Source organism: Thermobia domestica, chromosome 7 (assembly GCF_964235325.1).
Source record: "Thermobia domestica chromosome 7, izTheDome1.hap1.1, whole genome shotgun sequence".
Classification (NCBI taxonomy): domain Eukaryota; kingdom Metazoa; phylum Arthropoda; class Insecta; order Zygentoma; family Lepismatidae; genus Thermobia; species Thermobia domestica.
In genome coordinates, this window is record NC_137460.1 from 207614055 (window position 1) to 207686143 (window position 72089).

The following is a 72089-nucleotide window of genomic DNA, read 5'->3' on the forward strand; positions in this document are numbered from 1 at the left end:
ATAGGCAAAATTCCTGAGTTAAAATATTTTGATCCTGATTCAAGGAGCACTGAAGATCGAGAGCAACTTATCATATGGCACAAAGAACGTGTTGCAAGTAATGAGGAGTATAATCTCCAAAAGGAAATGATGTAATATTGTCGTAATGATGTTAACATTTTAGCAGAGGCTGTCATTAAATTTTCAAACTTAATTGAAGACAAAACAAATGGTATCCAATGTTTTATCGTCGCGTCAACTATTGCTAGTTTGGCAATACTAAGGTATCGTACCTTATATTTACCCAAAGAAATTATTCCCATTATTCCACCCTATGGGTTTGACCATCGTGATCGTCAAAGTCTGAAGGCAATGTACTGGCTGCGATACTTAGAACGTACTACTGGTAATAAAATTCTTCATTCTGGAAATGGCTTGGAAAAACGATTTGGGAGGTATAAGGTTGATAGATTTGAAAGTAAAACAAATACAGTTTACGAATTTCATGGATGTTACTATCACGAGTGTTTAAACTGTTATCCTACACTACGACACGTGTCCCTAGATTCAGCCTCTAAGCAAGGTACATCGCTAGAAGATCGGTATGAAAACACTACCACAAAAATAGCATTTCTTAAAAAATTAAATCTTAATGTCATTGAAATGTGGGAGTGTGATGCGATCATATGGTAAAAAATGACAAAAAATTACAACAGTTTATTCAAACACATTGTCATCATCTTGTTGATCATCGGGTACCTAAAGATAGTTTTCATGGTGGACGTACAGAATGTTTTAATGCCTTGTGCGAATGTACCAGCGAAGAGTTTGTGTCATATTATGATGTTACCAGTCATTACCCCTGGGTAATGGCACGTAAGCCATTGCCTATAGGTAAACCTATAATATACAAGGGGCCTGACTTTCCACTAGTGCAAAGTATTCATGGATTAGTTAAATATAGTATCTTACCTCCCAAAGACTTATATTTTCCAATTTTACCATATACATGTAAAGAGCGCCTTTTGTTTGGGTTATGTCGTACTTGTATGGAACAAAGTGACAACAATTGCATGCATAATGATACTGAACGTGCATTAACTGGTACATACTGTACTCCTGAACTTCATGTGGCTTTAGATCTCGGATACAAAATTCTACAAATTATCGAAATTTGGGAATTCAAATTATCTGGATCAGAAAATAATCTGTTTAAAGATTATGTCAATTCCTTCTTAAAAATGAAACAGGAGTCTTCAGGATTTCCTAACTGGTGCAAAACTAAACAAGATCAAGAGAAATATATTGCAAACTATTATGTCCATGAAGGCATTCAGTTAACGGAAAATAACATTGAATCAAATCCTGGTCTAAGATATATTTCCAAAATATTTCTCAATTCCTTATATGGCAAATGGGGACAGCGAACAGATTTATCTCAATCTGTAATTGTAGATACTCCAGAAAAAATTTTAAGTTATCTATGGGCACCGCAATATGAGGTACAAACTGTATTGCCTATTGAAGAGCAACATCTCATTCTATCATATAAAAACATTGAGAACAAAAACAAACCATGGAAATTTTCCAATGTTGTCCTTGCAGTCTTGATCACCTCGTGGGCGCGTCTAAAACTCTATGAGTTACTAACAGCTATAGATCCTGATCGTGTATTGTATTGTGACACTGATAGTATTATGTTTGTACAACGACGTAATAAAGAGCCTCCACTTTCTTTGGGTTCCTATTTGGGTCAGTTAACTAATGAAGTTCCTGATAGGTGGGAAATTGATGCATTTATAGGCTTAGGGCCAACAAGAAATTAACTTTGAACATTTTTATCAACTAGTTCGGGATAAAGCTGAGAAAAAACAGTTACACAATCCAGGAAGAATTGTTCGTAAGACAGGGTTTGTCATCGTATCCAAGTCTGAAACTAAAACACATCAGAAAGTTTAAAATAAAAGACGACGATTAAATCATAACAGTATTACTGACTATAGAACATTGCCATATGGTTATCAAAGTATTAAGTGTGTTAAATGATTGGTATTCTGTATATATAGAAGTAAATATGTAAATAGTAGACTGTCTAAAGGTGCCATGATGTCATAATATGGTCATAATATTATCAAATATATCCATAAGTTTTCACAAGACCTATCAGTTGATACTTCTACGTATATATAATGTAAATATGAGAATAAGTTATGAAGAATATTCTAAGCATAGTAAATATCTTATTTAAATATATCTATATATGTATATAAATATGCCAATATTGTCACTAGAAAATTGTACACTATATAAATACAATAAAGCGTTACAATTTACGATATTATGTTTTATTCCAATGACTATATCCAAACAAATATTGATATATTACGAAGTATCTGTATTCTATATAAGATAAAGGAAGAATACGTATGCTTCATATAAGGTTATTTATACATATTTATCATATTTTATGTCCCTACAATAAATCATCCTAAGTTGGAAACCATGTTGACGCCGTAATGTCTTCTACAAGGTGAACAAGCATCTTAGAAGTAAGTAAAGGTACCAATAAATGTCATTACAATACTGTAGTGAAAAGATATCTATAAGTAAATGGCTTATACCACAATGATATCCTTTGTGTTTAAAATACCACTAGGACATGTCTAACATGCATCTACGTACGTAAAAATCACAATATATACATCCTAACATGCTATTCAAGGTAATCTAAAACACTTATATACATAAGGAGTCAAAATAAAAGCCTACAATATAACCCAATATTAATATAATACAATCAGTTCAGGCGTTTGCATTCACCTAGCATATCACCAGAACAAGATATACAACTCTACATTACAATAAAATAAGGCTACAATCCAATATTAATACAATACAACCAAGAGGTGCAAGCTATCCATACTGTCATAGCCCCTAAAGCCACGCAACCAACAACACATGCTTAAAACACATGAAAACAAAAGATAATATGTCTACAATATGATACATATATTCCTGTCCCGATATCAGAACCAATATACATACATACATGTACCCACTTACAAACTAATCACATATTCATATATACATGTAATTTGTTATTCGTCTAAGCTTCGTACACCATTAGACCCATACAGTATCCAAAAGATGATATTCTATGTTAAAATCCCATATCAGCTACACATACAAGTACCCACTTACAAACTAATCATATATTCATATATACATGTAATTTGTCATTCGTCTAAGCTTCGTACACCATTAGACCCATACAGTATCCAAAAGATGATATTCTATGCTAAAATCCCATATCAGCTACTGAAAATACCATATCAATACATAAAATACGTTTCTTAGAGTTGCGCCCATTTCCTCCCCAACTTCTGATACATTTATGTACAATATGTACTGCTCTATATTACATATATCCCAATATACCTCTAAAATATACGCAAAACACAAAAATCATTCTTTCTAACCCTTTCTTTACCACCTCATTAATATTCATTACCATCTCATTAATATTCATAAATAATTAATTCAATAATCTAGTTTTTAAAAGGATAAAATCATTTATGCATAAAATACCTTAAAGAAATCTTGTTTGAACACTTCTTCCAAAAGCAAAAAGGGAAAATTGCTTACGTAAAGATTTCATTCAGTCTTTTTCTCCTTTGAAACTCAGGTAAGAAGGGTCACTCTTTCTCTCCCTCTATGTGGCAAGGTCCTTAACAAAATGCGTAACAAGTCGCACGCCAATTTAAAAAAGTGGTCCTTTACTCACAAAAGAAGAGCACACTTCGCCCCTCCAATCTTATGTCTGCTCCAACAGTATGTGGCAATACAATAACTTTTTACAAAGTGACATGTAACATTTAACTATCTGTTTCTTAAAATCTCTGTCCTTCAGAATAATGAGTTCTATTTCTTTTTTTCACATATTTTCAGTCTCCATAGGGTAGAAATCACAGCCCAAATTAAACAAGGTCTTTTACTCAAAAGGAGAGCACACTTCACCCCTCCAACAACCTGGAACACACACACACACATACAAGCAGGTGTCTATGTTCCTTTCTTTACTCCCCATCAAAGGGTTCTCTCCCTCTTTTGACTCTTAGCTAACATTCAATGTCTTTTAACATTTGTTCTTTATCGACATATTCACTGTTTCTAAAAGTTATTTGACATGTCTTTCTGACTTCCTGCTGTTAGACTATTCTCATACACCTATATGTCACTTTTAAGTGACAGTATCTTCTTTCTTTTAATGACAGGAGGGTCAAATTATGTCAGTGTTACACAAAGAGCTTCTCTGTTACAAATACTCTCTATCCATTGTTTAAACAAAGATATCCTGTCGATTGGAATGTGGACATATAGCAATAAAGCTACTTTTTTATCCTTTGTTTTCCTCCTTCCCCCTTTAGTTACCTCACCTTACGACATCCCATTATTTCATTATATGTGTCTTCTTTCTTTAGAATTAGTTTCTTGAATACCAAGACCAACTGTGTTCAAGATTAACAAAAAAGACCTCTGTGGTCATCTTCTGAAGTTCCTTCAGCTATTCTTCACCACTTGAGGGAGAAATAAGAAAGGAAGAAACAAGTTTCTTAAAGGCTTGGGGAAAAACGGTAAGTAATCAGCATAAATTGTATAAATCAACATAAATTGTATTAAAATATATGATAAAATAGATCAGAGAAAATGTACACCCATTTCGTGAGAATTTTGCACTATACATTAATTCTCGTAAAAAATAAAGGAAATTTGCATCATTCTTCGTAAGAAATAAGGGGAAATTACACGAATTCTCATGGGAAATTTGCACTTTTCTCCAATTCTCGTGAGATTCGGTCCGTATACTACTATCATGACTAAATTATTGTCCTCTAACATTGTTTAAATAGGTAATGGGTTGAATCCTTATGGGAGCATATGTTTTCAATCCTAAATTAAGCTGCCACGTAGTACTCGCTTACCTTTCGTTGCTATAACGTTCGCTCAGTTCCTTTTCTGGCTAGAAATCAAATCTTGTTGAAGCATACTAAATAAAAATAAAAAGTTACATATAGATTAAGCAGTAGCGTAGCTAGAATATTTTTCAGGGGGGGCAACGAAGAGCCCAAGAAAATTTTGAGGGGTCCTCTCCAATGAAAGAAAAAACTTCATTCACATAAATTATATATATATATATATATATATATATATATATATATATATATATATATATATATATATATAAATGTGTGTGTGTGTGTGTTCAAGATGAATGTTTCCATCTTTGTTGTTCATGATTTTACTATTTTGAAAACAGCGAAAATATAAGAATTTACTACCTCAAACAACTAGGGTACATTTATACAATTGATTTCCATTCTATTATAAGTAGTTATTTAATCACGGCGTTTAAAATATGTGGCTGATTGATTTAGGGAACAACGTGCCTCGTTGAAATTTGCACTTATATCATGATGCTAGTTATTTTAGGAATTTGCTTATTATATACGAAGGCAGAGCTACCAGAACTTTAGCTGTACTTTCGAATCAAGCTGATATGTAAGGTTTTCACAGACTAGTGGAAACTCCATTAAAAGTAAACTGAACTTATTCTATTTATTGTAATGATTTTCCTCACTCTCACAACAAAGAAAAACATGAAATATAACACTTCAAACACTTGTATAAACTATACGCTTTCGTTACTTTTCTAAAACTTTTAATAAACAAGTATTATTATGTGACAAAGCAAGTTATATTATGTTATGTTAAATGGCAGAAGAACGGACAATATTATTTCAGAAAAGGTAGAAGATTATAAATTTCAAAAACAGCGCTTCGTCTATATTGTCTTGTTAAAATAGCTAATTTCACTTGTGTGCTTGACCAAAGCATTGACCCATACCAGTTTGTAACAGTTTACATTACAAAAAAGTATGTAGTTTACTTACGTAGTTAATAAAACTGCATATGAATACAAAAACAAAAGTATGATCAACCATGTGCATTTGAGCTTAGCGGTAGAACAATGACTTCAAATTCGGAAGATGTGATCGATCCCTCGAAGGCAAATATTTCGACTTAGGAGTTTACCAAGATTCTTCCTTAGTTCACTAGCGAAATGTTTATGGCCCAATTGACTCATTTCCCTCATTTATATTCTCTGAGCCTCGGATGTTTCAAAGCCTTAAAATAAATTCAAATGTAGTTATCCTGTAGTCGATGCTAAATTAATATTGTTAGTTTTGAGATTCGATATAAATGCACAGCATTAACTAGTAGGTTTATATCCTGTTCAAAAGTCACGTCACCACTGATTTACTGTTCTGCATAATTCCTACAATGTAATTTTCTCCGAAATGGTTAAGCATATTTTGACGAAGAACAAATATAAATCTGCGATAAAATTTGGTATTCAGTGACTGAACTTACTGAATGGAGTCTTTATAGACCAGTTCCATAAACTCCTGATACATCTCTGATTACTAACTATCAGATATGATAACGGGATGACACAAACTGGTCACGGGAGTAACTACCACTTTTAATATACTGCCGCGACCAACTTGTATCACCTCAGTATCTTACCTGATGGTTAGTAATCAGGAGATTGTAACACTGGCTCTATGATAAACTTTAGAATTTCTCTATGAAGTAGCATTTTAGGGATTAAACTATAGTTGAAAATTTTAAAGAAGAATACTTCTGAACAATTTATTTACAAAGAATCACTGAATTTTATGACATTTCCCCAGGCTTTAGTTAGTAATATCGGTCAATCAAGCTTTTCCTAGAGGCCGCTAGTATCGCTTGTTAACGTTGTACAGTCACGAACATAAATAAATGGAAGTTTGAGCCATAAGAAATAATGGCTACAACCTCCATTTATTTATGTTTGTGACTGTACCAGAAGGATTCTACAGAATTGCTAATGGCCAAGAGCGTTAGAAAACTAGATGTACTAAAGACAAGGCTAGAAGGTAATCGAGCGGGAGAATTAGTATCGGTAGCAAATAGTACTTGTTCGTAGTATTCAGCATCTAATTTTTCTCAAACGATCGGTATGCGAAGAACAGAGAGAATGATAATTTCACAAGTAATAAAAACTCTCTTCTTTTATTGTTAATTAAACAAGACGGCTCGACATTAAGACGCTTTGAAAATAATAATAATGCCAAATTATTTAATGGATTCTATGCATTTGTTCTATGTCGCCATAATTAATGGGAATTAATAACTTGGTGTACAAATTAAAATAAATAATGGACGAAAACTTCTTTCGTCCAACGCAAGTATAATGTTTTTCTACAGTGTATGTTATTTGTAAATAAGCATTTTATGTTTTAGTATGACTTTCAACATTGAAGCGAATGAGAATGCCGACTGATTTGATTTTTCTTTCTGGTTCTTTGTCCAAAACAAAGGAGATAACTAGATAAGGAACAGAGGTTAAAAGGAATGTTGAAGTGGTGAGGTCAATGCATATGCACCCCACAGATTTCAGTAAATTGGATCTTGCTGAACTACAAGCAAAAACGAGTTAAGATATTTTATTCGGAACGCAGAGTATTGCAACATATGGTATTCTGCAGTTGGTAATTCTGTTGTCGAGAGACGTTTTGGTAGTAGTTTCACTTGTAGCAACGGCCCACTCGCTGTTTGTCGACCTATAGCAATATCACTGTGTAGGGGGGGCAAGAATTTAAGCAAGTGGGCCTGGCCCCCCTTGGCCTTCCCTTAGCTTCGCCACTGAGATTAAGAGTTTAAAATATTTAGAAATAAGTTTTATTCATAACTTGCTGTACAACAACCTCGTGTCTATGCGAATAGCTTACGCGCCTTTGGCGCGGAAGATCCCCGTTCGAATCCCGGCAGGATCTCATGTGGTTCGTATTCCAAGTTAAGCTGTAGGTCGTCGTCCCACATACTCTTGCTGCTGAAGCGGACGCTAAACTCAAATAAAAAAGATCATATCATAACCAATTGTATTTATATTCATTATAGCTGTATAGACCTCCTCATTGTTCAGCCGACAAAGAAAAGGATATATTTCTCGAGTACGACTCGACAATGAAGGGGAAATGAATAACATGAACATAAGAAAATTACACATTTTTCTTTCTGCATTAATAGCACAATATAGTTCTTATAACAACAGTAACTACTAGAGTTCATAAGTTTGCAACAATGTTTTTAGGTCGCATATTTTCCATCGGTCTTGTCACCTATCGCGCACTACTATCGTAAGCTAAAGTGTATATGACATTTACATTGCTTTGACGCTAAAACCTACGATATGAACTCGAAATAATGAACATTTCAGCAGAGCAGAAGCCTGGCACTGATACAGGTTAACATGAATGGACAATTCACACAATTTATTTACCCAGAATGAGGGAGATTAGTGAATGTGTACGTTCAGCTGCGAAGTCTTGAAACAAGCTCCTATTAGTCTTCGCAAAATTTGCTGGTCACAAAGCAAAGCAAAAGTTTCAAAAATCAATATAATTACTGTACCTAAATCACAGTCACCCAAATTTTGCGTTATGTTCATGCATATCATTACGGAGTTAGCACCAGGGATCATTCCGTTCAATTATGTTCTCCATAAAATTTTGCGTACGGGAACGCAACGCACAAAAGTATTATCACAGATGCTGATTACCGCAAACTAAATTACAAATATTTCGTTTCATTAATACAAACTGATATGGAAGCTTGCATACAAATCTTACATGAACCCAATACAAATCTTACACTCATTTGTGCGAACGGTTCTATAGAAATATACCTAAATTAGGATGTATTCATAAATAAGATAAATTTTAAATTATGTAATACAGAAAGTGGAGAACAGTGAACACATGAAACAAACTAATAACGACGCTCGAAGGTTTTATGAACGTTTTCAACAACGAGTTAGATAAAAGGCGTGTGCGATTCTACGTATATAATGCTTTTATTTACACATATTCATCCAAGTTAATTTAAATTCAACAGTGTAGGTAATATATAAAGTATAAGAAATAATTATTAAATAACTAGAAGATGTTCGATGCAAGGAAGTTAATCCGGGAAGTGCAAAAACGGGAGGTTCTATACAACACAAATAGTAAAAATTATAATAATCCAGAAGTTCGACAAAGAAACTGGCTAGAAGTCGCAAATATAATGGGAAGTAATGGTAAGTTCTTCGGTGAGAGGGTGAAGACTTTACGTTAATCTGCATATTCTGTAATTCCTTTTAAAGTGCAAGGTTTATAATACCTAAAAGCATTTAAAAGAAAGGAAGATAGGAAGTAGTGCGTGTAGGTTTACTTTAGACCTGCCACAAAAATAGGTTTGGTAATAGTTAAGAACAGCTACTTCTCATCTCCCGTGCACGAGGATACATCTTACTGTTGCATTACCTAAACACCCTAAGTACAAGGGCAAGAACTCAGTCTATTACCTACTTTTTAACATCCTAGATAGTCAATGAATAATGCCTGAAAGTATGGCGTTTCTCGTCCTACATTGGTTGGTGTTATGTTAAAAAACGTCGCCGAAATTTAATTGAACATGATATTTAATATATTATTATTATTTTGCTTGACGAATTTGCATGCTATGGATTTTTTTTATTTTCGATTTGATTCTTCATTTTAGTAAGAAGTAAGTAGTCTTGTTTATTTCAGTATATTATAATTTTTGGGGAGGGAAGGGAGATGCTGCCTTACGTAAACGTATAATAGGGTGGAGAACAGTGAACGGTGAACAGTATAATAAATGTTTTTCGTAAATTATTTGGAAGGGGGAGAGGTTGTCCCCAATTTGTTAATTAGGTTATATAGTTGAAGCGTGCTTTTTAAACGTTAGCCAAAAAATGTTCCACGATAGGCAGACGCACGCGATTAACACAACCATTACACATAGAAGTCATAATACGAACTTGCTACTTGTCAAATACTCGCAATTAACAACCAAAACAACGGCAGGCACAACACACAATGTGCGCTCCACTGTTGGTCACATAAAAGAATACATTAGTGATGGGTCGTTCATGAACGAACTGACTGTTTTGAACGACACTATCATGTGAACTAGTATGGAACTTGTTCATACATTTGGAACTGTCCGTTCAAAGTAACGACAGCTCCGCAGACGACACCAGCAGTTGAGTCATGAGAGCACCGTACACAATTCCAGCAGTCCAAAGTAACGACGACTCCGCTCCGAAACAGCCAATAAGAATGCACGAAACTACCGCACACGCATATAGACACCGATATAGCCGGAAGCCAGTAAGAATGCATACAGGGAACTTAGTGAACGTAGTCGTTACCTTTTGAATGACACAACACCAGTTAACAAAGAACTGGCACCTTTGAACGACGAATCCCAACCATTCAAAAAAAGAACAGGCTCCGTTTTGAACGACAACTCCCAACCGTTCAAAAAGGAACTGGCACCTTTGAACGACTCCCGTATCGGTGCCGGAGCGAATGAGCTAGCTCCACCAAATGAACTGTTTCGACCCATCACTAGAATACATGCCTGCGCTATACGTCATATACCCAATGACAGTATACTTAACCACGTGCAGCTAAAGTAATAACAACGCCATCTGTTGATAGTTAAGACTATGACCAAAAGTGAAAAAAAAAAGTGGTTTCCGATGCGGAAGACGACACTGGAGCGTGTATTGTAAAGTTTACCCAGCATTTACCTTTATTGCAAATATATGTTTAAAAAATGTGCTTACGGTACGCTTCAACTGGTGCGTGAGGTACCAGTCTCGATCCCCGCTCGCGCCAAATAAGCTTTTTGGTGAAAAAAACACCATGATCATTGATTATATATATGGCTTAAGTTTAGAGTTACCCCTCTTGTTTCAAACCTACAATAAAGCAATTAAAACACTAAATGTGTTAGGTTATGTTAGTTTAGAATAGGCTAGATTAGTTTAGGTAAGGTTTGGTTAGTTTAAGGTATGTTAGGTTAGCTGGTAAGACTTCAGTCAGACGAGAACAGTAACTAGACCCGGTTCTCATAGAAGATTCAATTATCACTTAGATTCAGTAATCCGTTGTTCTCATAAAAATTTAATACATTCTCTACGTTATTCTTATATAATTCTATAAAATACAGTGCGGAAATATCTTATTCAACGCACCGATTCGCCGTCCTGTACGACTACCAATGTGCTGAATCACCGAAACCTTCTGCGTGTTGCAAATATCACCCACTTCTACATAACTTTTCTCATATTGAGCATATACTTACTGCTAAACTTACATCTAAACATCACATAAGAACCCCAAATCGTTATTTCTTACCTCATTTCTTCTGTAAACTTTCCTAATTTTTATAAAAATGGAGCGGCAACTTTAAACTTAACCCATATATATATATATATATATATATATATATATATATATATATATATATATATATATATATATATATATATATATATATATGGTAAACGCGCCTGAATTCGACATACCTATGCTTAAATATTGTGAAATAAGCGTAAGATGTCATCCCTGCGATCGTGAATATAAGTGGCAACATTATGGGAGTGTCTTTTCTCGTGTCAAAAGTGCGGTTACAGTAGATGAGTCATATGTATGGAGAAAAGAAGTACATGTTGTGTGTGTGATACACTCTTCGAGAAAAAACACATAATCTTAAGAAAATCATAAGACGGCAGGTTATGTTCGTAAGACTTTTATTAAAGTTAGGTTTGCTTCAAGGAATTGCTGGTACTTTAATGTTGGAAAGGAGTTTCAATCAGTGCGTTTTGTTTTCTTCGGTGAGGACAAAGGTTGTGATGTAACATGAACAGGAGGTTATCGAAAACACGAGCCTTTATTTGTAACGTGAACCGAATTTCGACAAGGTTGTCGAATTCATGCTCAGTAGTGCAAGTATAATTTTAACTGAATATCTAAACGTACAAGTATGTTCAAAGTCTTTCATAAAGCTGTTTGTTGCATAATTCTCCGATAGTTGTAACCTCAGTTCGATATGGAATGTCGAAATCAGGTTTCTGCATGTCGAATTGAGGATCATCGAAGTCACTACTCAGTTCAGAAAATTTAAGTTGTGTTCTTTTGCCCGTCTGATAATTTCTGCATAATAATAAAACAATATTTGAAGCTGAGAAGAGATTACTACTAATAATAATGCCGACTTAATGTTTTATATGGATATAATTGAAGGTGTCGAATTCAGATACCGCAACTGTCGAAACCAGGTGAAGTGTGTCGAATTCGGGTTCCATTGGCGAGTTCCAGTTTCATAAAAAATTTTACATTAGCATTTGAGCCTTGAAGTGACTTTTAGTATTAGTAGAGACTACATTTCATGGAAAAAAATGGGCCAACATCGACCAATATTATGGCCACAATAGGCAATTGATTTTGAAAAAGGTCCTTAACCTGTCGAAATCCGGTGCGTTTACCTTATATATATATATATATACGGTATATATGTTTCGCAGATGTAAGCCAGGAGTACTCAAAAATTGAAAAATTTAAGGGAGAAATAGAATACTGAAATGGTTTCAAATATTGCATCATTCGGGCTATATTTAGTTGAAGGTGTCCAGAAATACGTAAGAAATATAAGATTTACGTGCAGAATACGACATTGCAGTTGAAACTTCTCGTCTAGAATAAAAGAATACCTGTAGAAATCCAAGTAGACGAGCTGTTTCAAGATGAGGCAAGAATTTTCGATTTTCCATCAAAAGTGAGATAAACATTATCATTGTTATTTTAAATAAAACATTAAATTGCCGATTTATCTCCAATGAAAAACTGATAAAAGATATTGCTTGGTTAGATCTTCCATGAGATCAATTCGCTAGAACAACTGCCCAAATGTGCTCTCACAAGTAAAAGTTCCAAATGGATGAATCGAGCTGCGGGACGAGACATAGTGCGCCTGATAGAGGATGTGAAAATATGCATATGTCCAAAGCGGCTAAGCGCCATAAGAAACGGAGGGGGAGGGGATCAAAGTTGGTGGGAGAAGGGCTATGCTATATTATATAAATATATCAAATAAACTATTAAATCGTAAGATATACAATGCAAACGGTGGTAGTTTCACATATTGGCAAAAGAAGAATTGGCAGAGTAGATCACAAACCTCCGTCGCCATCTTGGAATCCGCCATTTTGAAATATGTGATATCTTTTGAAATAGAAAGATAGTCATGTGATATATCAGTTATTGCCAGAATGTTCTCAAAAAATCAATTATGAACGTTAATGATCATTATCTGTACCAGGGTGGATTGATTTAAATCAAATTCCGAAATAAATTAATTTAAAGTGAAAATAAGTAAAATCTAACCTCTGTTGTGTTATTTCAATTATGAAAGATAATCATAATACAATAAGATTCAAATGTATGTACACCACAGTATGGGCACGAGTGTTTCATGCAGAGGATGATTAGGGAAAATCCCGTTTTGAACGGGTAACGGAGGTATTCTGCTTTCTTTTCTTCGTAACATAAGGTTTTTAAATCTTTAACTATTCCTGCGAGAAAATCACCATGGACATTTAAGACGAAAATTCTTTTGTGTGCGCGTCTGTTTGTCTGTTCCCAGATAATACGGGCGTATTTACAAAGGGGTCCGATTTCCTCTCCGAAACTTAGATCTTTTTAGATTTTATAGCTTTAGGCGAAATTTGCGTAGGATGCCTGCCAAATATGAGTAACTTTTGTGAAAAAAAAAAAAAAAAAAGAAGTATCATGTTGATAAACGTCGCCTTACTTTTTCCTTCGTGCTTAAGAAACTTTGTTTGGGATTAGAGATGCAAAATAGCCGGCTTTTTAGGAAAAAAAAAAAAAAAAAAAAAACAGGAATTTTGCCCTTTTTCATTTTCATGATTTTTCTATCTAAATAGCTTTCTTATAGTATATTCTATAGTTAAACAAGATTTCATGACCTGAATGCCATATTTCCCTCTAGAATTCACCATAATGATGGATGGAGCACATGTTTTTTGAATTAAACATTAAGTACGTAGTATTTGAGAGCAATTTTAGAGGGTATATAACTTTATTTCAACTTCTGAGTTATTGATATTTTTTTTTTCTTTAGATCATTTCATTTTTTGTTATTCGTGTTTCATTTCTTAGAGCTTAGTACTCAAGTTTCTAGCACATAGTTAAACTTATGTTTTTCAATATATCCGTCAGAGCATACTTCCACATTTCTGTTATACTGTAGCTGTGTAATGATGTAGCAATAATCTTCTGGATGCAGCTTTGAATACCATTTTATACAAATAATCGGTACGGATTTAGAAAAGTGTTTTGGGAGGTTTTTTTTTCTTATTAATGGTTATTTTTTTTTTTCTAAAAATTCCTTATTTTCATTTGAGAGGAGCTTGAAGTTTATGAGTAAAGACATAACTAAAATTTCGTTTGTTTTAGAAATTCCGTAATTTCGGAGAACAGGCTTCAGTCCGAAAGACACCCCTCCCTAATCCCTTTCGCAAATCCGTCATTGCTGGTAATTAGTAATAACAACGATTTAAAACATAAGAAATGAAATCAGCCAGGACTCACACAGTACACGCACTATCTCTACATTCACAGATGGAATTAAGAACTTTTGTCAGAACGGTCGAATGCGGGACTGAATCCCGGATTTCCCAATAGAAGTGGAAAAGCTAACCACTCGCTCATGTTTGTTGTGCTTGACTTAAATGTATTTCATAGTTTTTCTTTTTCTTTCTTTTTTTTAAACAAAAGAAAGAGTTCCTTAATGACATGTTGAATTCTTGTTAAAAAATCAGAAACCTTTTCAGGACTGGGTAAACCGTGATGGTGGTTATATATTCCAGAGCCTTGGAAACCAAACGCTCAGATGAACAGTATTACGCATATGATGCATGAACAGAAAATTCAGTACCTGACTCTAAACAAGCGTAAGGAACAGTCAGAGCATTACAGAATTGGAGACTTTACCGATTTTGCAGGTCCGAAGCACCTGATAAGTGGTAACAGATTATTACGTATGTAATAAATGAATAGAAAATACATTTTCAGCAGTTCTGTTCCATTTCAAAGAAGTTTCTGTAGCAAAGGGCGAAGCAAGAGATGCATTAACAAATTAGGTGATTTTTGAGCGTCCCATACAAAGATTGCATTTTTTAGTCTTTTAAAGTAATACGTTGTATTGTAATAAAACAATGATTATTTTTCATTGTTACTCTAGTTCGAATGTTTCTGAAAGTCTCGGAAGTCAGACAATAAACTTATAGGCTATATTTATTTATTTATTTAACAGTCACTAGATGCAGCTCAGAGGCTATTTTATACTGGATATCTAACAACAACATGGAAAGGATTTAGGAAGGTATCGGCCAGGGCCTGTTTTAGTAGGTACCATCCCGGAATTTGCCTGGTAGGGCTGAGGGAAACACTGGAAAACCCAGTCAGGATAGTCAGCAGCAGGAATCGAACCCATGACATCCCGAATGCGAAGCCAACGTTGTACCACTTGAGCCATTTGATATACGTAATGAACAAAGAGAAGAACATGTTATTTTTGAGAAGGCTACGGTGTCGAAACTTAAATTTGTTTTGTGCGTTTGTTCAGTAAATATATTATAATCGTCCCGATGTGTTATTTGTTTGAACTCACATACATAGTACAATGTACAATAAATTTTGTATGTCATGTAACAGTTTTTCCTTGTTTTTGTACTTTTAATTCACTATAAAAATATTGCTTATAATGAATATGAAAGTTAAAACTTAACTGCAACTTATTATATACATGGATCAATCCTTTGGGATTCGTAATAAAAATGTGTTAAGAATTAAAATTGTTTGAAATATGTTTTCGAAATTCATGTTTATTTTCGAGGTTTTTGTATTATTATCTGCGAAACAAAACGTGCCTTATCAATTTAAAGTAGAATTTGAAAAAAAAAAAAAAAAAAAAAAAAAATTCCCAAGCAAAAAAGCGAAGCAGAAAGACCAAGTTTTCCTCCCCCAAAAAAGACTTTTTTTCTGGACCCTTGCATCTCTATTTGGGATTGAAATAAGTTAACGACTGGCAATCAATTCAAAATTCAAGCCCAATACTTTCACTTAAATTGCATAATTAACATTGAATATTCATTCCTAAGGTTTTATCTTCAGCTCGTGACTTGTATTACGCGAGAAATAAAAAAAATCAATTTAAATAAAAAAAATCAACAAAAATGATTTTTTTAAAAAAAAAATCGTGATTTTTTTCCCACCCTGATCTGTACTTATTTGGAAGATTTAAGATCATCTTTGTAGTTATTTACGAAAATCGAGGAAACTGATACTCGTATGTCAAAAGTTTGGATTATCATGAAAACGTAAGTAAGTTAAACATACCTACAAGCCAATAAAACGAAAAGTGAAATTTGATATAACGTTGTATATTATTGCAGTATTATTTATGATATTACTTCCAATTTGCTTCATATAGTGCCGAAGAGAACTGTTCCGATCTGGAAGAACCGCTACCGCTTGACGTTTTTGTTTTTGTTTTCTTTTGTTCTTTTGGTCGAAAACAATGTTGAATTTATATAGCTACATTTTGCTAAATAACATACTTACTAATACAGAATATAACACAATAAAATCTGATAGATTGGAATGTAATTATTAAATACTGTACATAAACCAGAATATCTTTAACCACTTGCTATTTTTCACTCAACTTTGTTTGTCCATCTTCGTAAACAATAGCAACTTGGGACGAGCGTAGCATGTGATATCTAAATGAAAAGTGGACTACTGCAGTCGAATACGGCAATGAAGTTGTAGCGGAAAATAAATTATCGGGTGAGGTGGCTTCCTCGAGTATCTATCGTGTCGCAATGTATTTGATTGGTTTATTTAAAATATGAGACCTTCGATTATTGTGACAGTGTTAGCACAGGACACGATTATTGTGTCTTCCGACGATGGATCATCATTGCAAATTCCGAATTCGCGAACTAAAATTGTCACAATAATGGAAGGCGAATCAATTACGAACCAAACTTTCAACTTACAACTATCAGTCTCCTAGATTTTCGTAAAGATGATCTTAAATCTTCCAAATAAGTACAGATAATGATCATTAAATTTCTTAATTGATTTTTTGAGAACATTCTGGCAATAATTGATATATTACATGACTACCTTTCCATTAAAAAAAAAAAAAATCACATATTTCAAAATGGCGGATTTCACGATGGCGACGGAGGTTTGTGATCTACTCTGCCAATTTTTCTTTTGCCAATATGTGAAACTACTACCGTTTGCATTGTCTATCTTTCATTAGGTTTACGATTTAACAGTCCATTTGATGTATTTCTATAACATACACTTCTCCCACCAACTTTGACTCTCTCCCCCTCCGTATCTTATGGCGCTCAGCCGCTATAACTTTGCACATACACATACTTTCACATCCTCTATCAGTTGTACTATGTCTCATCCCTCAACTAGATTCACCCATTTGGACCCTTTACTTGTCAGTATCCAACATAGTTACTGTAAAGTGGTAAGAACACAATCCGAGAGGAACTGCTTCAATTTGCTCGTCGTTGTAAGGATTATAATGAACTAATATGTAGAAAGCACGATATTAAAAGTAATGAGCTAACAGCGAACAATATAATCATAGAAGTGAAAAAAGATGGAAACGAAAAAGAGGAAGATAAGAGTGAGAATGTAAATGGAAATGTAAAGCTGCAAAATGTAAAGTGTATCTGGCTTGTGCGCAACTGATTCTTCACGAATTAAATGTATAGTCAGTCCATTATATCCATCGTTGTGTGAAGCATGTGTCCAGTTTTATTTAGCTAAATATCTTGTGACCAAATTTTCTCTCTCATGAAAGTAGTAAAAAATCGTTTTCGTTCTTTGTTCAGGCAAAATTTGTTGGAAGATTTTCTTCTTTTATACTTAGAGTTGACTACGACAAAGTAATTGACGATCTTGTGTCTAGCTTCAAAGAATTATATAGATATTTGAAGCTATGAGAAACTTATATATTGGAAACCAAACATGTACAAAAGTAATGTTAACAAAATTCATGCTCTGTTGCTAGTAACAAAAGTGTTAATATTAGGTAAGACTTTTTGTTCGTATATACAGGGTATTTCAAGACAACACCGACAATGTTTGGGAGATGATTCCTGATACCAAGATGGGACAGGAAGTGTAGACCAACTTGGGTGCATAAATGCTTCCTTTCAAAGTTGTAGGCTGCCGAAAACATGGATGGGACCTACCGTAGTCGGGTAAACAACTAATATGTGCCCTGTCCAAAAATCCATGTTTCAGAATCCTCAGATACTCACGCAATAATTTTTATAAAGTGAGTTTGGCTGCGGACATATAATTTGAAGTACTCACCAACTACCTCTATAAAAGTTATTGCAGAAGTACTGCAGGACTCTGAAACTTGAAAATTTGGATAGGACACATGCTAGTTCTTAAGTGAAGTCTTGACCCAACTATGATAGGTTCCATAGTTTTGGAGCTATGGGCCTTTGAAGTTCTTTTTTTTTATGTTTTTTATATTTTCGGCATCCTGTGACTCCGGAAGGAAGCGTTTGTGCACCCAGCTTGGTCTATACATTTTGTCGTGTTTTGTTAAGAATCACCTCCCAAGCGTTGCGGTGTTGTTTTGAAAGACCCTGTATGTATATAATTTAGAAGTAAACGGCAATACGAAACTTAATCTAAACGAGGAAAATTAATCTATTTGAAATAAGATCTGACTTGTAAGGAAAGAAACTTAAACTGTTACCGGTACTCGAAGTGTTTTAATTATTTATTCTTCTTTCAAAGTTGAGGACCGGAGACTCACAAGTAAAGGGTCCAAATGGATGAATCGATTTACGAGATGAGACATAGTGCGCTTGATAGAAGATGTGAAAATATGTATATGTGCAAAGTTGCAGCGGCTGAGCGCCATAAGGAACGGAGCGGGAGGGGCTCCAAGTTAGTGGGAGAACGGCCATACTAAATTATTAAATACATCAAATAAACTGTTGAATCATAAAAGTAGTGAAAGATAGACAATGCAAATGGTGGTAGTTTCACATATTGGCAAAAGAAGAATGGGCAGAGTAGATCACGAACCTCCACCGCCATCTTGAAATCCGCATTTCGAAATCTGTGATATTTTTTAAAATGGAAAGGTAGTCATGTGATATATCAATTAGGGCCAACATGTTCTCAAAAAGTCAATTATGAACTTTAGTGATCGTTATCCGTACTTATTTGGAAGATTTAGGATCATCTTTATAGTTATTTACAAAAATCTAGGAGACTGATACTCGTATGTTGATTCTGGACTATTATAGGCTTTCCAATGCTCTTATATTTCCTATTTTTCCTATATGTTTGCATATCTTCCTATAAACTCCTATATTTTAACGGAACTTTTTTGTAGCGTTGCTACTTCCACTTGTAAAAATAACATACGGAAATAAGCTGTGGATGGTTGGAAGGCGTTTTATTTCCACAGTAGGGTGGTTGAATGGAGACTGTTCTGTGTTTAGTAGACATAGTTAGCCCGGACAACAGCAACAGTACATCTTCATCATATACATTTAATAAAACATCTCTACAGCGAATCAGTAAATAAACAGCAGCAGTTACAAGAGTAGAAGAATGAACTAATGCAGATACTGGGGTTGGAGCAGCCATTGCTGCAGGTAATCAAGCAGAAAAGGAAATTTGAGCATTCTTTTGTTATAGCAGCTAAAATAATTAAACAAGAAATAATGACTATTTCATTATTACTCAGAACTGTATGTAAATAAAACTCATAATTTCAAGTACCATAATTTAACATACACGAGATAGCTAATAAAATTGCTTAAAAAAAGGGAAGGGGGGGGGGGATTAGCATAAAAATAATAGGATCTTGCAAGTGATGAAATTATTCACATCGTGGAGATGTATACTTACGAACACTGATTTTCTGGTGAAGATCCTTTTTACACTTTCCTTGTGGTCGTTACTGGGAGATCATCCTTTTTTACACTTTTCTTGTGGTCGTTACTGGGAGCTAGTAGGAAAACATTAAGAAACTCGTATAAAATTTTGCAACGAGATAATTATCCATTTAGTTATATTTAGAGTAGAGTATTCATATAATAATTGGTGTAATTTCTATGTGATTTCTTTAATTTTTATTTTTATTTGTATCTATTGGATAATTGAAATATTCCTTTTCCACAGCTTCACGAAGCCTCCTATATTTTCTCGGCGTGATTTCCTTGGAAAGCCTGCTATTACGAAAACACATGTAAGTTAAACATACCAACAAGCCAAGAAAAGTAACAGTGAAATTTGATATCCAAGTTGTATATTATTACATTATTATTATCAAATTTCACTGTTGAATATCAAATTTCACTGTTAGTTTTCGTGCCTTGTAGATATGATTAACTTACATAAGTTTTCGTGATAATCCAAGCTTTCAACATAACGAGTATCAGTCTCTTAGATTTTCGTAAAAAAAAAAAAAAAAAAAAAAAAAAAAAAAAAAAAAAAAAAAAAAACTATAAAATGATCTTAAATCTTCCAAATATGTGCAGATAATTATCACTAAAGTTCATAATTGACTTTTTGAGAACATGTTGGTCCTTATTGATATATCACATGACTAGCTTTCCATTTCAAAAAAAAAAATATCACAGATTTCAAAATGGCGGATTTCAAGATGGCGGCGGAGGATCGTGATCTACTCTGTTAATTCTTATTTTGCCAATATGTGAAACTACCACCGTTTGCGTTGTCTATCTTTCACTATTTTTATGATTCAACAGTTTATTTGATATATTTCTATAACATAGCATAGCACTTCTCCCACCAACTTAGACCTCCTCCCCCTCCGTTTCTTATAGCGCTCAGCCGCTATAACTTTGCACATATACATATTTTCACATCCTCTATCAGACGCACTATGTCTCATCTCGTAAATCGATTCATCCGTTTGGACTCTTTAGTTGTCTGTGGTAGAGCGTTCACCTCTGGTGCGTGGGGTCCCTGGTTCGATCCCAGCTTGTTCCAAGTGGGCGTTGTAGTAGGCAAACACCGTTTGATGGGTTTTCTCGAGGTTCTTCCGTTCCCTTTCACTTTCTTCATTCCACCATTTTCATTCATTTCTCATCATCGTTTCCTTTAACCTACATGGCATAACCGTTGGACGTAAAACTTAAAGATTTTATTTATTTATTTTTTGTTGTTATTGTTTCAATGTTGAGTTTAGATTAATTTTGTTTAGTGAAAAAGTGTACTAATGAAACTAATCTTTGCTCTTTTTAAAATAAGGGAATCTTTTGTTTAAAAAAGCCTCTTTAAAAGTTTAGTATACAAGTAAGTTAAAGCACTAATTCCAGTATTGTAGGTAATTGTAATAATGCCAGTTATACACTGTATTCGTTGATATTATGAAATTTTCTTTTTAAAAAGTTTCATAAATAATTTTTGGCTAGGTTAGAAGATAAAATGATATTTAATAAAGTATGTAAACGATCCCAAATATATTTTTGACTTATCACTACTATGGGCCCTTATTTAGTCTAGCAGGATGGGCCCTATGGTTGCGAGTGCACCTGTGTTTTGAATTCACATTCCCAACACAAATAACTCACCCTCCTTTAAATACTAGTACATAAAGTTGCATCATCGTATTGGTTAAATGTCCTTTTCATTCCACCGTTATATTCATTTTATAGAATTCAAATAAATTATTTTATTACTGATATAAGATAATTTTTAATCAGTGATCAATATTGTATTAATCATTGCATGTTTATCAATAGTATAAAAATTGTTGAACTCTTCAATGAGTCAGCCCTAATGTCATTCGACTGCAGTGTTACCAGATCTGAAGATTAAAAAGTAGCGAGGTTGTGCACCAAAAGTAGATGATTTGAATGATTTATAGCCCAAACATAAAAATGAATTATTGGCAACTGTCAGATGGCGACCGCGGCTGGTGGTGGTAGTGTTAGGGCAAAGTCCGTATTATATGAGAAGCAATTGAACGGCGGTGTGCAGTGAACTAAACAGACCGCAGTAGTATAAAAGGTTTGACCTTCCTGATTTTTAAGAAAATACATTTGCAAGTCAGTTTTGTGAGCTCTGAGTCTTCATCCCGGCGAAATTAAAATACCGCTAATTTTACAGTAATTATGTGATATGTTAAAATAGATAAAAGATAATTGAAATATGGAACAAGAGCGCCCTAGACAATATTATTTTGCGTAAGATGCCGTTATCACAAGTCACCTAGTGACTTTCCGTTTTCAGCTGTTTAGAAACGCGAAAATAAATGCCGATTTTCAAAATGGCTCGAAATCGAAAGCAGATAAGTGAGTCGAGATAACGGTTTCTCATGTAAAGTAATATTGTCTAGAGCGCTCTTGTTCCACATTTCGATTATGTTTTATCTATTTGAAGATATCACATAATTACTGTAAAATTAGCGGTATTTTAATTTCGCCGGGATGAAGACTCTTAAGGAAGTTTGCAGTACGTTTTTTCACTTTTATTCCCCACTCACTCAATTTATTTCCGAAAATCTTTATCTTCGAGGCATTAATTTTGGAAATTTTTATTGTATTTACTCCACTTACTCATTATGTCAATATGGTAATATAATAATACAATTAAAGGGCGTGGGTGGATAAGTATAGTGAAAAGGCCCCAGATGAATCTTGGGATGACAAGTGAGTGGTAGGTAGGTACCCTCAAGATACATTAATTCCTCACGTTTCAAACTGAACTTTGATTGGTTCATGAGAAATGGGGCAAAATCGGAAAAGTGGGATTAATTTATTTCTCACGGAATGGCTCGATCGATTTTGTTCAAATTTGGATTATGTATAGGTGTATACAAGAGCTTTGTCTGAAAAATTTAACGGACACCATTTTCCCCCTCAAAAAATTCGCATCAATATTTTGAGCCCCTTTTGACTTACGATGGTCTGCGAGCACAATTATGAAAAAATAAATTTTAGATGTCGGTTTAACCCTAGAATCACATATTTTTTCCAAAATTGTATCACGGGTAAGCCATGGCTAAAATTGGCCAAAACCAACAGTACTGCGCCTATAAGGGCGCAATTGCAAAGAAATTGCATATTTGCTACGTAAATGCATGAGAAATCACACTGAAAAGTGCCAAATTTCCTGAAGCCCCATATGATGGCCTGTGGCGTTCCCATCCCCTTTTTGGGCCGAAGTAAAACTTTGATGTTGGTGTTTATTTCAATTAGCCGTCAATATGGGGTTAAAATTGCCATTAGACCCCCGTAAATACCTCATTTGAGGATGCATGATGTTTCAATGTGAGTGTTCATATATATAAAAAAAAAATCAATGTTATCTATACTTACAGTGTGCAACCAAAGTGAAATAACCTTAGCTGGAAAGGGAATAAGCATCAACAACACCAGTAGCGTAGCCAGGATTGTTGTTTGGGGGGGGGGGGCTTAGTGCTTTTATATATATATATATATATATATATATGAGTTTGTTGCTCAGAATGTTTATTATTATTATTATTATTATTATTATTATATCTATTCTGAAGTGCTAGGTATTTCTTCGTTGCGTCTCAATTGATGCTTTTGCACACCACTACTATCAGTCTTTCGTTCTAGACGTTTTCCTACATAGTTCTGCGAGTCTTCCTCTGAATTAATATCTTGTTTAGATTTTTCTCCGTTGTTTTTTTAGTTTCTTTACACATTTCCCTCGCCGAAATTAACACAATTGCTTTTTATCCGCTTTAACCACTTTTGTAAAACGTTTTGCGAAATTTTGCAATTGCAAAGTAAGTTCTTATTTCGACATCCTGAACTCGTCTAACTTAACCAAATCTTCTGAATTGCTCCAATTGATCAAACATCAGATATTGCTATGAGATAATCACATGCTACAAGTGTTTACTAGTGTTTTCCACCCTCTCGTGTTAACATTTTTTCCTCAAATATTTTTCATTTAAATGAAACCAAAACATCACAGGAAAATCTTTATTTTTACCCCTCCTTTCTTTCATTCAGCTTGTCCAGAAACTGTTTAGTGACATGTTATGTTCTGAAATAAAGACAGTACATGGAAGGCAATTGCTGTTTTTTCGGAGAAAAAATTACAAACATCAAAGCACCAAAGTAAATTGTCGGAAGCCTTTGGGGGGGGGGGGCTCGGCCCCCCTGGGCCCACCCCTTCCCTACGCCATTGAACAACACCATGTAATGCAACCTTTGGTGTAGTGTCTCTCATAAGTCCTGGGAGGAGGGAATGGGAATAAGAAGACCACTATTCTTTCGGAAGATGCTATTATGTTTCAGAAATATCTATTGTCTTCTCGCATTCCACAAGTCGTGGAGTAGTGGAATAAAAGATACATTTCATCCAAGAAATAGAAGAAAATATAATGAAAACGGAAAGTAAGTTGCATGTAGGAAGTACAAGTATTTCAATGTGTAAAACAAATAAGGATGAAAGGAACATTGTAGTATGTACTTCAGTCCTTGTCACTGTTTTCATTTATGTCCACACAAATGTAGTCGTGATCGAATATTTTGCTCAATATTTGTGTGGGTTTTGGGATCGTCGACAAATATTTTCCATAACTAAAGTAATAAACACTGGCGCAAATCCCGGGGGAATTAGGAGGACATGTCCCCTCCAGTCTTGACATTGGGGAGACTGCCCCCCCCCCTCCCAATGTTGAAGACAACTCTGCTCCCCTGATCCTCTACAGCATTGTTTTACAACTTCATAAATTAAACAAACAAACAAACAAAAAGATTTATGGGAACGGTGTTACCCGCCCCCCAATGTTGAAGACAGATTTGCGCCCTGGTAAAAAAAAAAATAATAATAATAATGGCTGCAACATGAGAGCAAGAGCCAACTGTTCTCAAACCATTTGCAGAATCACAATACCTAATGACACTTTTTTAACCTTCTGTATTTGGTATTCAATGAAGCATTTGTACGTCTTGCTTTGCGTATGTTTTGAATACACTGTTGTTTTCAGTGTCTTGTCGCTGCATACTGCACACTAATATTACGTCTTTCATCCAACATTTCGCTGCTACCGCCGGGCCGAACAATAGACTCGGACCTATATTGTCGATAATTAGCGCGAGTGAATCTAGCAATTCAAAGGAAATGGCTGAAACTGATAAACAGAAAGGGTTTCGCATATCACGCTGACAACGCTGACCGTATATATATATATAACGATCCATCAAAAATTGCGAGAACTTGTCTGGGAGGTTATATTGTATCCACCGTATATCCCGGAGCTGACACCGTAAGACTATCATTTGTGTGAGTCTCTTCAGAAAAGTAGCTCATATGTTATTTGATAATGTTATTTTCAAATAACGATCATGTAGATTCAAGTTTCACCTCCAAGGGCTCAATACTCGACACAACCTGATAATAATGTTGTATATACTGTAATTAGCGTTTTGATAAAAATGTATAATTATTTTCTGTATGTATTTGAAGTTTCAAAGTTTCAACAGGTAGAGAGCAGTGACGAACATGTTTTTCTCGTATATATAACACAGCAAGTGAACCCAAACACTCATTGAAGGCGTTGATCTTTGAACGGAATAAAACTAAGAAAAAAAAAATCAGAGGTTAGAAACCTGCCTACAAAGGACTAGTTAAAAAAAAAAAATGAAATTATTAAATAAGAGAAAATCAAACAAGTTAGAAATAATAATATGAGAGAGCGATGTAAATTGTACCAGGAAAGACCGAGCTACAAACCAAAATAATCGTTTCGACAAAATATAAGATCAATTAACGTGTGTCAGCATTTGAAGTATGGGCGTTTCGTAAACAGACGCAGTCACTAAAACGTTTTTCTTATCCTTGAAATTTGTCGTTTCTTGATTGGACAGGGTTTTGCAATCATTGTTTAAAAAAATTCTTCAAATTAAAGAGTTCTTTTTATAGGATTCAGTCTAGTGTCAAAGTAATAAATGATCCCTTGAAGTGATTTAGATTCCTATTTTTTTTGTTTTTTTTTCTTTTATTTTAAGCATATTCTAATTATTTGGAAATTACCATAATGGTTAAAGATCTCGAAAGATTCTCATCGCAAAAATAAAGACTCTTTAGTGAATTCTCTTAAAGTCAGTGTATTTTACAATTATTATAACCTCATGAGAGCTATCTTCACGTTACCCGCTGCCTGTTTCTTGCTAAGACAAAGATCATTTTCTCGAAGACTATTTAAATAAAATTTCACACATCGCGACCTGTCTCCTACTACTTCGGTACTTGAAATGACATTCAACTGAAATAAATGCCTTTCCCGCTGATCTGTGGCTAGCGTGTGTACCTGTGATGCACCTTCCCGTGTTCTGCTTTCAGTGGAAGAGTATTGAACTTACCACCCACCTTGAACTGTAGCTCTACGTCTCATATAATCTTGGTTTTGAAAGGTGCCACTAAACCATAGGCGGAGTCATGTGGGGGGGGGCATTGCCCCCCAACTTTTTGACAAAAAATAAAAATGCCACCTATAAGATCCTTCAATTCTCATTTGTATTTACCGTGCCCCCCAGCAGACAAAAGGTCTGCCGCCCAGGAGACAATTCCTAACTCCGCCCATGCACTAAACTTCAACAAAAAAATTTTAAAAAAATTAATAAAAATAAAATTAATAAAAATAAAATAGTCATTATAAGCGTGTGTTTCCCATATGAGTAATATAGCAGGCTTAGACGTCTCAATATAAAATCTTTATTACATGCAGTGCCGCCTGATATTTGGAATTCTGCTACGGATTTCTTACGCCTTTGTTATCATTTTTTTTTTTAATTTGAGTTCCGTAGTCTCTTTTTATTTCTAATATTTTGCTCACTTTTGTTTCTGTGAGCTCATTTGTAGGAAAAAATGCCCAGTGATTAAATCTCGGAACTTCTTCCTTATTCTTCTGCATGAAAATAACGAACCCATTTTTTGATCGAATAAGGTTTAATTTGTAACTCCACTGTAAAGAATAACAGTTAAACACTACTACTGTCTCGGAATATGGGGCCGCGATGGCTCAGTGGTAGAGCGTTCATCTTTGATGCATTGGGTTCTTGGGTCGATCCCAGCTTGCGCCAAGTGAGCTTTCTGGTGCACAAACACCGTGTGCGTGGGTTTTCTCGGGGTTCTTCCGTTTCTCCAACTTTCTTCATTTCATTCATTTCTCATCATCACCTTCTCCTTTAGCCTAGCCAGCATAACCGTGGAACGTAAAACTTAGATTTGATTTCATTTCATTTGTCTCGGAATATGGGCTTCTGTTTCGATTTTTGCTATTTCGATGTTGGAATGCACCAGAATTGCTAGATAAGTAAAGTTTGTTAGATACAAACACGAATTTAAATACTCCCAGGGCAGTTTACTGTTTTGCAGTTTGGTTATAAATTAGTTAGAGTCCCATTGTTTGTCAAGACTACCTTTATATAGGTTAATTTTGAATCCTTTATTCGTATACGGATTCTTATCACGAGTCTTAATACATCAGAACCAAGGAACCAAAATTTAATCTAGATAAATGTAGTCTTGACAAATAGTGGGATTAAGCAATTTGAGCCAAAATAAACTGAACGGGAAAAATCGAAAAACGGTAGTGTATTTAACGTAGCAACAATATTTCATATTTCACGTAGGGAGCTATGAACAAAACACATTGATCTTAAATGGAGAGAAGGAAAGGTATGGAAGGGGAATCACGACCTGCAGCTGTGAAGGATAAGCAGTCAAGGTATAGACAAGAAAGTGCCTCTGACGAAGAAGGCCAGGTTATTCATAAAGAAATATTACTATCAGGGCACATCACTGAAGAGAGTATAAGGAAATTTTGGTGCTGAGTTCAACAGTGATCCACCCACCAAGCCATGTACCCACACGAACTCATAAAAAAGTTAAAAGAACAGGATGCGTACGTGATAAGGATTATGAATACCCATGCTGAGAAAGCACCAAGCCGAATGAGGATATTATCAGATAATAATTGTGCTGATTGTATTTGGACCAGAAGTGTTTTAAAATACGATACATGTCATGAGATATGGATGGCCCAATCAATTTTTATTTCGTTATCTAGTTGTTGCAGTGTATTCATGGGGATTTACGTAAAGATTGAAAATATTGTGAAATAAATGAGACTAGTGTCTGATGTGATGAAAGCCGAGAGCTTTGATAGTGTATGTATGGTATTAATACTTCGAGTACTTAATAGAGAGGTTTCCAGTGATACAATACTGTTTCATGATTTTGTGTGCATTAGGTTTAGAGTAGTATTAGTCTCAGCAACAATACCCATAGCAGAACATGCCGCGATTTGTGATAATCGCAGAAAATTTGGCGCGCCTGTGCAGAAAAATTGCTAGAGAATAGCCAACAGAAAAATATAAAAACATGCCTGCTATGTATAGATAGATGTCTTAAATGCACGGACGGCTCGCATAAATATAGTTTGAACGGTTTTTTACGTCGCGTAAAGCGTATTTTTAACAATCACAAGTGTTTCTTCTGAAATTGATTATCTTGATTTTTTTTTATTTTCGAATTCCTGTACAAAAATTTTGACTTACAAAATCTTATCGCAGAAAGACGAAGAAAGTTCTGCCATCGAGGCAACAATACATTTAGATATATATAAATATTGTTGATAATACGAGGATTGAGTACACGCAGACAATGAAGATCAGAACTAAAATTTCCAAACTATATATTACCTATAGACCAATTGTAATATCGATTTAGACTTTCTTCAGCGACTAAAGAAAGATATTCGCCATTCCGATGTTGCAGAGCCCCACTAAATCCACGATGCGTGTGTCGCAACAGACAAATGTATCGCGAACAATATGCTAACCAATTTTGAAGTACCTTAACCTAAAGCCATACAAGAACTGTACAGGAATTGAAGCCCCGAAGACCATGCTAAACGTCCTTATGTACAGTCACCCACATAAGTACCTGGACTCCTGACCGTTATAATTTCATTACTTGGGGTCCAGGTACATATGTGGGTGACTGTACTGCACATTGCTACTGCAGGAAGTCAAAAGTGCTTTCCTTGATCCAAATCTGTACTTTGACGGACGAGGCATAGTTTCACCTCAGTGGTTCCGTTAATTCGCAAAATACGTGGTATTGGTTTATGGAGAACACGACAAATATTCGAGCTACCGCTGCATGAAGTGAAGATTAGAATGATGCGTTGTGTCGAGAACGAGAATCATTGAATATATTTTTTCGCAGATACAGTGCTCAGCGCGTTATTTTGCCGACATCTTACACCTCTTCATGGATCAACTGACGCCAGACGAACGACTTTTACTATATTCCCAGCAGAACAGTGCGGCAATACATGCTTCCTTGTAGGTAGTGCACTGTGTTTCCTCGCCTGACAGAACATTCTTGACAGTTCTATGGGCTCCAAGTTCCCCATGTCTATCTAGTTACCATTTTCAATTTGTGGGGCAACCTAAAGGGCAAGATGTACCACAAGAGTCCACGCAGTATAACATACGCCAACTCCATCGCCAATATCGAACAGGACAGGTTACAGAAAGTCGCACAGAACTTGATCCATCGAGCCAGTCTATGCTTGGAACATGGAGATCATTTTCAGCAGTACATCTAGGGAGACAGAGGAACTCATATAAGCATGCCTTTGATCTACTTGTGTAATATCGGCTTATAGTTCATGTGTTTATCATTTGGTGTGGGTTCAACTTATCTTGCCCTACCCTGTACCATTAATTTATAATCAAATTACAAAATATTAAACTGTGCCTTAGAGTATTTAAATTCGTGTTGATAACAGGCTTTACTGATCAAGAAATTTTGGAAGTTTGCAACATTGAAGAAACAGAAATCAAAATAGAAGTACATGTTCCGAGACAGTTCGCAGGGATATGTAATAATTATTTTTGTAACAGTGATATTACAAATTAAATTTTATTCGATACAATTTTAGGACTAAAAAGAAGGATTCGTTCTTACTTTCATGCAGAAGAATAAGAGAGAAATTCAAGATTTAATCATGAGAAATTTATTCCTCCGAAGAAGCTCAGAGAAACAAATATGAACGAAATATTAGCAGTAAGAAAAGCATTACACAAATCAATTTGAATAAATAAAATATGCATAATTTGGAATTAGCCTATTGCAGATAATCATGACAAAGAAATTTATGAAATAACTTCTAAAATTAGTGACTCCAAGTCGAAATTATATTTCTCCTCTAAATATTATTTCCAGAGTGATTACAGATTAGCCCTTGGCGTCAGCATCGATTGCAGTTGTTTTCAGTGTTTAATTAAATTCTTAAGAATAATCATATGCACATTATCAGTAATGTCACAGTTGGTAAAAGGAAAGGGAAGTTCCTTAATAAATAATAACAAATGTGAACTTAGTATGGAGCAATTTGATTCTTCCCGTTATAGCGTGGAGATATAAGGAAAACCCTATACCAAGCTTAAAACATGTGTTTTAAACTCTCTGCAGCGTAGTGATGCATTTTTCATCGCAGTTTTATAAGATGATTCTTACATGGTGATGCAAAATTTGCATCACTCTGGTGGACGTTCTGTTGGTTCTTTCACAGTGATTCCTTTTTTGGATTACGTAGTTCATGTAGTTTAGGTGTCACGCCAAAATATTTTCAGTTATTCATCGTATAACCACGCGTTTGGCTTCTGTCCGGAAATTCATCCTGTCAATTTTAACAAATAATAATAGTAATACTTCCCGTGCAACATAGGGTTATAAAATAAGTATTTCTCTGTGTCGCAAAGAATTAAACTTTAAAATTAAATAATAATAATAATAAATAAAATAAAATAAGAAAATGTATTTCATGAATTTCTGCCTTCAGTAATACAAAGAAAAACTCAAATGGTATAGTAGCATTAGGAGAGTAGGGAAATACGAAGATTATTTTCTTGTGAAAGTCATAGTTTGTGACCAATAAGTTAATTGATTGAATGTTTTATTCGGAAGAAATGTAGTATAATGAAGAAAAATTAATACTTTAAATTAATGAAAAATCGCCCACCTCGTTTTATGTAGAGGTAAAGTCAGGAAAGCCAATCTTTGCAGAATCCTAACAATGTGTGATCGGAATTAGAAATCTTTAATAGCTGTCATCTATTTATATTTTATTCTGTGAAAGTTACAACGAAAATATCGTAATTGAAACGTATTTTATTTTAACATTTCACAATTGTGCACTGAATCTAAGGGAGACGGTTGACTCTTTTTATCTGGGTGGTAAAATCTGATGAACAAGACCACAGAATAAATGGTCGAAACAGTTCAGGAAAACATAGATGCAATCAACGAAGTAACTGTTTCACTTACAGCCGTGTGCACCAACGAAGTTCAACTGTTGAACGAGGGCCATAACCAAGCTCGGTGAAAATGTCTTGCACCAACGAAGCTTAAACAAGCGTTCACTGAAACGCATTCAACATTAAACTTTCAAGTTTAAACGTGGTTCCAGGACTTATGTTGCACCACTGAAAGTCGAAGTTCAGTGCATCTCGTTTAAGTAAACTTCGGTCAGTTTGTAAAATCGACTCTGATTGGTTGTTGTCTTTTGTCTCTGATCTTCGTTTAACAAAGTAACAAATGAAGGAAGCATACCGCGTGCCGGTCTTTTCTACCTTCGCGATTGTGTGCATAGAGTTGTGAGTAGTCTAATTTCAGTGATCGTAATTGTGATAGAAAAAATAATAAAACTACGAGCAAAATTTTTTTTCCGAACACGAGAAATGTATTGTAGTTTCATTCGTGCAAAAAAAAAAAAAAAAAAAAAAATTATTGAATGTAAACAAACTGACTTGGATCAACGAAGTTTAAACTCCCAAATTCGGCCGTTCCAGCTAAAACCAAGTTTATCCACCATTTGACTGATGACCGTGTGTATCAACGAAGTTTAGCTGTTCAGCGTGGGTCATAACCAAGCTCAGTGAAAATGTCTGTTGCACCAGCATCGTTCAAGGTTAAGTCTTGGTGAAATGGTGGATAAACTTGGTTTTTAGCTTAACCAGCCGAATTTGAGGGTTTAAACTTCGTTGATCCAAATCAGTCTGTTTACGTTCAGTAATGTCTTTGTATTTTTCCACTAATGAAATTAAAATACATTTCTGATGTTCTTTTTTGCTCGTGGTTTTATTATTTTTTCCATCACAATTGCGATCACTGAAATTAGACTACTCACAGCTCTATGCACACAATCTCAAAAGTCGAAAAGACGGGCACGCGGTATGCTTTCTTCATTTGTTACATCGTTAAACGAAGATTAGAGACAAAAGACGACAACCAATCAGAGTCGATTTTACAAATTGACCGAAGTTTACTTAAACGAGATGTACTGGACTTCGACTTTTCAATGATGCAACCAAAGTTCTGGAACCACGTTTAAACTTGAAAGCGTTTCACCACGTTGAACTCGCTTCAGTGAACGCTCATTTAAACTTGGTTGGTGCAACAGACATTTCCACCGAGCTTGGTTATGACTCTCATTCAACAGTTGAACTTCGTTGTTACTCACGGCCATTAATTTTTAAATAATTTGATAAAAAGTGCGTCAATTCCTGTCTTTAAGTAAATATTTTTACACGATTTTATTTAATTCCTATCTCTGGATAAATTTTTCACCTGGTTTTATCTTTCATTTTATTTAAATTATGCAGACATTCTTATCTCCAATAACATTAAAGTTATTCATGGATTTCAGCTTAGTTTCTGTTCGTTAATTATGTCCATGAAACTTTCTTCAGGAATCGATTGTAACATATGTTCACGAATAATCACTACGCAAATAATTCTTTTCTTCAGTGAAGATGTTGCTACTAGTTAGCTTCACTAATGCTTATTCCTTAATTCACGATTAATATTGGTTAATTAAAAAAAAAAAAGTGATTTAAATGAATATTAATTTCATAACACAGAGTGAAAAAGTGAATGACTGGACCGACATTCGAATCCGCGACCTCCGTCGTACCGTACCTTGCACCTATTCCCATTTGAAAAGAACGGAAGTTGAATCCAATATGGCGGATCCAGAATGGCGGCCGAGGTGGGTAACATGTGTCAGAGAAGCAGTACTTGATCCAATTTGTTTTGCATATGCCCACATTCATGTCCAGTTACATCTAAAGAAACTACTGGAAATGCAATTTTGTGTCCGAACGTTATTGAATTCCGGATATATGAAGGCCCATAAATATGCAAATTACCGGTAGGGGCAGCTAAAATTAGTACAATTCACATTGGCTCGCGGAGAACTTTGCATTTGAATCAATTTTACACGAATCCCGAGGGTACACTTCGCAAATGTACCTTGTCAGTGCGCGTTCCTTGTAGAACTACATCAGTAGTAAATGATGCTGACATAAGTAAACTAGCTTCTTTAGATGTGGTATGTTCAATTCAATTAGAACAAAACTTACAATAGAATGCATCCAACAATTGATAAGAGTCAATAAAAATTTGGATAACAAAATATTGGAAATTTGCTTTAACTACAAAGGAATGTCTGGCAGGCCGTTTTCCGGACTGCTTGCCATCAAGAAAAGAATCCGACATAGGGATAAATTTCCTAGACTTTCCATTTATGGATTAAACGACAAGTTCGAAACGATTGCATCTGATTACTTCTTCCACAAGAAGTCGTATATTTTTATTTAGTTACGGGCAGTATTTGAAAGAATGTGTATTTAAGAGCGTTCAGGTCTATTTCCCAAGAAGTAGAGCTTGTGAAACATTGTGAATCAACATATTGAATTAGAACAGAAAATTATTATAAGAGAAATAGATCCAAAAATGGAAAGAATAGACGTGACAATTGTACGAAGGTTCAAAGGGTTGTGCTAACAAATTTGCATAGATGGTAAAAGAAGAAAAATGGGTTTTCGTACAACTATAGCAACGAATGCTGCAAAAACTTTAGAAAATAGGGAGGGGGGGGGGGGGGGTACATTTAGGAGGATAGAATTTTGAAAAACACTTTGGGTTCAAAAATTATTTTCAAGATGCCTTTAGGTCTTCGGAGTGTACGCAGTAAGATACTTGTGCGACAAAAGCTACATTGGCGTGATAGAAAGGAATGTATCGAACACATTAAAGGAGGAACCATCTACTTCAGGTTTGTCAAGATACCTATAAAACACCGGTTACGAAATTAAGAGTATGCAGGTTCTATACAAGAGCTCTTCACTTACTGATTGAATGGTATTGTAGTCTTATTTCGTAAGGCCAAATAATCTTCCATTAAATTTGAACAATTGAAAGGTGAACGAGAGTTGGGACAACTTCATCACTAATCATGTTTGTTAAAGGGTTTATACTAATATTAATTCAGTATTTTTTTTTATTACTTTAATGTTTATTGATGTAATAAAAAAAATAATAATACAAAATTGTTTCATATAATTTTGTTTCAAATTCCGATGTGATCTAACAAGAACTTTTGAAGCCGTTCCCTAGGATCAATTCGCCTTCAGTATAGCTTTGAAAACGTTCATTTGTACAGGAGGTTCAACTGAAATTAACAGAAGATAAATGAGAGAAAAAATTTAAATTACTTAGAATCTTAAAAGTTATTTTATTGGCTACAAGTTTTTTTTAAATTGTCACATCGTGTTATAACGAAGAGAAGAAAACAATCTATGTAATAAAAATGGAAGTGATCGTTAGGCAGATGGAATCACGGGAAAAGAGTTGAATTGTTTTAAATGGATTTTGGGATATAGTTATCAATTCCCTTGAACTAGTTTTATTTTTAAAAATATCACTTTAATTAAAATGCATATCCTAGGGGGGAGGGGGCAACGGAACTCGGTATATAAGCTCTTCATTAAAAATAAATGGAACCGTGTCCCAACAATTTTGAAAATTTTAGTTTTAAGTGAGCCAGATTTGGCGCAGACCTGTTACGCACTTCACTAATGACATCACCATTATCCTCGAAACGTTTTCACCGTAAATGAACCTTCAAATTTAAAAATTGATTTCACACTATAACATTTTTTTTAATAGGCTCCTTCTTATATGTTTGATTGATATATATAAAGTTTTAAAACACATACATATAAATAAATGTATATTAACTTAATGTTCACTTTTGTAGTTCATGAATGCAAGCGCAAATGGAAGATGCTGCGAGATGTGTTTTCGAAGGACGTACGGTTGGAGAGGACGCTAGACCCTCATGTATATCAGAAGAGGAAACGATACATCTACTATAATGAGATGGCCTTCCTTATCCCATTTCTCAACAGACGAAAGTAAGTATACACGACATCATTCAAGATACTTAGTTAAGAAAAAAATGCTTACTTACCAATATATCCTACCGTGGGAAAGTTAATGTTCTCCAAATGTATCGGAACAGCAAGCTACTTCCTGTTCAGTGGAAAAGTAACAAGGATAAAAGCTGATAAAAGGAACATAGTATGAGAACAGGAATACATACCACCAAATGAACGTAACGTGAGAAATAGTTGCCGTACTAAAAAGAACGAGCAGCGCACAGTGGAAGAGAGTTGAGTTTAAAACAAGTGTAGTACCCATGCTACGTCACTGTTGCCAAAACCAAAATACACATCAAAGATAGATAGCCAAATTTTTACCAGTGTTGCCAGAATCCAGATTTAAAGCCGGTTTGCATTTATGCATAAAGAATGAATCTTCAATTTTTTTTAAAAAAAAATCTTATTACATTAACCTTTTTTTTTTATGTTATGTGTATGTTCCTTTAGGTGAAGTGACAATCCCCATATACTTTTTTGTGACTTTTTTTTATTATCTAATGTGTTCCTTAATTCGGGTGTTGCGTTTGGTTTGACCTATATATGAAGTATCACATTCACACTAAGCAAGATAAATACCTGATTTATTCAGTGAATCAACAATATAACTTTTAAGGCCTGTGAGTTGATTTTTTTAAACTTTTTTTTTTTTTTTTGTATATGGGGGAAGGGGTAGTAGAATCAGATATGTTATGCTTTGCAAGAACACGTTGAATTTTTGTCGATAATTGTAGAAAGTAAGGAATTCCTATTCAAGTTTTTACTTCTTTGGGAATAGCTTTTTTTTCTTTCTTTTTTAACTTGTACCGATCTACGTATTTGATTAAAACAGTTTTCTAAGATACGCAACTTATAGCTATTCTTTTGTCCTATTTGATATAAAAACTGCATTTCATCATTGAGATCACTTGGACAATCAGGAATTAGTAATGCTTTACGAAAGAAATTCTTCCAAATATTGGCATTGCAATGGAGAATGGGCTGACTGTTGATGTAAGTAGTGCCTACAGTGGGTTTGCGATATAATTTTGTTATAAATTTATTCTACAATTGGGTAATCAGTAAATGTAAAAAAACGAAGACAATTATCATATTCACGGTCGAGAGTGAACTTCAGCTTATGGAACTTTTCTGGTATTTGTAAACATGTATTTTAAATCATGTACAAGCAGTAAAACGTCATCGGCATAATGATGACATCTATCTACTTAAATGCTTCCTGTTGTAAAATAGACGTTTCTGTCTGATTTAAAACATTGTTTGACACTATGGGAGATAGTTTGTCCCCCATGGCTAGACGTTATTCTGGAAAAGATAATGATTTTCAAATTGAAATACATTGGTTATTAAACAGACCTCAAGCAGTTGTAATAGGAAATGAGTTTCATAGGCAGATGCCGTTTGTAATAACCAAGATTGTGTGCTATTAATAGTAAGTTCCGACGGTATGGACGGATACATATTAGCAACGTCTATGGTTGCAAGCAAAATAGCATCAGCATTTACAGGTGATGGTAAGTGTTTAACGTCAAGGCTATTTTTAACAACATATTTGAAATCACTGTTGTAATCATTAAGTTTTTTATATTGCCACTTGGATAATAAGTAAGCTGGATGATTGAAACCTGATATAATCGGACGAAAGGGAATGTTGGGCTTGTGTACTTTTGGAAAGCCATAAATAATGGAAAGGCAAGGCGCATGTATTTTTATATTTTTCAGTGTCATTCAACAGTAGAGAAGAATGAGTAGTTGTTTGTACCATTTTTATGACTTATGCCAATGGGTTGCGCGCAAGTGAAACAAAATTTCATTTCTCAGCTATTTTTAAAATGCCGACAGCGTATCTCTACTTTGACACAATTACAAATTGATTTGCTTTATCAGCCTTTAAACACCAAATTTCTTGTTTGTTAATATTTTTTTTTTTTTAATTGTGTAATAAGCCTTTTATGTAACCTGATTTTCAATACGTATCTATTTTTCTATGTGAGCATAAGAATGTGTTGATATTCGTTAAACATTCATTTCTGATAGAATGAAAATACTCGTTTACAAATATTTGAACATTTCAGTAATCAGCATCCTAGGTTGAGGTACATTCTCGAGCGTAATTCTAATAACTGTCTTCCTTTTTTTGGATTGACTAATTACCCGATCGCACAATAATTCATAACAAAAGTATATCGAAAACCCACTGCAGGCACTACTTACATACGTTAACAGTCAGCCCATCCACCACTGTACAAGGCCAATATCTCGAAGAATTTCTTTTGTAGGGCATTACTAATTTGTGATCATCCGGGTGATCTTAATGATGAAATAGAATTTTTATATCAAATAGGACAAAAGATTGGCTATAAGTTGCGTACCTTAGAAAAATGATTTAATAAATACGTAGATCGGTGCAAGTTCCTAAAAATGCTATTCCCAAGAAGCGAAAACTTGGATACGAATTTCTTACTTTCTACAATTATCTACAAAAATTCAACATATTTTTGCAAAGCATATGTGCTATTACTGTCAAAAAAAAAAAAAAAAAAGTTTAAAATGGCATCTCACCGACTTCAGAAGTTACTTTGTTGATCCACTAAATAAATCAGGTCTTTATCCTGCTCAATGTGAATATGACTCTTCATATATAGGTCAAACCAAGCGCAATATTAACACCCGAATTAAAGAACACATTAGACAATCAAAAAAGTCACAAAAAGAGGTTATGTCGGGATTGTCACTTCACTTAAAGCAATATACACATTAACATAAAACGGGTTGATGTAATAGGTTCAGGAAAAACGAAACAAAAAACAAATAGAACAAAGCAGTAATAATAATAATAATAATAATAATAATAATAATAATAATAATAATAATAATAATAATGACAGAGAGATTAGAGAACCGTTCTTTATTCATGATTATTAATTATAAACCTTAAATCTGTATTCTGGCTACGTACCTCTGATATGTATTTTGGTTCTGGCAAAAGTGACGTTGCATAGACACCACACTTCTTTGAAACTCAACTCTCTTTCTTCCATTGTGCTCTGCTCGTTGTTTTTAGTATCCATCTCTCGCGTATCATATTTCTCTCATCCATTTTTATCCTTGTTACCTTACAGTTTTGAAACAGAAAAGTTTGAATGAAGAGGCCTCTCGGGAAAGCCCGCCCTCTGTGAGAGGGATCCACCAGCCATCTCTTCATGCTATTAATAAATTAAAGTATATGTCGGTGGGTGGGTGTCACGGTTTCTGTCTTTTATAAGGACATTTACCATGTACAGTGAAACCTGTCAACTTGGCCACCTCTCTAAGTTGGCCACCTGCTTATCTTGGCCTGGCTAGTCTTAAACCTGCATTTTCCCATAAGACATTCGTTACTTACTACTCTATAAGTTGGCCACCTGTCTATCTTGGAAGTTGGCCACACTGAAGCAATGTTTACCCTATGATGATAATGATAAATTTACCTGCGTATCTTGGCCACGTAAAATACAGTTTTGTTATTTTTCTTAACTCTTTCGAATACCCATATGAGAGGCAGATGTTCTGTATTTGTGACTGGACATAAAGAAGCATAGATTTGCACGGTTTGTTCTTGGAGGTCAATGGCCAGAACACTACCCTCATAAAAGGGTGGTGAAGGAAGGTGTGAATAAGAAAAATCACGTACAGGAATTCAGGAAATGGTTGTACGTATTTGTTTACCCTGTTTTGGTAAAACCATTAGCTATATCGGTTCCTTTCACCAGTGGAAAGCTTTAGTAATTCCGGAAAATTCTCAAGGTTAAAGCTCAATTGTCATTTATTGGCATCTGACTGCATGTCAAAAGGTAGCGGAGGTTTTGAGATATGAATTCCTCAAGATTTTCTCAAAACATCGTTTGCTCCGAGGGAAACACTTCTAGCTCATTAAGAAGAGGTAGTTAACTACAATATTAGAATGTGCATATCTGCCAAAAAGAATAAAGCAAATATGTCTAGAATGAACCACCATTCAGTAACAACTGAAAAGAAGTCATATAAATTGCATATGAATTTCTCAATTTATAACTTAGCTTTTCTTGTTTTCAATCTGAATAACTCAGTGTGTTATAATATCAATTCCAATACACTACGTACATACACTTCTATTTCATGGTTGTTTTTGTTATTGTGTTTTCAATCCGAATAATCCAATGTACCAGACTAATATTCAGGAAGAGAAAGGTATGCATATATATTAAATATACTATCAAGAGCGCCGATACTGGGGGGTCCGAGGGGGCCCGGGCCCCCAAAGCTCATGTGGACCCTTTTTTATTTATGAGTATACAATATTTGGTATAATTTGAGTGCAATTTGTCTTAAAATCTTCATATATATACCTTTTGCATCCCCCCCCCCCCCAAATTTACAGAGAAATCGGCGCTCTCGCATACTATAGTAATATTTTCTAGTACTGTATATTTTTATGGTTACTCTATATACATTATTTATCAGTAGCTGTCGTGCCACTGCTTATTAAAATTTTACAATCGAGTAAAACTAGAAATCCTATTCTAAAAATACACAAATCACACTTATTTTCTGTAAGTTGGTCACTTTTCTATGGAACCGATGGTGGCCAACATAGACAGGTTTCACTGTATCTGCGACTGCCTCTTTTATACCCATTCCCTCACTAGGAATACAATGCACTTAATCACTCAGAAGTACCACTCTCAGTACAACCAATGAAAATTCAATTTGCTCCCACAATGAAACGAAAAAGATCTCAGCGCCCCTGCTGGACGTAGTTCATCATTGCATCTGACCATGGGGGCCGCGGTGTCTCAGTGGTAGAGCGTTCACCTCTAGTGCTTGGGGTCCCGGGTTCGATCCCAGCCCCCGCCAAGTGAACTTTGTGGTGGACAAACACCGTGTGCATGGGTTTTCTCGGGGTTCTCCCGTTTCCTCCCACTTTCTTCATTCCACCATTTCATTCATTACTCATTATCACCGTCTCCTTTAGCCTAATCGGCATAACCGTGGGACGTAAAACTCAAAGATTTCATTTTTTGCATCTGACCAGCACAAGTTGCATTTTACAAGCTTGCCAGCGACCTGGAAAACCTGGAAATGTCAGGGAAATTGATTTGTGTCAGGGAAATCCTGGAAAACCTGGAAATGTCTGGGAATTTCGTGTACTGATGACATTAGTTTTTTTAAAAAAATCTTCAAAAATTATTGAAAAATGCCCATTTAAACACAAAATAATGCGAAATTTGTCATGTCTTATTCTAAGTAAAATTTGTACTAACCAAAGTGTAAGTGAAGGGAAGATGTATAATGTGCTTGAGTAACTCCATAACAAAAATATAGTTGTAGCTGCCAAAGCTGAGAAAGCAAAACATCAGTTTTCCAACTTGTGTGTTTCAGCAATAAAAGAGAAGAAGGAATTCGATTCATTTAATGTAAACACAGATATTTTAAATGTCTTTTATTGCAATCTACTTGATAATTGTGAATTCGTTAATTTGTGGGACATAATTATAATGTAACTTGTCCTTTCTCATGGAAATACTTCCATTGAAAAGGATTTCTCAGTTAACAATGACATACAGGTGGAAAATATACATGAAGAATCTTTCATTAATTTAAGAGTTGTTCATGATACTGTACAATGTGCTGGAGGGCCCCTTGGTATTTATATAGACAAAAATGCTTCAGTACGTACGTGAATCATGCGCGTTATAAAGAAGCCATGCAAAGGAAGAGGACGTAAAAGGAAGCAGAACTTTCATTAGAGACTTCCATTGAATGCAAAAATTAGAACATGAAATTGAGTTCTTGAAAGCATCTCTAAGGTAGAGAACTGTGGAAACTAAGGAAACATGCAGTAGTAATTTGTTTAGTGTGAAGTACCATAACATAAATTATTTATGTAGACTGCAATCATAAAAACGATACTTTAATTTTATTATAATGAAAGAGATATATCAAAGATTTAAATCTTGTAAATTGTGTATTTAGAAAAAGAAAAAAAAAGTGAACGGAGAGCAGTGGATGGATATTGTGGATATTGAACGGAGGGCAGTGCCAGACCAACACATACAGCCTTCCCATTCATTCATTCTTTGGAGCAAGGAAGAAAATAATAGATCTTGCCTGAAAAATCTGGAATTGTCAGGGAAAATTGATTTGAAAAATCCCTGGCAACCGTGATTTTATTGTTAACTGTTAGCAGCCATGTTTATTTTAGATTGGGGTCAGCTGAAGAGACCGAGAACTCATTCGCAACCTGTACATAGGACTAGTAAATTGCGCTTGAATGAAGGAGAAACCAATAGTGTGGAGATTGGAAGAGAAATCAGACACAGATGTAGTATGTCGCCCCAATCTAAGTGAATGTTTAATGAAGGAAGCATTAATGGGAATTAGAAATTTCAAGATTGGGAGTAAGATCATTAACAAGATCAGATATGCAGATGATACGGTTATTATAGCTAGATTAAAGAAGAATACAGGAGATGATGGACAAAATACTTGACACTGGGAAGCCATATGGAATGGGAATCAACATTGAGAAATGAAAGGCATGAGAATATCTCGTCAAAACGGGCTTTTTCGGGTCAGAGTGGAACAAGAACTTAAAAAGATCGATTAAAAAAAAAAAAAATGAACAAGAAAATATCACTCTTAATTAGCAGTCTTAATATTGGACTAAGGAAGAAATCGGTTAAGTGCTGTAGATGAAGTAGTGGACTGTATGGTTCAGAGACATGTACGTTACGGAAATGTGGTATTGGAGAAAGATAGGGAGATAAAATGGACAGAGAGACTAACAAACGAAGATGTTTTAAAACGAATAGGAGAGAAGAGGACGCTTCTAGCTAGCATCTTTCGTAGGAAGGCCAGTTGGATTGGACACAACTTGTGAAGAAATTGTCTTCTTCATACCGCCATAGAAGGAAAGATGAAAGGGAAGCGAGGAACAGGAAGAAGAACACAGTTGATCGATGATTTGAAAAATAGAAGAAAATATTGGGAGTTAAAAGAGGAAGCTGAAGATCGAGAAACGTGGAAAAAACGTTTCCAGGCCCAAGCCTAAAATAATAATAAATATAATAACAGTAAGTTCAAACGAAATTAGGTTTAACCGTCAGTATAACCCAATGATATGAAGTGTTTCAGGTACCACGGTTCTGGGGAGACAGGCGTGAGTTCGAACTAGGGACCCGTTGCACAAATGATCACTCTGCAACTAAATCACCATACCCCATCAGCATAACAATATATATAATCAACAAAGAAGCCTGCAAGGATAACATCTCTCTCTCTCTCTCTCCAGTTTAGATATTTGCCTCCAACAATGATGACAATAATAAACAAAAAAACAAAAAAATCCAAGAAGACGATGTGGTTTCCATTAACAGTAGCATCAAAATATTTCCAACTGAAGGAGAAACAGGAACCGTCTTTATACAATTTATGCAAAAACTAAACCAACAGATGCACAAACGTTCATTTAAATCATATCCAGACCAACACAGATCCGCACTTGAACAGACAAATGCACGTGCTCTTTATCTGGATAATTATGATTCGTTCCTGTTTTCTTAGTAGTTAGTGCTACCCAACTCTTCTCCGAAGTGGACTGAAGTCACGTCTCCGCCTACCATGGAACCTTTTGTACACATACAGCTGCAACCTTTTGTACCTATACTTACTCAATGGAAAAATCTAGCAGAAAAAAATCTAAGAGATTGTGACGTCTCCAAGCAGAATGATATATATATATCAAAGGAAGTTACAAGTAAATATGTTAAGCTCCCAACTACCCAATACAGATATACAGTAGATGTAAATATTCTTTACAAACATTTTACTTTTCCAAGTTTTTAACAGTTGATTTTGTTTTCTTCTTTCTGTAACTTCATATATTGACGGTATCTTGCTGTATTAATCTACTAGGTTTGATACAAAAATTACTTTTTCTGGGTACTAAATCTTGTCAGCAACATTTCCAATCTTATATATAAAAGAGAACGCACAAATCCTTTGTTCCCTCATCACGCTAATACGGCTGAACCAATTTCTTTCATTTTTGGGGGGTTATTAGGATTTGGACCCTAGATGGTTTTTATCATATCACTTTAATTTTCAATTACCAGTGTCTTGAGATAATTGACCATTCAAGTGTCCATAACGTACAAATCCTTTGTTAGTTCATCATAGGTAAAAATAAACGTATTTATATGCAACCCGCATGACCGTGTCACTCGGCGGGTTAACATAAATGACAGGCGATATAATGTTAACATTTACTGCAATCTACTATGGTTTTTATCATATCACTTGAAAGCGAAAAAGTAAAAATTATCTAATTAACAAGGTTTATTGCGTTCCGGGGTGACCCCAGCGAAGCGGGGTGAACGCTGCTAGTACTTTCTAAAATAGAAAAGAAAATAACATTCATTGGAAATATTTTTATTCGCAACACAAAATCATATTTTGCTTCAGGGAATATATTAATAAAACTATATTGACAGTAATATGCCCGATGGCAGAACTTCCTTTGATTTTCTGCGATGAGCTTTTGTAAGTCAAAAGTTTCTGCAGGAGGAACACTTGCGATTCTTAAAAATACGCTTTACGCGTCGTAAAAAACAGTTCAAACTATATTTATGCGAGTAGTCCGTATATTTAAGACATCTACACACAGGAGACATATGTCTATACTTTTCTGTCGGCTATTTTTTTAATCCTCTGGCAATTTTTCTGTACAGGCGCGGCACATTTTCTGCGATCACATCGCAGATCGCGGCATGTTCTGCTATGGGGATATTATGTAATAGGAGAAGTTAAAAAAGAATTAATCCAATGTTCTCGGGATTGCTGCCAGAGTGAGTGTTGCTGTGCTGAGCTTTCGTTACCATACAGCGGCAGCACTCACTCTGGCAGCAATCCCGAGAACATTGGATTAATAGTAGACGCCAGCAAAGCTTCAAGATCATATTAAAGAAAAAGAAGCTATCTAGCTTTATGTAATCTGTACAGATTATAGAATTCACACAAGTTTCTATAAATTATTACTTAACAAAGCAGTCATAATGTGTGTAAAACTTCATATTATCTTTAGTAATTTAATTTTACATTAGGTTAAGTAGCATATATCTATCCAACTTCGAATTCAAAATTTCCTTAGGAAAAGCCATGGCGCTACCATCTGTTGACCATAAGGTAACCCAAAATTGTTTTACACCGAATCTGTCATTGTAGAAGGCTTCTACGAAGCACAGGAAGGAAATTCTGCCATTCCCTTTACAGGCACACAGTCCGCGAAGTTTCTTGCCATGACCCGAGGAAAGTGCTCTCTTCAGGAGAACTAACTAGAAGTTCATAGCTCTGGCATCTGGTGACTTCGCCGGCATGTCCTCAATGATGACGGTGGGTGAAATCTGTGCATAAAATGATGTGATAAGGGCTTCTCTTGGTGCAAATGGATGTGATTTATGGTATTTCAGTACAGACACGGCATGTTTCCTGCATAAATAGATGTTAGTATGTGTTGCTGATAGTATGCAAAATTGATTTTTACAGCTTTTAGGCAACTGACGAATATTGACTTGTCCATTATAGCAGCATTCTGCAATAATCATAAATCATTTCTAGAATGTTGAGTTACAACGATGGATGAATTTTACACGCGTAGATAGGATTTTTGCTCTGCCGAAATGTGGGAATTTGATCATAAACTGATAGATAAGTCCAACCTTCGTTCACCATAGCGACGAACTTCTTATCACCAGATAAATGGCACTCGTAGAGGCGTCTGCAGTTGGTCTTTCTGTCTCAACGATGGACCTCACTTATGTAATGTTCCCAGTACTTAAATTACTTTTCGGGGGGCGCGGTGGCTCAATGGTAGAGCATTCACTTCCGGTGCTTGGGGTCCCTGGTTCGACCCCAGCTCGCGTCATGTGGACTTTGTGGTGGACAAACACCGTGCTCGTGGGTTTTCTCGCGGTTCTCCCTTTCCTCCCACTTTCTTCATTCCACCATTTCATTCATTTCTCATCATTACCGTCTCCTTTAGCCTAACCGGCATAATCGTGGGACGTAAAATTGAACTCAAACTTCTAAAGGAATGTAACTTAACAGGTGAAGTAAATTTGAACAAGCTGAATGAACTTGAAGTTTAGTCGTACATTTTTTTCAGACTATACATATGTGTTGAGTTGAGTTCATGTGTGAAAATAACGTAGTTAAATCTTTCTTGTATTGTAGATCCCAGACGATGGATGGAGTGCCCGAAGTCACAAAGGTAACTGATTGCAGTGAGATAATTGACACGTACGCAGAGGAAGAGATAGTGAGTGCCGAAGGGGATAGCCAGGTTCGAGAGGACTTCGCTTATGTAGAAATTCCGTTCTACAGTGTGGAACCGTCAGTGCGTGGCGACGAAGACAGAGACTTGGAGCAAAAGATTACCGACATTGTGAACCGTCAGTTAGCTCATATGAACGAAACATTTGAAGCAAAAGTGGTAGCTATTTTGGAAAAACATAAAAGTGCTAGTAGTGAGAGTGCGCCCAGTGCCTGTGCAAATCCAATGGACGAGGACGAATCTTTTCTCCATTCCTTGCTTCCAACTCTTCGCAGATTGCCTTTGGATAAAAAATCTCGATTAAAAATAATGATCAGTGAGTTAGTTCATAACGCAGCATATAAAAATGATAAGAATCAAGTGTCTGGTAATTAATTTGAATTAAAATACTACAGTTTGTTACAATATCAAAATTCTTATTTATTATTATGTTCCCTCCCCAATACAAAGTAAAAATTAACACTTCTATTAAAACTGAGGTTTTTCCAACGAAGATACATATATTTCCGTTCGCCATATTTGAGAAATGAAGGGGTTACTAGCGTTACATATTATGTTAGAATTATGAGATGATAGTTTGGTACTCCTTGAGGTTTAGTGTATATCGAATGGATTACCAATTGATTGTTTCTGATACTAAAATCACTTCCCGATATACGCAAAAAATGAATTATAATCTTCACGAAAACTGAGGTGCCTGTAACAGGAAATACACAATTTACTTTGTAGTTATCACGATGTTATTTTCACAGTAAGCAATCTGCAGATATCAAGATTCCTGCCTGCTAGTAACTTAAAGTTGAAAATCCTCGTAGGTACGTAGATTATTATAATTGGGGAGTTAGGTTAGATTTACGATTGTGTGGAAATTGTAAATTTATGTGCCGAAGGGAATAACTGTATTAGTACAAATCCGTTCGTAATTTTCTAATTCGTCTTTATCCCACGTATCAATCTAAACAAATCTAACGTGGAAATTAGATATTACAGGTTTCTTACAAATCTGGAAATCAGAGTTCCTGGAAAACTCAGGAAAAACGAAATGTTATGAAGTGAGGGAAAATCATATTTAATCTGAAAATCAGAGAAAATTGGTAGGAAATTTTGCATAGGAAATGATTATTGATTATTTGTCTCGAAAAGCTAATAATTCAATTACGAGAGCTCAATGAACCAAATGAATCAAGTCTAAAGCTGGCAATCTAAGTAGTTGTGTTACTAACATAATTTAACGTTTCTTTTACTTCTTCATATTTTGTACGATATAACATTTTTTACATTTAACTTATTTGGAAGAAAATTATAACTGTAATAAAGCTCAAACAATAAATAGATAAACATAGTAATTGCTGTTAGTATCTTTCATGTAGTGCTACTTGCTATTACCGGTATTTGGTATAATTTATACGATTTAATATGTTGTACAATATAAGTTTTGTACTTTTAACGTAAATAATATATATATATAAATGAACAAAAAATGGAGGTTAGAGAATTGGCATGGGCAGCTGTAAATATCCCCTCCTCCAATTCTGAATCTCGTACCTTTAAATACTTGCATTTGTAAAAATAAAAGATGCTTTGAATATCCCATTTTTATAGAATTTGAGGCAAAATTTAAGTATCTGATTAAAGTAATTAATTGTGATTTTCCTAATTTACTACAGTTTTAGTCTTCTTTGAAACTGACTGAAGCATTTGAAACGTGTCTGAAAATCTTAATGCTACAGCTGGTTGTTGGAGTGAAAGATGCCCAGTTTGTTTACAAAGAACCTACTATAAAATTTACTCAGTAACTCAGATAGCAGTTCTTTACGTAGTTTTACATGTTTGCTTATCCAGTTATTAACCAAACCATTGTTTAGCTCTTACAGGCATTTTCCATTAGTAAATCTTTGTCTTATTAAATACCGCTGGTAGGGAAAATTGTTGGTCAAGCAGATGGAAATCAACAAAGAGATAAAAGTTATTTTGTAAGGAAGTGAAACGTCTGAATAACAGACACGACTAGGTCTTGATTAGTTGTGCGTAAATGAGAGTTACCCGTTACAGAGAGGTTACACTAATTTAGAATATTCACAGTTCATGCAGCAATTGTAGGCACTATACAGTAAATAAATTAGTTATAAATGTAAATATCAACTGATATCAAAATCCTTACTGTGTTCGAATTACTGGGAAACTAGGGAAAAACCTTTTGTGTACAGAAACAAAAATATGGTCCGGAGGATATATTTGGGTGTGTACTAGGAAACACTTGTGTGCTATTTTTTTTCTTACGTACAGTACAAGTCATACCACATTTACGTCTCCTTCTTCACTTATGAACTGTATTAAAAGTGAAAGTAATCCAATAAGAAAATGAAACCTTATTATTAAATACTGAAAATTCAGACAGAATTAATTACTCATAATGGTTTATGAATTTCTTGGGAAAAAGCCTGCAATAGTTATCTCTTGTTTAATCCTGCGGACACTGGCTTCTGATAGAAATTGGCTTGTAACTGTTGGATCAATTTAAGGGAGAAAATGAAGACTTATTTTCAAATTGTAAACAGTATTTTCTGTACTAGATACACATAAGCTGACAATAACTCGTTTAATTTTAATTTCAATTTAATTTATTAAGGACTGAGTTAATGCATCTGCCTAGCTTCACTCGGTCTAACACATAATTACTGTGTCAACAACAAATAAAAATAAAAGAAAAAAATGAGTATGGCAAGAACACTGAAAATAGAACACATTTAAAATAAAAGCATTTAAAAATACAAAATAAAAATAATAATGAGAGCAATAACCATATTTTAGAATACTACCGAAATAAATATTTGTCTGGCAAGTCTGGAACAAGAAATATTTTTTTTTTTTTTTTAGGTTTATCTTTAAACATGGCTATCGAGGATGACTTTCGAATACCTTCTGGAAGGTCATTCCACAATTTAACTTCTTTGACAGTGAATGAATTTGATAAGAGTACTAGTTTCATGCTTCGGCAGTAAAGTATTGGCGCTTCGTTACACCTGGTATTTTGTTGATGAGATTCGTGCTGATGTTGAAAACGCGACATAAGGTATTCTGTTTTTTTTTTTTTTTTTTTTTTTTTCACATATTAATATCATAAATAACGTTGTAAAATGAAGAGTCCAGGGAAAAAGGAGGGATGTCCACTTTTGGGCAAAATTTAGATTTTCATGCCATCTTGTTCTGTCATGGACATGCGTGCAGTACACGTATATTCAATGAATTATTATATACTAAATGAGTTAAAATATATCAACATATCATTCATTCAACATATCAAAAAGGGTGAGGTTTACGGTTAGCCTGCTATAACCGTTTAAAAAATCGTTGTAAAATGGAAGAAGAGGGTATCGTCGTTATTTACAGTGGAAAAAGAGAAGGATGTCCACGTTTGGACAAAATTTAGATTTTCATGCCATCTTGTTCTGTCACGGACATGCGTGCAGTACACGTATATTCAATGAATTATTATATACTAAATGAGTTAAAATACATCACTCTTGCCCCAGAACCTAATTTTTAACATTTTAATGTTGTCAAAACTTGCCTAAGCAACTGCACCTTTCCGTAAGCAATGTCAGATAGTCGTCTATACGATGTTGACTATATGGTCAACAAAGTCAATGAATCTTTGTACCCTACTTGTTCTCCTTGCCTTACTCTCCCATACTTGATACTGATTAGAGGATAAAAGTACATTTTCAAAATTTTCGTTGTACAATAAAATACTAGGTTAAGTCGGTTGAGAACAGTTTGAATAGGATGCTCTGATCAATACGATAATTATTGGTATGAATTGCAAGATCTTTTTCTCTTTTATAAAGGGAAGTTGCCTATCTCGGAAGAAAAATGACAGGATCTTCAAGCTTTGAAGATCTTATGCAACCCAGATGCACAAACCTTCTATGTGGCACTCCCAAAGAAATAACGGAGTAAAGAAGAGTAAAAACGACAAAGAAAGAAAACTATCTACTTTTAATAATCTACTTTATCTACTTCTACTTCTAACTATCTACTTTAATAATATTGTTTATAATATGAAGAACAATCACCTCTTTTTCCCATTGCTTTGCCTACAATAGACCCCCTTTTCCCCTGTACAAACCAACCTCATGTCAGTTTTTCCTGTATGATTTTACTTACAATAATATACGTTGATTTTATAAGCTAGTTTCCAACATAATAAACTTGTGAAACCAAATTTGAAGCGTTTTCCACGATTAGTGTAGCAAATAAAATGTTTTGACCTTCAAAAATCGTATCCTGAAAAATTAGTAGAAATGGACATCCCCCCTTTTTTTCCTGGACTCTTCATATGTAATATCTACGTCGTATGTTCAGTTTCATTCATTCCAGCTTTTCAAAGCAGCTAGTTAAATGAGTATTTCAAGCTAAGTATATAACAGATGCAGACATTTTGAATTCTTTGCAGTCTATTCGATAGATGGTTGCTTAATCTAAATACGTAAATCGTATTGCAATATTCTATTCTAAAATACACTTAAGTTTTCTACTACTTCAGTTCGGTCTGCTTATGAAGTGAAGAGAGGCGAAAGCTTTTCTGCATATACAGTATAGTCACAGTGACTTTCTCAGTTCAAATATTTATTTAAAAAAAAAAATAAAAAAATATAAAAGTAAAAAAGAGCCCTAAATTTCTTACTTTATCAACAACATATTATTACATTATTTACGGATATGTTCGAAATAGTGTTAAAGTTCGTTTCCGACATAATTCTCTTGGATCCAATGAAAATAATGTAAGATTTATTCGCGTTGATTTCGAGTGCGTTTTCCTTTGACCAGATCTCGATATTCTGCAGGTCATAATTTAATTTTGTCAATGCTAGGTATAAAGTTGGCGTCATCAGCGTATAGATGATATTTTGCATGGCCTAAAACCATGGAAGATTATGAGAAGTATGATTATAAGTAAAAGAGAGGATCAAGTACTGTACCTTGTGGTACCTCTTGTTGTAAATTTAAGCATTGAAAAGAATCTTCATATGTCCTTACTGCTTGTTTCCGATTGAATAAATATGAATGTATCCAAGTAATAGCGTTGGGGAAGAAGAGGGAAGTGAAAAGAACTTAGTTTAGCTAATAATATATTGAAGTCGAGTCTCTGGAAGGCTTTGGAAAAATCTAAAAATACTGTACTTGTTATTTTCCTTTTCTTTAATTGCATCTCTTGTCATCGGATACTTTGATTATAGCTGTAGCAGTGCTATGATGTTTTCTAAGTCCAGATTGAAAAGAATTCATTAGACTATTTTCTTGTAAAATACTTCTTATCTGCTCGTGAAGAAGATATTCTAATATTTTTGATACTTTTGATATTGTATACACAGGTCTATAATCTGAGTGCAGTGAAGAAGAGGAGAGTTTCGCTATGTGCTTTGCAAAAACGGCTTTCCATTGTTTAGGAAATATGCCTGTACTAATGCTTGTGTTACATATGTCACATATGGGATGTACAATATACTTTAAAATCTTTTTTATCATAAGAATTGATATTTCATCAAGTCCACTAGCATTTGATTTTATTTTTGAGACTGCTGACTTGACCTGGCTTACAGTAACATCAGAAAAGCTAAATGATAGTGGTGTGTTATTTTTGTTCTGCTTAATTTGATTTAATATATATATATCTCCTTTTACGTTCAGGTCTAAGTTAGGATATTGCAGAAGTACTTGTTAAGATCATTTAAGTTTAATGCAGGGGAAATTGTTTGGTTTTGAGTCCTATATCTAAAAATTTCAGTTTATTCCAAAGCTGTTTGGAATCTTTGACAGCGTGAAGCATATCACTTGTAAACTTAATCTTTGCTTTATATTATTGACGAAGGTAATATCCATTTTGAGGGATAGTAAGTCTCTGCTGCTTGTATTGCTTAAATAATGAGTCACGTTGTTTCATTAGAGAAAGTATTTCAGAATTGATTCAAGGTGATGGCAGTTTGTGTACACCTTTCCTTTTTTAGAGGGGCATGTTTCTTATATAATTTCAGTATTAATTTATTCAACATATTTAACTTATCTTCTGCACAAGAAAATAAACTGACAAGAAGCCATGGAGTAGCGGCTGCATCTTGGTATAATGCATTCATATTAACGCATTTAAGGTCTCTACATTTAATCATTTTTGACTGGTACTTAGGAACTGATAAAGCACAAGAAATATATATCGCGTCGTATGGTATTCTTAGGCCAGCTACAGCTGTCTGTCACTTGTTAATAATTATTTCTCGTTTAACAGTTAATATGATATCAAGTTATGAGTCTGTTTGTCGTATGACTAGACTTCGGATTTTTGCATATTTGCATGTTTTTTTCCTGATGTGATATCGATATGCTCTTTAAACAGAAATTTGTTTCAGATGTTTTGGGGTAAAATAGCAGAGTTTTATAGTGCATATATTTGCATATTTCGGACGTTAGCGCATGTTTATGTCGTTACTGCATATAAATGCATATTTAAAGGAACGACTAAATTGATAATTTTCTACAACCAACAACTTTCTTCATAAATGGAATTTCAAGTTTCTAATACAAATAGACTCAAGATCTTTAAATGGTTCATTGTTGTCAGTTTAGAATATCTTCCAAGATTATGTGAAACGAGAATAACAAAAGGGTGAGTGATTTATCATCCTCCCGGCAATGATGCATGAATGTCAGCTTTTTGGAAGAAGATATAAATAACAATGTCAAATCATCTACAACAAAATTTCCACGTCACTCACCTCAGTAGTTAAAGTACCTACTGTTACGTGTGTGTGGGTTTGAAATTGTGTGGCAGTATAAGAATGCCAAAAGAAAAATTTTGGTATATTTAGTTGTAGTGCGACATCTTAATTAGAATTTTAACTTGCTTAGAATTTTGTACAATTTTTGCCCATTTTTGTACACCCAAGAAAAAATGGTATCATTTAAATAAAGGAGGGAGGGCCATTTCAAAACTTGTCCACATTGATCACCTGTAGTGTGACAACTTCAAACTTGAAATTTAACTAGCTCAGAATCTTGTCCAATTTTTTGTTCATTTTTGTCCACTCCTCAAAAAATTTGTACCATTCAAATAAACGAGGGAGAGCCATTTCAAAATTTCGGCCACTTTGATCACCTGTACCACAACATCTTCAAATTCGAATTTTAATTCGCACAGAATTGTGTCGAATTTTTGAACATTTTTGTACCACGAAGAATAAATTCTGTACTATTGAAATAAACCAGGGACGGTCATTTAAAAATTTGACCACTTGCATCACCTGTAGTGAGACAGTTTCAAATTTGAATTTCAACTATCTTGGTGGTATAAAAGTCTACACAAAATAGGGAAAATTCTAAGCTAGTTAGAATTCGAATTTAAAGATATCACACTCCTGGTGATCGAAGTGGCCAAAATTTTGAAATGGCCCTCCTTTTGTTAATTTGAATAGTACAATTTTTTGATGGTACAGTCACGAACATAAATAAATGGAGGTTGGAGCCATTATTTCTTAAGGCTCAAACTCCATTTATTTATGTTTGTGACTGCACAAAAATGTACAGAAATTGGACGAATTCTGAGCTAATTAAAATTTGAATTTGAAGATATCGCACTACAGGTAATCGAAGTGGCCAGTTTTTGAAATGACCCTCCCTCGTTTATTTTAATGGTACACAATGTTTTGTTGGTGGTACATGAATGTACAAAAATTGAACAAAATTTGAAGCTTGTTAAAATTCGAATTTAAAGATGTCGTACTGCAGGTGATCGATGTGGCGAAATTTTGAAATGACTCTCCCTCGTTTATTTGAATTTACAATTTTTTTTGAGGTGGACAAAAATGAACAGGAATTGGGCAAACTCCTAAGCTAGTTAAAATTCAAATTTGAAGATGTTGCACTACAGGTGATCGAAGTGCCCAAGTTTTTAATGTCCCTCTCTGTTAATTTGAATTGTACAAAATTTGTTCTTGGGTGGACAAAAATGGACAAAAATTGGACAAAATTCTGAGCCAGTTAAAATTCGCATTTAGAGATGTCGCCCTACAGGTGATCGAATTGGACGAAATTTTGAAATGGCCCTATTTTGTTAATTTGAATGATGATTCTTTTTCTTGGGTGGACGAAAATGGACAAAATTCTGAGCTAGTTAAAATTCAAATTTGAAAATGTCGCAGTACAGGTGATCGAAGTGGCTGAAATTTTGAAATGGCCCTCCTCTGTTAACTTAAATGGCACATTTTTTCTTAGGTAGACAAAAATTGGACAAAGATGTCGCACTACAACTAAGTGGGCCGGAAAAATCTTCTAAAAAGTTATCTTCTGAAACAATGGATTGAAGTTGAGACACATTAACAATTCAAGAAGAAAATATATTATGCAAAATGTATGCAAAACAAATAATATTTTCAAAGTAAGTAAGCTTGATTTCAGAAGAGGACATTTCTATTTTTTTCGACAGCAAAAGCTGAAACTTCAGCAGTGCTTAATTGTTTATCCTTCTTATATTTTCATAGCAGTTTCAAATCTAATAAGTAGTTTATATATCTATGAAACAACTCAGATGTGGCTTTTTTCATATTCGACAGAGTTCATCGCAAAAGAAACCATTGAAAAATGTATTTCGGGAAGGAATGAAGAATTCTTTGGAAATGAGCTCTAAATTAATTAAAATATTTGCTTTACAAAATCTAAAACTCGTCACAGCAGTTACTTCCTGAGATAAGTTTCCAAGTTTTCCTTTAAGGAGTTTATGAGAGTGTTTAAATATAAGCTTGTGTTGCTTTGATACGCACCCAGGTCTCTCGAAACGTAACTTTCCTTCTAAGTCTTCTGTTATGTTTTCGATAACTTTACCTTCTTTCCATTCATGCTCCATGTCTCGCTCAAATCACTTTATTCCATTGTAAAGTATTTATATTATACATTGTAAATTATTACTATTTGAAACGGACAATGTTACGCTAGAAGAAAATATTCTAGGATTTACACATAATTGGATACAAAAAGTAATTTCAAGTGGATTTATTTTCTTTTAAACAAGAAGCTAAGGTTTTTGAATACAGGCTTTTAATACAGTAAAAACTGCCTTCAGCAGGTCCCTTATTAAACGGAAATATTTCACGGTCCCATGAATTTAAAGGTTTAAAAAAAAAAAAAAAAAAAAAAAAAAAAAAAAAAAAAACCGGTTAAATTCTCTTGATTAGGCGGAACCTGTGTTGCGAAGAACGGATGTTAACATATATATTTTAACGGAAATTTGCAAGTTCCGGAATGTAGCATTTAGAAAATTCTTCGACATTTTGTAAGAGGTTAGATATATGAACTACATTGTAAAGGTCTTCGTTTACTTGTTACCCTACATATTTAACCTTTAGTCCAGCGCCACATAAGGCCCTAGATACCATGCGACTTTTTAAACGAAGTGCAATTTGCATAGTAATTTCCAAACACCAATAACTCGTTCTCTAGCTGGTTTAGAGACATGGAACAAGGAGCATAATATACACAATTGTTCAAAAGGGAGTCAACAGTAGAGGGAGGAGCGCTGAAAAGGGCATATCATCTACTCTTTGTCTTGGCCTTTGAAACCGTATGTAGGCTTTTTTGTTCACTGTAAGTTTTATGTGTATTAATTCGTAGCACAAATAAATACTGTAATTGAATACGGAACACCTATGTACAACATTTTATTTTATCTCGCTATGTCCATTATATGTATGTACAGTCCGCAGCAAAAAACCTGCAACATGAGGATGTAAGTTTATTGTGAAACTACGCCTAATCCAGTCCAGGGAATCAACATAACGTCTAACCACGAATCACGCCTGGTTAAACCTCGGCGTCCTCCCCTGAACACTAATTTTGGAGCAAAGACTTCGTCGTTTCATAATAAATTTACATGCTCATGTTGCAGGTTTTTTTGCTGCAGACTGTACATTACTATTTTTTAAAAAAAAAAAACATACATCTATCTTCGTTAACTTTAAAACCTTTAACGGAAATTTTTGTGAGTCCTGTTCAATTTCGCTAGGTAGCTTTTATTGTATGTTTATGCCAGAAATGTTTCTCCGAGTATATTTATTCTTTATTTACAGATACTAGGCGCATTGTTTTTTATTTGTAAATTTATATATATATATATAAAGTATATGTATATTTTAATTTCACATACTGCCTGTGAGCTGTTTCAACCCGAAGAAACCAAATGTATTCAAGAAGCTTTGGAGGCTTACGGAGCTGAAATATTAAAAGCGACCTTACGTTTATCAGTACTCATTTCAGTTCATGGGAGCCGCAGTGGCTCAGTGGTAGAGCGTTCACCTCTAGTGTTTGGGGTCCTGGGTTCAAACCCTGCTCCCGCCAAGTGAACTTTGTGGTGGACAAACACCGTGTGTGTGGGTTTTCTCGAGGTTCTCCCGTTTTCTCTCACTTTCTTCATTCCACGATTTCATTCATTTTTCATTATCACCGTCTCCTTTAGCCTGACCGGCATAACCATGGGACGTAAAACTCAAAAATTTCATTTCATTTTCATTTTAGTGCAATTTCAAAAATCATAACGAGATTAGAAAAGCGATGATTAGGACTTTGTAGTGCATTTGAGCAGTTTGATTCAATAACGAAACAGACGCCACCAAAACCAATCGGACAAATTTTTTTTCGAAATGCATCATAGTCAATAGACGCGAAAAAGTCTGGCATAAAATTCTTGTCTAATGTAAATAAAGTGTTCCTGGGAACAACGACTCACGAATTTCAGATTTATAGGCAAGTAACATTGCTTCTTTGAAATACTCTCTCTTAACGATCCGTGACAAGGAAAGAACATTTTCCATATACAGTAATGTTTCGACAGATAAATACAGGCTTTTGCTAGAAACATCGAAAAGTACATAGTAGTATATTGTAGCATAAATACATCATAGTTATACACCAAGTATATGTAGTTCATGTAATACACCTTTTTCTCTACAGATAATAAAATTCCTCATTTGACTTTAGCTTTTGAATGGTGCATATTTACAATTTTTAGTGCATATTTTCGTAATTTTTAGCGCATATTTGCATGCATATTTAGCCGTTTTTTAGTGCATATCGATCCGAAGTCTACGTATGACACATCGCCTCAGAAGGTAATACCTGCAGATCATATGAGATAATGTCACGAAACTCACTTACTTCATCAGAATTTTGAGAAAGGTCATAATTCAAATCTGCAGCCATAAATATATGTTCATAACCATTCAGATATTTTGATAGCTCTCAGAAAAATTTTCATATGATGACGAATGTGCCTCATACACCACTGACACTAGTGCCTGTTGTTTACCGAATGCTACTTTTACTAATATGAGATATTCAGTTTCATTAGGTGTTATGTTATTTAATCTAGAAAGAACCTTTACTGGTAGGTTTTCCTTTAACATAAATACATACGTCAGTCCCTTTTATTAATTCTATCGTTTCTGTGTATCGTATGCCCTGGTAGTCTAACCAGATTGTCGTCTAAGGAAGGTTTTAATTGTTTCACTAACTAAAATAAGTGCGTGTCAAGATGCTAGAATAACGCAAGAAACTCGCCGAATGTTCTAAAAAGAGATTGACTATTGACATACCGTAAGACAGGGTTACTTTGCACAAGATTTAAGGAATTTTAAAAGAAAATCGCATGTAACTTATAAACATAATGATTTATGATTTAGAACACTGTATTTTAAACATATAATAGTTAGATATATAAGGAAAACATTCGTGCAAGTGCGTTAGTAAACATTCAGTATGACCATACTTACTAAAATATAAACTTTGATGCAAGTTACCCAATAGGTGGGGATACTTTGCACAACATACAAAAAAGTATTTCAACATACGAATACATTGTTTCTGTTCAATGTTTTCCCTTCAGTCAGTGACGTATTTTGGGGGGGGCTTCCGAGCTTAAGCCGTCGAAATTTTATTTACTATTTTAAAGTAAATGAAATATCTTGCAGAATTTTCACATTTCCAGAAATAAAGTTGGCAATTCCCCTCCCCCCAAACAAAATCGTAAATACACCACTGTCTTCGGTATTTATACATTTCACTTCCTACACAGAACTACATGCAGTCAACAAATATTTATATTAGAATGGTGGTACCAGTATCAGTACTTAGTATGAATTATCGATATTTGTAAAGAAAATTAGGCATTTTCTCGTATCGGTACAGGAACTACATTTTGATAGTTTAGCATATGTCCCACAGAAATGCAAACTCAGGAACAGAAAAAAATCCCCGTGAACTGATTTGCCTTGGTTGCTCTTTATATCCAAGAATATCATCCCAAACTTAATCAGTTGAATATTTACGGGCTTTGGGCCTTCAGGCTGAAGCTCATCCAAATTGTATTTTTTCTTTCTTTTTATTTTGGTAAAAAAAAATCTAATGTTACTCATTCCTATGCGTATAAGTTCAACCTTCTCGCCAACGTCTAGTGATTTCTAACAAAACAGCTAATCTGAGTGAAGCTCCTATCAAATTATTTTCTGCATCCGCCACTGTTCGTAATTTATTTTCCAAGAAATCCATTCCGACAATTACCTAAATAGGAAATTTACCTAAAAATTAGAAGGTAGAAGGCATCAACAGTAGTAATTTCCTACCTAAGGAGTTACTTTGGACCGGTGCAAAGTAAGCCGATTAGAGGCTGAAACAGCCTTCTCCCAGTTATTTTCAATTATTGCTTCAAGTCCCATTATACACAGTAGTATTCTACGAAACTGTCTTAGCTTGGACGGAATTCTAGTAGGTGATACCTTTCAAATTTTGTCGGTCTTTACAGTGACTGCTTTCCATACCTCTACAACAACAAACCCTCCCGGTAATTAGAACTGAAGTTAACCACCAACATAATACCCAAAATACAGTTAGATGTTCTATTTTACGATGGCAGTTGAAACTTTCTCTTTACAGTTCATGGTTTTACTGACAGAGGATTGTCCAACTCTTTTCATATTTTGTGCAAAGTTACCCATGATGTGTCTTACGGTATTTTAAGAGCTTAAGTATATATTGACCGGCCTCTTTTACAACGGACCATGTTGGTTTACAAGGGGGGGGGGGGGGGTAGGAAAAGGAAGCTGTGGAGATAAGTGATGGACACTATCGAATATTTTTTCCTATCGAATGAATATTTGATAGTGGTCTTGAATTATCGATAGTTCCATTCGATAATCCGATAGTTTTTATATTTGTTCAGTGGTAGTGTTCTTACTTGCTTCCGTGCAGGCAATACGCTTATTCGATAATCTGGCTGTTACTGTTCAACCCATCTCTTGATTCTACGATTTGTTTTGTAATGGCAATATAACAAACAACGTCAAGTGAGGAAGGTTAATATTTTATTCAGTTATCTCATTAAAACAAATGAAGTATTCGTTCTCCAGTTAACAAAAAATGTATAATAAAAAGCTATTGATGAAAAAGAGTTCAAAATAGAAAAAGTACACGTTGAGAAGGCAAAGATTACTTGGCAATTGTTTATTCCGTGAAGCATCTTTTCATTGAAACTACAGTTCAAATCCATTTGATAGTCTACAAAATATTAATAGTATTGTTTCCCATTCGATATTGTTGTAGTAGAGTCCTAATCAAGGTTTTACAATTAATACAGTACCATAAGCCATAGGTTTCTCGTGAGGAAGAAGACACTGGAAAAAATATAATTTATCGCTTGAAACTAAGGGAGTAAAGATTATCTAATGTCATAAACTGTACTTCTTATACACATTTACATCTAGGTAGTATCTACAATCTGCGAAACTTTCAAAATATTTCGACCAACATAAAAAAAAAATCAATTTTGAACATGTGTGATACGATAATTTGGTAAGGGGAGGGGGGTAGGAAGTCATTTTTAGATAGTTTTAGGTTAAGTGTAACCTTTTGGGTCAATAACGACCCAATTAGGATCAAGAGCTGATTTCCCTATCGTACTAGGAAATACCTTTCCATTTAAATTGATGTCTGGGGGAGACCAGAATATTGACGAACACCACAGTTTTGGTAGAGGAATTCTTCTTAAAATCAGTCGTTAGTGTTTCACTCAATCAGAGAGACTTGGTAACCTCTAGCTCACACTTCGGTGATACTCGTTGAGCGGAATGTGATAAATCAGTAAATCACACATATTGTTGTTTTCCCAGTTGCCTTTAGTTTAGTATTCGTTGTAGCCAAGGCAAATTCACTTCTATTATGCCTATATTGTTACAGATCAGGTTACATTATCCCTGTCGTATTTAATCATTAGCTCTATAAAATAAAATCAATAATCGTATTTAATCATTAGTCAATAAAATGGGGCAATACTGGACTGCCCGGACTCGAATGCCGAATGCAAGATTTGGATTCATAAAGATTGCAGTGTAGGCTAATACGAACGGCATACTGAAAGTCGTGAGCAACATGTTTTCACAGCCGTAATCTTTATTTGTAAGTTAAACCAAATACGTTATCTCAATCTACAGACCTTTCTTTTACTTTTCCACATAGTCTCCATTTTTTTTTTTTTTTTTTTTTTGCACACATTTTTTCCATCGTTCTGCAAGTTTGAAAATGCTCTTACGATAGAATTTCGTTCCAGCTGCCCGTAAACACTGACGCACTGCTTGCCGAATATCCTCCAGTGTATCGTAACGATGGCCTCGCATCTGTTCCTTCACAAAACCGAAAAGATAATAGTCGGAGGGTGCCATGAGGGGGCTGTAGAAAGGATGTGGAAGTGTTTCCTACCCAAATCTCCTGCTCTGCTCCATAGTGGCACGTGCAGTATGCGAACGCGCACTACCCTGTTAAAGGATGATCTTTTCAGGACTTGTATCACGCTAGGCACGACGGAGCTTCAAAAGTGTCGATGTAGCGGGCAGAATTTGCGGTTTGTCCAGACTAAAGAAAGCCAACCAGAATGCAACCCTGTACATCCCAGAAGACGCTCTCCATAACTTTCCCTACCGATTGCACTGTATTTGCTTTCTTCTTCGGTGGCGAATTCAAGTGGCGCCATTCCATACTGTCGTTTTGTTTCAGGTTCATAATGATGAAACCAGCTTTCATCTCCAGTCACAATACTCGTCAGAATGTCATCACCTTCATGTCGAAATCTCTGAAGAAGGGTTTGGGCAATGGTTAGTCTCTGACGTTTGTGGTCCTCGGTTAATAAACGTGGGACCCAACGGGCACAACCTTCCGATAACCTAAGCTGTGAATCATTTCTTGCACCGCACTATGTCCAACACCAAGATTAGCAGCGATTTCATTCACACTGATACGCCTATCCCCCTAATCAGCTCATCAACCCTTACCTGTTGCGTTCCGTGGAGGCAGATCGAGGGCGCCTACTGCGAGGCTCATCTTCGATACTCGTGTTTCCATTCTTAAAATCTTAAAATGTTTCACCCACCTCCTAGCACTGCTGGCATCCATGCACACATCTCCAAAGGCACGCTGCAGTCTGCGGTGAATTTCAGAAGCAGATTGGTTCTCTTTAACAAGGAGATAAATCACAGCACGTTGTGGAAGCGAAACATCGCTGCCCGCCATTTTGGAAATCCTGCCCGTGGTCACGTGCTAGCGATAAATATCGTCGTCTGGAAAGAAAGAATTTAAGATCTGTAGATTGAGATGATATACTTAGTTTCAATTACAATTAAAGATTACGGTTGTGAAAACATGTTGCTCACAACTTTCAGTATGCCCTTTGTAATTGTTATTTCTGCACTTTGGCCTTAGTTTATGTTTTAATTTTTATGAAAATTTTCGTAAGTTAATTTTCTTGATTTGCTTCACCATTGTAGCTTTCGTTTTCCCTATGAATATCTTTCGTTGGAAACAAATCAAGCGATGACAGACGAATTTGTTCATATAATAAAATTGCAGTATATCTTCTAATGTACTTTTATTCAGCTTTGTGTTTTCTAAAAAGAGGGTTGGTCTTGAACAATATGTCGGGACTACCACGACCCATTGGGTAATAGGTTAAGCCGAAAAAAAAAATATTTTCGAATGTCGAGTATGAGTACTGTGGAAAAGATGCCATTGGTGGCACTAAGTTCACACAAAAAGTTTGAGAATTTTGAGAATTTTAGGGCAACTCCTTGATTTGCTGAAAATGACTTAAAATTTCGCTACAACGCCGATTTTTTTTACTTTTTTTTTTTTAAAAAAAATAGTTTTTATTTTTGTTAGTTGAATGTATATGAATACTCATGTTTAATCTTGCAAATGCCTAAATCAGCTTTGAATAAGTATTATTTAAGTGCTACATACCTTCTAAATTAGATAACATATTATCCTCTCATCGTGTATAAGTAGACAAAACTTGTTAGTTTTGTTTTGATCTTTCGCCGGTTTCTTTCTTTTGTCTGTTATGTTCCTTCCGAATACTTATTTCTTCTGTTCTGTTATGGTTTGGGGTGGCATAAATGTGTTACTCTTTGGGCGACGAAACGCAGTACGCCTTATTTATATGTCCAGAAGTAGATGAGAGTGTGGAATAGAGTGGAGCGGTATTTTAAAATTAAACCTGTCAGAGGGATATTCAACAAACTTAAAAAGCTCGTTACTGAATTCTGTGTCTCTCTGTGTGTATGTCTCTGTTATTTGCAAATTTTGTAAATTTGAGCTCTCCAGAGCATCAAAAACTATCTGAAAGAGGCCATGGAATTTTTCGCGTTACCCTTACCGTTCCCGAGATGGTCAAACAAGTTCCGATTTCAGGAGATTTAAAGAGCCATATCTCGGGAATTGTAAGACATAGAGAAATGATATTTTGCGAATTTTTCAATTTTGAGCCTTCCATTTTGAGCATGTCTTCGTAAAACAGCATATCGTAGAACGTGTTAACAGAATTCTTAAACAAAGCATTTGGAAAAAAAAAATAGTACGCAAGGAAATTATAAATGGATAGATATATAGTACAAGAATTGTTTAATGAGTATAATAATAATTGGTATAAAGCCTGTAGAAGTTAATAAGAAAAATATTTCTTCTTAATTTCCACTGGCAATGCTCCTGGAGCATCCTGAACTTTTTTCTCTGTGCCTAGTCGGTTAGACTGCGGCATTTGTTAACTGTGTAAGTGAAAATGTTATCTCGTGCGATACAGTGCTTTTGTGCTTTGTTAAACAATATTTCGTTTTGTGCTTTGTTATTAAGACAATTTTACCCAATGGCCAGTGGTGTTAGATTTTATTTTATTTTATTTATCTTTTTCAAATCACACTGTTAACATATACAGCTCTCCCCCCTGATTGTTCAAATTCTATTACTTAGGGTCAAGATAATTTGCAGTTTGTAAAACGACTGGACAGATGCAACCCAACTTACACGAAAGTTTTCTCAGCACTGACAGCAGTTGGTAGCACTGAGCCAGGTGTTTATGCAGATAAAATTATAGAGTAGGTGACTAACTAAACATCCCTCCATTCTAAGATGAATCTCTATGGTTCGGAGCGTGCTGTCCAATAAACGCCGTATATTAATCTCAATCTGACGAGGAGAAGATCTTGCTTGTCACACTAAGTATGTATTGAAATTGAAATTAGAACGTTTGAAAAAGTTTGAGCCTGACGGGAATTTGAACCCGGGTCTACCGAATGCAAACCACTTATCTACCGCGTAACTTTACCTTCAACAGAAACTAATAGCTAGTAAAAATTGTTTCATGGAAGATTATACGCAAGATATTAATGCTCGTATAAGGAGACGTTGCTTATGTGAGTGTCACAATGACTTACCCGAGGTTTCCTTCTTTAACTAAAAAACAAGTTATACATACTTTCCTCAATAAGTAAAATATCACGATACGTTCTTCATGTTGAGGCCATCTCATCGTTTTTAGCGATGGTTCGTTAGCAGAGTGGTAAAGCATAAAACTCATATGGCAGAGACTATGGTTCGAATCCGATCGTGGCCATTATTTTTCTTCTTGGAAGGTATTGTTTACGTAATTGATATTGTAATTCTGTTATTTATTATTATTATTATTATTATTATTATTATTATTATTATTATTATTATTATTATTATTATTATTATTAATGAGATGTCGAGATTGGCTACATATTTTATATTTTATGTGATTTCTGAATGGTGCACGTTGTTTGTTGAAAAATCAACACAGTAGGAGGTTAGGGGAAGAAATATCAATATGTTGTTTTTTTACTTGTTTGTCACTTGCACGCTACACGAAGCCTGGATAGTAGATTTCAGCTCTGTTTATCCGGGTGAAGTATCATAAAGGTATTTCCCGACTCAGGAAATAAAAGCACGGACCACGCATGAATTAGAAAATGCTTGAGAATACATGAAAATGTCGAATCTAGAACAACTACTGGAAATAAGTTTGTAAATGATTGTCTCAATTAACAAACTTCTCCAATTCTACTCTTTTCGAGATTTTTCTTTCCGGGGAGGAGTAGATTTAGCTTGTCACACTGAGCAGGCATTGAAATTGAAACATTTGAAAAAGTTTGAGCCTGACGTGGATTTGAACCCGGCTCCGCCGAATAGAAGTTCAATGCGCCTACCACTTACCCACCGCGACACTTCATCTCACGAACAAACTATTAGCTAGTTAAAATCATTTCATGTGAAACTATACAGAAGATACTAATGCTCGTATAAGGAGACATTGCTTATGTGAGTGTCACAATGGCTTCCTCGAGATTTCCTTGTTTAACTCAAAAACATGTTATATAGAATTTCCTCAATGAGGAAAATGTCACGAAATGTTCTTCAAGTTGAGGCTACGTCATCGTTTTCAGCGGTGGTCCCGATTTACATTACAATTCTTCTTTACCATAACTTCTAATTTCCGAAGAAGAAAAGACGGTAGAAGTTTTCTTCATATTCTTTGATTTCTACCAACACGCGTAGAAATAGAAAATTCTATGTTTATCGTACATAGCTACTAGTTTATTTTCTTATTTTCGCATGAGGAATTTGTAGCAAGATGTGAAAATAGAAAACTCAAATTACAGTACCCGGGTTTGAATCCCGTGGTGGCAGTTATCATTTCTTTATTGGAAGGTAGTCTTTAAGTAATTGGTATTGCAATTCTGTTATTCCTTTATTATTAGCTCAGTGATAGATCATTCATCTCTGGTGCATGGGGTCCCTGGCACGATCCCAGCTTGCGCCAAGTGAAATTTGTGGTGGACAAACCCCGTGTGCGTTTGTGTCCTCGGGGTTTTCTCGTTTCCTCCCACTTTCTTCATTCTATCATTTCATTCATTTCGCATCATCACCGTCTCTTTTAGCGTAGACGGCATACGCGTGGGACGTAAAACTCAAAGATTTCATTTAATTTTTCCTTTATTATTATTATTATTATTATCAAAGTCGAGACTTGGTTTCATATTTTATATTTTATGAAGTTTCTGATTGGATTTCAAGTTTTTTTGTTGAAGGATCAACACACTCCGTTGTAAGGGGTTGTGGGAGGGAAATATCATACTCTTGCTTTTTATTTGTTTACTTGCATTCTACATCAAGCCTGGATACTACATTTCAACTTTCTATATCTACAGGAAATACCCTAAAAGTTTTAATGATCATAAAAAGTGAGTAAGTGACGAGATCAATGAACTTCGCGTATTTACAGCATTTAAAGTATCATGTTGTCGGAAAAGTCATGAAGTATTTTGGTAAAATATGACAAATGATGATTTGTGGATGTATTAGAGTTATTCGGATTCATGCAATAGTTACGTCATGAACAGGTAAGAGGTTGACCGTCTTGTGTATTAATATTGCTCTTTGTTTGTTTTGGTTTTACAGATTTCACAACACAGATGGAAGACCAAAAATTGTATTTTCACCATACTTTATTGTTTTACTTCAGGAAACGGAAGAACGCGCGAAAAGTTTTGTGATTTTTACTGTCCTCAATGTTTCTGTTTTTGTCCCTGTTCTTAAAGAGTTAGTCGAGAAATCGTAAAAGTGAGTGAAACGAGTAAAACTAAGTAAAACGCATAAAAATAGGAAACATAAGGTACTGAGGAAGGTTCGTTAAGTTAGTTACCTTAAAAAAATATAATCCAGTGCCCTGAAATACCAGATTCCAGTCAAGATGAGTACCTGACCAGTACCGTGCCGTGGGAAATCAGGGCCCGGGGCGACGCGAGAGTATACGACGAGGCCGCCCGAACATATGAGTAAGGTCGCTAGAAAAGCCGCGAAGCGCCAATGTTGTTGGCGTAAGAAATTTTTCAAAAAAAAAATGCTGCTTTTTCTTGGTTTTTAACACTTCTATTACTTTTTCTTCTTTTCTTTTTTCCTCCGGAATTTTGCGCTCTCTCACTTCGGCGTCCGGGGCAGTCGCACCGCTCGCTTCCCTCGCGGCACTGCACTGTGCCTGTCAAGGGTTCGAAGCCCTGTAAAGGCCATTTTCTCATTTATGTTCTTGTGTGTTTGTGTCTCTGTTTTTCAATTTAAAGTTCAATTTTCTGGATTATTCTTTCTACATAACACTTCACTATTTTATCATGACTAAAATCAGAAAGTTTTGAATTCACTGCACATCCAGTTTTTTCCATCTCCCAGAACAGTGATGTGTTAGAAAAGTGGCTTAAGCGTAAGTTTCACAATGTTTGTATCGCGGGTTCGATTTCCACCAAGGTAATTAAGAAATGTTTATCATTTGCAATACTGATACTTCTGATATATACTAACATGAAAAATATTCAGTTTTTCTGGGTCCCACATGGCAAGGTCCGCTCAAATATGATTGACACAAGTAGTCGCTCAAATGTGATTGCCACATGGCACATCTGCTAGAGCATCATGAGAAATTAAAGTGGGCAAAATTTAAGGTGCTATGGACCAGACATCCAGTTTTTTCCATCTCCCAGAACAGTGATGTGTTAGAAAAGTTGCTTAAGCGTAAGTTTCACAATGTTTGTGTCGCGGGTTCGATTTCCGCCAAGGTAATTAAGAAATTTTTATCATTTGCAATACTGATACTTCTGATATATACTAACATGAAAAATATTCAGTTTTCTGGGTCCCACATGGCAAGGTCCGCTCAAATATGATTGACACAAGTAGTCGCTCAAATGTGATTGCCACATGGCACATCTGTTAGAGCATCATGAGAAATGAAAGTGGGCAAAATTTAAGGTGCTATGGACCAGAAGGATAGGAGCTACGGAGCTTGAAGATTTGAATATCTAAAAGATTATATTATGGAATTACGTACGTTTAATGTAAATAGCTCGAAAACCGTGAAAGCAATCAAAACAAAAATTGCACAATGTAATGAGAACAAAATGCCTTATCGAAAATCATAAAGAGTGTTGCCATAGATGAAGCAGTGAAATAGAACCATATACAAGTATGCACAGATTTAAAATGCACTATTATCACTAAACATACCAGTGAAGTGTAATGGTACAGCGTTACTGGAGTTACGTGTGTTGAAAATGTTCAATGGAGAAGTCTGATATGTGGCGAAAGATGATAATAAAGGAATGCATTAGAAAAAATTGAAGATTTTGCAGTATATTTCTGTAGCCCCGGTGAATAGGCAGACAACTTGCGAAAACAATATGATACACGCGAAGAAAGAAAGACGTGCTTTCTAATCCTGTAAACTTGTTCTCCAGATTAGATTATCAATATTTGGAAGAGTACTTTCTTGGTTTATGCCTATCGTGTTAAGTGACGATATTTTACTTCTCCTACATATCATACGATTGTTTGTACACTGTAATATTCACATATTCATATAGTCATATTGGATATATAATTATTTTATTACTATCTCATTTTGTTTTTAGTCGGCCCGAATATCTGTGTGGTCTAGAAGGCTAGACGACCGACATATTAGGGATCGCGGGTTCCAATTCCGCCTCGGACATGTTTCTGTTGTGCTTCTCACCTTATATTTCATTGTTGTTTCTCTTTCATAGTGGATCGGATCCCACTTTACACTATAGGTCCCGTCCTATATAGCTTCGGAGCTGACACAGGCGTAAAAATTGCATCACTCAATTTCGTTTTCAAATGCATCAATATCTTGTGACACTGCTAACATTTTGCTATGTTATACTATTGATGTTACGCATTTGAACTAGATTCGTAGTATGAGACCCAGATTCCTTTATTACCATCTGTTGCCACATATCAGACTTCTCAATTGTACATTTTCAGCACACCTAGCTCCAACAGTATGCAACACTGTACCACTACACGTCACTGTTATGTTTAGTGATAATAGTGCATTTTAAATCTGTGCACATTGTATATGGTGCTATTTCAAACAAAATATTTTATGCTGAGTTGGCTACACTGCTTCACCTGTGGCAACACTTGTTTTTGGTTTCCAATAGGGCATTTTGTTCTCATTATATTATGCAACTTTTGTTTTGATTGCTTTAACGGTTTTCAAGATATTTAATGTACACTACCGGCCAAAAGTATTGCATCACCCCAGATATCAGTAGAAAACGAAATGAATGCACATAATTATGCAAACAAATAGAACAATTTTTATTTGCGAAACAAAACAACAAAGGGTAACACAAAACCAAAACAGAAGAGTCAGAATGTGAAACGAAATCATTCAAATTTGGGATTTATCAAAATATCCGCCAATAGCTCTCAATACAGCAGCACGCAACCTAGGCATCCTCGCGAGTAATTTCCGTAATGTTTGGGCTTTAAGTCCATTCCAGCACGTTTGTAAATGTACCCACAACTGTGTTTTATTAACTTGTCGAGGTTTTCGAACGTTTCTGTCTAACTTATCCCACAATAACTCTATCAGATTTAAGTCTGGGTTTTCCGGTGGCCATCGCATGTTTATCAATTCTTTTCGTCTTTCTTTCCTAAGTACGACTTACACAAATGAAATGTGTGTTTGGGGTCATTGTTTTGTTGAAAAATAAATCCCTGACCGACAAGCCTTTTGACACTGTCTCTCCATAATGCGATAATAATCTTTTTTCATCGTTCACTCAATTTTCACTAAATCACCAACGTTTTCACCCGCGATACAACCCATACCATGACAGACCCATCACCATGTTTGACACTTGGATTAATGCATTGTTCGAGCATGCGTTCTCCACGAAGTCGACGAACAAACTTTCTGCGTTTAGTTCCAAAAATTTCGAATTTACTTTCGTCTCTAAAGAGCACTTTATACTACTGTTGTACTGACCAATTCTTATATTTTTTAAGCCCATTGCAATCGTTTACGTTTGTTTTGTTTACTCAAAAGTTTTTTGTTGTTGTTGTTGCAATGCATCCCCTTGATGAACCGTGTTTTCGAAGTCGGCGTTTCAGTGTTTTAACAGATACGACTGTTTCTCGGGTAGCATTAAGTTTTTCTCGAATTTCTGGGGCAGTTCGTGTTCGTTGACGTTTGTTTGTGACCACAATAAACTGATCTTCCTTCTTTGACGTTATTCGCGGTCTTTCAGGGCATCGACAATTAACATTTGACAGAGTTTCGTTGAAACGTTGAATAGTGCGAACAACTGTAGATTGATGTATGTTCACTCTTCTAGCGATCTGTCATATAGAAAACTTTAACGTGTACAATTCCACAATAACAACACCTTGTTCTTTACTAAGTTCACGAACTTGAGCCATAGTGTTCATATATGTCGGACAAACAATCACTTATTTAATATATTTTAGCTGACAACTCTTGATGACCACTGGTCCCTGAAAGGCGAACAGAAAAGAAAACTAGGCACAATTGCAGCTAGTTTCGTACTTACAATGACATTTTATGTTGTATGTAAACAAATATTTATGTTAATAATTATACCAACTAAAAGCATATTTTCTCCCTACTTGTCAAGAACTTTTCTTTTTGCTGTGAGGGTGAGGTCTCGCCACATTTTGAACTAATTTTTGATCGCAAGAAGTTATTTTACTGGTGACAAATTTAGAAACGTATCAGAATGACTTAACGATAATTTATGTATAACATTCCAACATATTTTCATGAAAATCGGTACACCTTGTACGTATTTACAGCATTTCCATGGGTGATGCAATACTTTTGGCCGGTAGTGTACATAATTCCATGATATATTTTTTTATATTCAAATTTTGAAGCTCCATAGCTCCTATACTTCTGGTCCATAGCACCTTAAATTTTGTTCATTTTCATTTCTCATTATGCTCTATCAGATGTACTATGTGGCAATCATACTTGAGAGACAACATGTGGGACCTTCCTATGCCAGATTTGAGACGACTTCCTTACAGGTGAAATGCCAACAACACAAAATTACGTCATGCATATCAACCTTGATTCGTACTGTCTGGAAACGTAACGTGTTTAGCCAAGCCAACAATTGATGAATACATAAGGCTCATCCCTACTGTTAGTATGGGCCAAAAATGTGTTGTTGTTTAGTTGCAATTGTGGAATTGTTCCTACCTGTGCACAAATTGGAAACAATGGTCTAACTTAAAACTCTAGCCACGAGAATGATCGTATTTAAGACGTCTCCTCACCTTTCTACCTAGAAGAAGGGTGAAACAAAATTCATTACGGTTGTCAGTTCCATTTCTTTTGTCATAAAATGATAATTCTATCTGTAAATTCATACACGTAATAATATTATTGCGTTCAAGTGTAAACCTGAGAAACATCTGACATGTATTTCCTGTCCCAATGAATAGCTTCGACTATGTGACTTTTTCTTTCCTTCTTTTGTCGTAATAATAATAATATTAATAATCATGTATAATAATAATAAAGGAATAACTGAATAACAATATCAATTACGTAAACAATACCTTCCAATAAAGAAAAATAATAATTTCCACGACCGGATTCGCCTCCAGGTCGCGGCAATGAGAGTTTAATCCTTTTACATTTTAAAAATCCTCATACGAAGATAGGTAAATAAACTATTAGTTATGAAGATGAACATAGAACTTTCTATTTCTGCACATGTTGATACAATTCAAACAATGTGAAAATAATTTCTGCCGCCAATAATACATTACATACACAGCAATATTGAGATTAATATATTGTGTTCATTGGAAAACACGCTCTGAACCATAGAGATTCACCTCAGAATGGATAAATGTTTCGTGCGTCATTTACTTTCATAAAGACCTGACAGTGCTACTAACTGCTGTCAGTGCTGAGAAAACTTTCGTGTAAGTTAGGTTGCAACTGTCCAGGCGTTTAACAAACTGCAACTTATCTGGACCCCAAGTAATGGAATTAGAGCACTTAGGGGGAGATACTTTTGCTGGTGGCTGTACACCTATTAAAGGATATGTAACCAAATTATTTTTTACAAAATCGAATAAAAGATTCAAGTAAATCAAATATTTTTGGGTAGTTGCCGGCATCAGTTTGCATTTCTTGAACAGCTTGAATTCTTGGTGCCAAATAAAATTTATAAAATAAAGTTAAGTGCAGTGATAAATTCATTTTTATTTTTCACGTAATATTTGTGCCTCACATCGAATGGAGTGCGCAGAGTTTCATGAAAGGGGACTCAAGTACTCAATCTCGTATCATTTGAGGACAAGTGTTATTTTTGTGCATATATACGAGGGCAGATCGGAAAGTAACGCACAATATTTTTTCCCAAAAGAGTTTAATATGTACCAAACCCAAACAAAACACAAGTGAACTTACATCTTTGACCTACTTTTCTACGTAGTCACCAAGTTTCTCAACACATTTCTCCCAGCGTGGTACCAGTTTCAAGATACCCTATTATTAAAGTCCGTTTGGTTGGAATATAAGCCATCTGCGGACTGGTGATTGCAATTCCACATCTGTCGCAAAGTGTTGACCGGCCAGGAATTTCTTCATGGGATCAGAGAGATGAAAGTCCGACGGTGCCAAGTCCACACACTGGTCGTTCAAAATTGCTGCCTCGATGACGCGGATATTCTGCGGTGTTGAAGCTGTTACCGGCCGCCCGGAACGTGGCGCATCACTAAGGTTCCTACGGCCCTCTTCAAAGAATGCACATTACCTGGAGACATTGCTACGGTCTATACAATCGTCCCCATACACGCCACGCATACTCCTGTGAATTTCACTCGGTGTATGCCCTTTAGCCCACAAAAATCTAACCATACCTTGCTGCTCTTCACACGTGGACGACAGCAACATGCGCGTCATGTTTGTTTCGTAGTTGAGGCTTATCTCGCTACAACTGCACCGAAGAACAAAATACCCTCTGTTCTGCAAACTTCAAACTCTCTTGTCGTGCAGTTTCACCATTCAAGCTGCAAAACCTGGGGGAAAAAAATATTGTGCATTACTTTCCGATCTGCCCTTGTATATGTTTATTTTTCCATAATGCCTTACTCAAAGGGAGGTTAAACTCTAATCCACCT

At 35.1% G+C, this 72089-nt stretch overlaps 1 protein-coding gene across 1 annotated transcript; it reads left to right on the top strand.

The window, feature by feature from the left end:
• Positions 1-8671: 8671 nt before the first annotated feature.
• Positions 8672-46111, top strand: LOC145690694 (uncharacterized). The gene is made up of 3 exons (XM_081765850.1): positions 8672-9163; positions 35167-35323; positions 45599-46111. The coding sequence occupies exons 1-3, from the start codon at positions 9028-9030 to the stop codon at positions 46071-46073; spliced, it is 768 nt and encodes a 255-aa protein (XP_081621976.1). The 5' UTR covers positions 8672-9027; the 3' UTR covers positions 46074-46111.
• The last annotated feature ends 25978 nt before the right edge of the window (positions 46112-72089 follow it).

Coding starts and splice junctions, on each gene's coding strand:
- LOC145690694 (XM_081765850.1), top strand. CDS start 9,028: ATGTTCGATGCAAGGAAGTTAATCCGGGAAGTGCAAAAACGGGAGGTT. Junction 9,164..35,166: donor AAATATAATGGGAAGTAATG/GTAAGTTCTTCG, acceptor TCACTTTTGTAG/TTCATGAATGCAAGCGCAAA. Junction 35,324..45,598: donor CCATTTCTCAACAGACGAAA/GTAAGTATACAC, acceptor CTTGTATTGTAG/ATCCCAGACGATGGATGGAG.